Here is a 70,745-nt window from a genome sequence, read left to right on the forward strand (position 1 = left end):
CTTACTTACACAATTGCACACACACACCACACAGGCATGCACCAACCACACCATGTGCACCATGTGCATATATATGTGCACACGCACACAATGCACTACCCACACTCATGTGTGCACCACATGCACACACAGGTACACACCACCCACACTGTACCCGTACACATACATGTACACACACAAATGCACACAGCACATGCACCACCCATGCGCATGCACCACACACACACCACACGTGGATGCACACACGTGCACACAGCACACACCAGGAACATCCAAGGCTTCCAAGGAGAACGCATCAAACCAGATCCTCACACAGGGTTTTCACCAAGTTGCTCCAAGTCCCTCAGCTCTGGCAAGGGGGGTACGTAGGCCGGGTGGAGGGCGTGGCAGGCAGAAGGAGGGGAAGGAAGTGGGGAAGGAGAGATGAGTGGGGCTGGACACAGACCTGGGCACTGCCACCCAGCTTACCCAAGGAGAAAACAAGGCCCTGGGAAGGCCGCTGCAGCCCCAGTCCGCCCCCACCTGGCACAGGCTCCAGTCACACCCAGAGTGCCCGTGGGGAGCCAGCTCAGCCCCACCGCGACCTGCTGTGCAACCTCAGACACGTCGCTTTCCCTCTCTGGGCCTGCATTTCTGTCTGTGCAGAGACGAAGTGACTCGGTGCAATCATCAGAGTTCTGAGGCGCTGCCCCCCAGAAAGGCTTCGGTCAAGTCTGGGGTCCTCACGATGTCCCTCTGCCCTCAGCCCCTCCCCCAGCCCGGCCGGAGCACTTACCGCAGGACTTCCCCTGCACGTGGCCACCAGTAACTTCCTCTGGGGTGGCCATGGCTCTCCGGAGGCATCCCGATGTCACAGGCAGCTAAGGCCAGGGACATGCAGGCCAGGCCACCACCGAAAAGCCACACAGGGGATTCTGGGCTGCGTCTGCAGGGCCTGCCGGTGCCGGACGTGCATCCAAGCGAAGCAGCCACGGAAATGGAGTGTGTCCACATACACGATGCGTGCAATTTGTCCTTCACTTTTTGTATTCAATGAGAGGTAGTAAGCAGCTCCCGGGCCTGGACACGGACGCTTCTTTTGCTAACAGACCAATGATAATTCTATCGGCGGCTGGATCACAGATCTAAGTGGATCCCTACTCAGGCTATTTCGCTGCAGGTTCTTCCAATCGCTGGCTTTTAGTAACACATCTACATCGATCTTTAAAGGTTCCCACGTGCCTAGAAACAAAGTCTGGCGCTCCACACACCGGGTCGTTAGTCGTGGTCACTCCCGGGGCACGGGATCAGGGGAGGAAACTCAAGCTTTTTGTAAGCAACATGCAGTCACTGTTTAAACCTCTTTAGAAGTGGTTTTACTAGCGGGTTTGGATCTGGCGGGAGCAGAGGCACAGAGGCAAGGAGCAAAGGGGGAAGGTGGAAGCGTCCAGCGGGAGGAGAGGCCGGAGCCACCACTCTGTTCTGCTGGGGCGGCTCTCCCTGGGCTGGCGAGGACAGCGCCCGGCCTCAAATCCTGCCCTGTGCACTCACCTGGCACCTGGCCGTTGATGGGTCTCTAGGGCTTCCGTCTCCTCGTGTGTAGAATGGGGTGCCCAGCCAGCAGGTCAACGAGATCAACAGAGAACGCCTGGCACCCAGGGGCCGTCATCAGCGTCTGTCCTGCCACCTTCCTCCCTGCTCTGGGTCCGGAGAAAAGGAAACACTGACTCTCATGGCTGCTCCTCAAAGTCCTCCTTCCCCTCCAGCCTCCCTGAAGGTTGCCAACCCCGTCTCAGGGCTTACCAACCCCGTGGCCTTCCTCTCGGAGACAAAGGACCCCTAACAATGCTGCATCTTTGGGCACAAATGTGAGCATGTCTAGAAGTCCCGAGATGATTAATAACTAGGACAACCCTCCTTTGTCACTAACGATATATGGCCATGAACCTACGGCCCCGTGTTTGTTTGTTTGAATTTATTTTTCCAGGAAAATACGGTGAGCCCAAGAACACAGAAACAAGCCACTCTGGGGTTGCCCAAGGGTGTTCTTAAAAATCCCAATGGTGCTTAAACAGTTCTGTGATCCTCCCCTTCACGTGGACACGCGTGGGTCAGGAGTCAGGACCCCCGCACATATACAGACAGGAAAGGAGGCCTGGCAGGCAAGAGGGCACAAGGCGGCAGGCCACCCATCGGCCCGCTGCGGTCCCCAAATGCTCAGCAGCCCAAAGGCCCTGCCAGGATCCACGGGCGTCTGCACTGAGCTGGGCCGCAGACTAATCCCAGCTCACCTATGGCCAGGTGACCCTGGGAATCAATGCCTGTAGCCGAAAGGCCCAGCTTCCTCCTCTGTAAGGAGCGCTCTGAGAGGTCCCTACAGAGGAAGCGGCCTTCGGCTACGCATGATTCCAGGGTCCCTGCCATAGGTGAGCTGGATAGTCGCGCCCAGCTCGGTTGTCAGGGGATCCCATGGGGTCAAGCTGACCAACCAGTGGGGTAAAGGCTGATGTCACCATGTTCCTGCAGGTGTCCGGGGGCTGTTCTCAGGGGGCTGTTCTCACGGTCAGATGAGCTCATGTCTATGAAAGAGCATGAGGATTTGAAAAGTGGGGCCTTTAGTCACCCCCTGGGAGCCAGACCTGTGTCCCCAACCAGCTGGACTCCCCAGGACTGGGAAGGAAGCTGCCCCAGAATCCAGAATGGCTGGAAGTCACCAAAGGCTCTGGGATGATCCTGCACACCCTCGACCTGCCCCCTCCCCCCCACCCCAAGAGCACGCATGGTCTCCAGGGATCTCAGACCAGAAATCCGGGATCAACCTTTGACCATCTCCCTGGAGACACTTCGAACACTTCAAGGGCCTCACTCCACACCAAAGACCACGGCACTTCCCACCACATCCTCACAGCCAGTAACCTGTGAACGGCCGGCCACATAGTGCCCGTCACACATGACCCGGGAGCTCGGCTCTGACCAGCGAGCCACTGGCGCCCCCAGACCCCGTGCCCCAAATCCACTGCAGGGGCAGGCGGCATCGCTCCCCCAGGGGAGGAGCGGAGATGGCTTCTGTCTGGGACTTGCACCTTCACCCCACTCAGCGAGAGCTGTGTCTCTAGAAGCCTCTCCTCCACTTTCTGACAGGCTAATGGGTTAAACATTTTTAATTTTAGAAATAACCGCGAACAACTGAAGAGCCCACACTGGCTCCGCGGCCCCCAGCGCGTGATCTCTCCATGCACGGGGAACAACAATATTTTTAGGCCTATTCCAGTTACCCGCCCCGGCCGCAAATGAAATATTAATGAAAGGTTATGCTCGCAGCCTTCAGAAAATGATTACTCGAGACAGCAATTATATTTTCCCCCTTTCTGTGTAATAAAACTGCACCTCACTGCGCAGTAGGAATTAATAATTCCGAGCCCTGTTGTTACCGAGGCGGCATCAAAGCGGAAGGGAAGGCATGCCCACGAGGGAAAATACAAACACGTTTAGACCCACAAAGAAAGTGGGTGACTTCAAAAGAGGAGGATTCTATATTCAGGGCTGGGATCATTTCTCAAGGTCGTTAACTGCTCTAGCCGACTGAAAGAGTGGCCCAATTACAAAGCACACCGAGAAACAGAAATTAGAACAGGACATAGCGACGGCTCCAACTCTGGGTCACTCAGCAGGGCCCACGGCCTGGCACGGACCCGGAGCCAGTGGGCCAACTCCCCTGAATCCTTCCAAGGGCCTCGAAAACTCAGGCAGCCAGCTGACTCCAGAGCCAACAGTTCAGTAGCTTCCCGGGCAATTTCCACGTGAGAAGAAAGAGGACACCCGAGAGCCCGGAACAAGACTAGCCATTTATTGAGCACCTACTATACGCCAGGCAAATGCAGTGAGGCAGGAATTCCCAACCTCACTTGATAGATAAAAGCACCAAAGCTCCGAAAGATTAAACGATCTGCCCGTGGGTACACGGTAAATGGCAGATTTGGGGTCTGAACTGACGTCAAACAGGGTCGGAGCAGAGAACAGGTCTGTCCTGTTCACTGTTGGGTCCTCACGGACCACCGTGCATGGTGCATGGTGCCTGGCGTGGAGTAGGTTTAAGGAATTTATTTAAAGAACGAATTTAGAGGAACCTGAATCGAGCATCCACGCTTGGAAGGCAAAACTCTGCACCTTCTCAACAGACTTTAAAGAAAAAAACAGTAGTGACTTTATTTTTTTTTTTTGTTTTTTTTAATATGGAACACTTGGCGAATCTGCGTGTCAGCCTTGTGCTGGGGCCACGCGGATCCTCTCTGTATCACTCCAATTTTAGTCTATGTGCTGCTGAAGCGAGCACGAGAAACAATAGTTGTGACTTCCAGTGAGTCTCAGCGTGGAGGGAACGGGGTAGGTGGGGGAAAGGGCAGGCACACGTCTGGCCCATCCCGTGACAGCGGGCACCCATCGGTGCCCCCCCCCCAGCACATGCTCTAGTTTTACCCCTGGAGGCGCTGTCAAATATTTTTCATGCAATAGAAGATAATCATCCACAAGATCAGTGGTATCTGGTATGAAGCAACTATGGTTTCATTTTGTTTTGTGACCATGTGAAAATCAGAAATTTTTCATGACGCTCGCTCCCTTGAGGAAGCGATGACCGACTGCGCCCTGCCCCTCCGGGTGGGGGGGCTGCCCACCGCCCCGCAGCCCTTTAGGTAACTCTGGGGCAAATGAGAAAAACCTTCAGGCCTTGTCTTAAGAGAACAAGGTTGCAGGTCGCAACAGAACAGACACTCGGGTAGCTGCACTGGGGCTTCAGGTCATGTGGCCTGGAGCCCAGGGCCCAAACGGCGAAGGAGAATCTGCTGACCCCACTGGAGGTGGGAAGAGCTGCTGAGGCAGAGGGAAAAAAGCTGTCCTGGGGTCACTGAGGTGGGGGGGAGGCCTTCCCCTCTGATGGGGAAGAGCGGGGGTTCCCAGGAGCTATGCCTGTGGAGAGGAGGGCCCAGGGAGGCCAGGAAACGGCCAGCAGGGTCATGGGCAGGTTCTTTGGGCCCCAGGATTCTTCTGGAAATTGCAGCACCTCTGTGTGCACGTGAGGAGCTGGGGCAGCCCCTTGTGATCTGAAAGTGGGGGTAAGGGCTACCCCTTAGAGCATGTGAGAGGGGTCTGTGGGAGACCCTCGGGGAATCCACCGGCGCTTCAAGCACACGGGCCCACGGGTGGACTGCGCGTTCCTTAAAGCACACAGGCGGAACGACGGAAGCCCAGTCACTGCCCAGGGCCCAGGCCGGCGAGGGGCTGGGGGGCAGCAGCCAAAGGAAGGGACACCTGTTTGCTGAGTGTCTGGTCCGTGTGGCCCCGGGCACCGGGCCCCGTGCGAGGTACAATGTCAGACAATGCACACGCAGCCCGTGAGCACCATGCCATCGTGTGACAGACGTCGGTGCAACCCCAGAGCAGCCAGATGCAGAGACAGGGGCCCCAGTCTTCCTAGGGAATCACGACGGAGCCATGGACACCTCCTCCCGGGGCAATGTTTGCACAAAGGGCTCGGGGGAAGGGTACTGCGGCCCCTGAGACGCCTTCCAACCCAGGGCTCCATGAGACCCCCGGTGGCCGTCCAGACCCAGGACAACCCGTGGAGACACATGAAGAGCACCACGGCCCAGGGGCACTGCTGGAGGGAAGGGGGAACCGAGGGACTGCTGCGTCCAGAAAAGAGACAGGGTGTCTCCTTTTCCTGACACCAAATGAATCCACAGCCACTCAGCCTCCTTGGTCACACGTTCCTGGGGCCCGGGAAGCCACTGCCCAGAAGTGGCAAGGCCCGAGTCGCCTCCTGCCCTCACCTCCAGTCCTTCCCTGCTGGTCACGGCTTGGCCAGGGAGGCCACATAGAGAAAAGGCACAGCCGCAGAGGGAGGAAGAGGGGTGGCAGGCGGGCCAATCTGCCCCAGGGCACCCAAGGGAGCTGGGTCCCGGGACCGAGCATCCCAGGGACACCACTGACAGCATGACAGCCTGGGGAGGCCCCCAGGGCCCTCACTGCCCTCCTGACCTGCCTCTGAGTGGGGGCCGGGGTCCAAGAGGCAGAGGACAAGCAGGAGAGGGCAGGCAGGGCCACCGGAGCCGCTGCAAGGAGCACTGCAAGGAGCACCCCCGCAGGGGCTGACCAGGGCCGGGCTCCGGGACTGGGATTATGGAACCGCCGGCCTCGGCCAGTGCCCACCACAGAGGCCGCAGCCTCCACAGGCAACTGTGCGGAGGAGAAGCGGGAATGTTCCGAGAACCTGATCCTCCTGCCCTTTTCCAGAAATTTGAGGCCATTTCCCAGGAAGGTGGAAGAAGCCAAGGAAGCTGTTCTCTGCCACCGTGGGACCCAGGGCACTGACCCAACCACAGGTGCCAGCGGTGACCACCTGCTCGCGTCCAGAGGGCAGGCAGTAGGTCACCCAGGAGGGCAGGGGGAAGGCGGGGGCCAGGCCGCTCCAGGGTCGCAGCAAGCACCCACCGCCACCCACATGTGCAGGGCAGCGCCCTTCCTCAGCAGGTGCCTGCTGCTTCCCCCACCTGAGGCCTCCCGCAGCGCGGGAACAGGAATGCCTGAGGACAGGGAAGCACACCTGCGCTGCGCCGCCCCGCCGCCCCGCCGCCCCGCCGCCCCGCCGCCCGGCCCAGGGGGGGAAGCAGCTCCTGCCTGGGAGGAGCCCCCCGGGGCCTGGTCCTGGGGAGCGGGGGATGGGAGGACGGACCCGCGCTGCGCTATCTCCGGGGAGGGACCCGGGTGGCCCGCAGGGTGCAGGGGGACCCCCGCCCAGGCCGGGCCGGACGGCCGCGGGCGCCCCGGGCACAGGGGCCGCCGAGCGCGGGGCGGGAGGGGGCGGGGGGCGCGGCCCGCGGGAGGCGGATGAGGAAGTTGGGGTCAGGGCTGCAGACAGGAGCCCTCGCGGCTGAATTCCCCTTCCAGACATCAGAGGCAAAGAGGAACACGCACTGGGACCACCTGCGCCGGCACTTCCCGCTCGGTCAGAAAAACAGGTCGTCGCGTCTCCAGCGCGGCCGCGGGGTCGGGTGGCGCCGCCGCCCCAAAACCACCGCCTGGGGGAGGAGGCGCGGCTGCCCCCGGGGCGGTCCGGGGCGGGGCTCCGACAGGCCCCGCCCCCGCCCCGCCAGGCCCCGCCCATCTCCCCGCCAGGCCCCGCCCCGCGCCCCCAGGCCCCGCCCCCGCCCCGGCGCCTGCGGGTCCGCCTCACCTGCGGGTCCCGGACTCCCGCCCCGGCCCCGCCCCCGGGTCCGCCCGGTTCCCGCCTCCCCGCGCCCCCTGCGGCGGCCGAAGTCACCCCAAGTTGTCGACGTCCGTTCGGTTGCTCAAGACGCTTTTAGATGAAGCCTGTCAGCCTTCCTGGGCCCGGATAGGACGTTTCTAGTCTTTCCACCGCCCCACCTCCAGGCGCCCCAAACCCCACCCCACCCTCGCAGTTTGTGCAAAGCTCCCACCCGGCTGATCCTGATCCGACTCGGATGTGCTTCAGGCGGCTTAAGGGCCTGGAGGGGGTGGGCGCCCTTAAGGACTGGACGGGGTGGGCGCCCTTAAGGACCCCCTATCTATAGGGTGGGCGCCCTTAAAGACCTGGACAGGGTGGGCGTCCTTAAGGGCCTGGAGGGGGTGGGCGCCCTTAAGGGCCTGGACGGGGTGGGCGCCCTTAAGGACCCCCTATCTGTGGGGGGGACTGAGCGAGGACCTGCACCCTTACGCTCCATGCAATGCCGCTTCCCCCATGCCTTCCCCTGCGGACTCTCACCACCCAGCACCGGAACCCGGGCCCTGCCTTTGGAATGAACCTTCCTCGCCCTGACCCAAATTGCCCTCTATCTGCAGGGCGCGCTGAGCACTCCCAACTGCCGTCTGGGAGGGCGGCCCAGCCGGCCTGGGTGCCCCGAATGTGTGCTGGGCGGCAGGCAGAGCTGCGGGAAAGCCTCAAGACCCTGGGAAAAGGTGTGCCTGGAGGTGGGAGGAGCGAGCCCTGAGGTTGGGACCCTCGTTCCACGTCTGCCCGCACTCTGGTTGTGCTTTGGCAAATTCCTCGTGCCTCAGTTTCTTCAGCTGTAAAATAGGGACAGTAATCCAGTAATCACTATCTTGCAGACCTCCTATGAAGACTGGAGAAAGCGTGGGCACCTATGGGCTCCCGGGGCACCTTAGCCATAATTGGATACCCAGGGGGGATGAGGAACACAAGCCCTGGACCCAAATTACTCATGTCAAACCCCCCAGCGCCACCCCAAGTTTGTTGTATGATTTTGTACAAGTTTCCTTCCCTTTCTGTGCCTTGGTTTTCCCGTCTGTAAAATGGGGATAATATGCCTAACAGTACTGAGGTTTCTGTTGGGGGAGGAGGGTGAAAAGTCCCTTGGGAAAGACTGGTGGTGGCTGCGCAACACTGTAAATGTAATTAATGTCACTGAATTGTACACTTAACACAGGTTCAATGGAAATTTTTACATTATGTATATTTGATCACGATTTTACAAAATCAATAATGTAATATGCCAAGAAGCAGTGAATGATAGGACATGAGGTATATCTCAATAAAACTATCTTTAAAAAATAAAAGTGGGGATACCTGGGTGGCTCAGCAGTTGAGCCTCTGCCTTTGGCTCAGGTCGTGACCCCGGGATCCCGGGATCCAGTCCAGCATCGGGCTCCCTGCATGGAGCCTGCTTCTCCCCCTGCCTCTGTCTCTGCCTCTCTCTGTCTCTCTCTCTCTCTCTCTCTCTGTGTGTGTGTGTCTCTCATGAGTGAATGGATAAAATCTTTAAAAAATAAAAATAAAAATGCATGAAGCTAAGAATGTCACCTACCTGGGAGGGTTGTTGGAGGGGATTAAACGGGTCTGTACAGTACTCAGAACAGTGTCCAGCACTGCTCCTAAACACTCAAGCAGTGTTGGCTAGCATAGTAAATAGACATCATCCATCATTTAATCTTTACAAGAACCCTAGGAGTTAAAAAGCATTTTTACTCATTTTATGGGTAAGAAGATTGATGATGTGTATACATACAGGCACTTCCTGTTGGCTTTTGGTTCTGTTTCTCCAGAGAACCCGGACTGGTCCACGTGGAACCAGAGTACCCGCTCGCTGCTGTCATGAGCCCCCACCGCAGCCAGAGCACCTGAAATGTGCCGTGGGCCACACCTCAGCAGCATAAGCTCAAAACTCCATCACTTTCCCGAGGAAGGAGAAGCACAAGTGGGTTTGGGGATCTGTGAAAGTGTGGGTTTTCTGGGGCCTTTTGCATTTTGTTTTAGGATCCCTTTTTTATTCGTATTGTACAAACCACACCGAAATGTCTGAAAATTCCACTTCTAAGTTGGCTGTGAGTCACCTGACATGGACAGTGGTAGGTGACAACTGAAGATGTTGATATTGGAGAAGTTATCCCGCTCAGAAACAGGAAGAAAGATCACTGTGCTGAAGGTGCCCTGTTAGTGATTGGATTCCTGGCTACTTAGCCCCCCAGAGATGCCACTGGACACTTCTAGAAGCTTCTGCTCGTGATATCTGCTCCCATACCCTTTCTTTCTTCCCCCCTCTGTTTTCTTTTGCGTTTTTTGGTGGGTGGATTTAGATTTTTTTAAGAAGTTTAACTTTTTTATTTCTCTGCAGTGTTACATTAGTTTCAGGTGTACAATATAGTGATTCATCACTTCGGTACATCACCCAGGGCTCATCACAAGTGTCTCCTTCATCCCCACCACCTAGTTAACCCAAACCTCCACCCACCTCCCCTCTGGTCACCATCAGATTGTTCTCTGTACTTAAGAGTCTGTTTCTTGGTTTGTCTCCCTCTCTCTCTCTCTCTCTCTCTCTCACACTCTTTTTCCCTTTGCTTGTTTGTTTCTTAAATTCCACATATGAGTGAAATCATATGGTATTCCCACACCCCTTCTTCAACACAGCTCTGGCCTCACAATAGGGGCCTGGCCCTCAGCTGCTGGCAGAGCAGGAGATTCTGGGTTCCAAGGAAGGGGCTGACAGCTCTCAGAGGCCAGGGAGCAGAAGGGCAGGCTGGGAGAAATGGCCCATCCTCTGTATGGATGTCCGGATCGGCTTTGCCTTGCCTCTTCCTAAAGCTGACCTCCTATTTGACCCCTAGGGAGGCTGGGGTAGATTAGATCTGGGTGAGCCACAGAGATCACAGTGCCAGGGTACAGGAGGCAGGACTCGGGCCCAGAGTCAGAAGATGGAGCAATGGGTACAAAGCCAGAGGGGCTTCTAGTTAGTTTGTTTACTGCTCAGAACAAGCATGGGAAGTGAGTCCCTGCAGAGTCAAGGTAGAGAGGGGACTGCAGCAACCAGGTGGCAGGGAGGGCGCAAACAGACCTGAGCGTGCTGGGGGCAGGGGGAGCAGCCAGTCACTTCCAGACAGAAGTCAGGGGCTGGACCCCACAAGGACAGGGAGGGTGGTCCCAGGTCAAGTCACCTCTCTGGAGCCCCAAGAGCTCATTTCAAACCAAGACCGGGCATAGAAGAGCTCAAGACAGCACACTGAAAACCTTAAACCCACCCCAAATTTGGGGTACATTTGCAATCAAACCCAAAGACTCGAATTTGGAAGATCAAAAAACTTGACACATTTACCCAAAGTTGCTTTAAAGTGAGAAAAAAATGAGATTTGAGAGCAGATCATGAGCAGATGATGCTCTGTGTGAACAGCAGGATTCTGAAGGAGGAATGCACTCCTCTCTCGGGCCACCCCAAGGCCCCGCAGCACTGCCTCCTCCCAGGGCCGGGGGCCCAGGTGTGAACCCCAGACAGCTCCAGACATCCGCCCACCCCAGCTGGAAGGGCACGTCTGACCCTCTGGGGCTGTTGGCTTCGCTCTGGGCTGAACTCAGCCAAGACCTGAAGGAGCACAGCGTGCTGAGTGCACACCAGGGAGGGGAGGAAGTAGGCCGTCCAACTTCTGCTTCCCCTCCCCCACCGGCCTTCCTGGGGGGTGCTGGGGAGCCCGGCTTTCCCCTAAACACTCTGCCTGCCAGGAGGCCAGGATGGATGACGAGACGAGACCGATGACACCAGCAGCAGCTCCGTGGCCCAAGTTCCCTGCACTCCCGGATCCACCTGTCCCCTTGCCTCCCCCCCATGTCTCATCAGTGTCCTCCAGCTGTGACCCCTCCCTGGACTACAGTGACCAATGGCCCCAGAGCTGCCAGCGGGGGGTGGGGGGAGCCTGGGACTGGGGCTGGCATTCCCAGGTGCAATCGGGGAAGCCCTCCGGGCCTCTGTTCCTTCCCCTAAGCCAGGCTCTAGTCCTGACCTCCGCCCATGTCTCCCAGTTCCAGCAGCAGAACCAACAGCTCGGAGGTAAATACCGGTTTGGCACGCTGCACTAATGCCTCATCCCTCTAATCCTTGAGCCAGCTTGGTGTAACGTCATCCACATCTTCCAGGTTTGGAAACCAGAACCCAGAGAAGTAGCCAGTCAGCGGCAGGGCCCCATCCGAAGCCAGGTCACCTGCCAGTGCTCGTGCCCCTCCCCTTAGAGCCTCTGGCCTTGAGCGGGAGCCCACCCTCCTCTGTTCAGGGTCCCACTGACTGTCCCAGAGCCCCCATGGAGCCCCACAGGCCCTCGGGGCAAAAACCTCTGAAACGATTCAGCCAGAACACTCTTGCAACCCAGAATAGGACTCTAGCAGGAGAGAGGCAGAAAGATGCCCAGGCCTCCTGCGAGCCTCTAGGCTCCCCTTTATCTGCCCCCTCAAAGTCTGGTCCCCTTCTGTTTATCTAACAACCACTTCACGTTGGGGGGGGGGGGCTGCAGGTTGAGCCCCCTGCCTGTCCCCTGTCCTAGCCCGCTGGGCCAGCTCACTGTTATTCCCATTTCGCAGATGGAAAACTAAGGCACAGAAAGGCTGCACGGACCCCCCCAAGCGGGGGGACTAGTAGCACTAAGCACCGGAGCTGGGACTTGAGCCCAGGCCTGTGGCCCTGCAGAGAGCGCTGCCAGGTGAGTAGGGTCAGTGGGCCTCCTGCTTCTGGGGCAGCCTGTCTTGCCTCGCCCTGGGCAGCAACTGGGCGGCGGGCACGCCTCCTGCAGTGTAGACTCCTGAAGGGCAGTGTAGCGCCTTTTGGACTCTGAGAAGTCGCATCCTCGTCTACCTCCTTGGAGCTGTCGTGGGAGAGCTGGTTCACCGATGTGTTCACTCGCACTTGAAATCGGCACCGGCCACAGCCCCGCAGGGTCATTAGGCCACACACTCTAGCCCATTTCCTACAACCCCAGAAGAAGCTCTCACATAAAGCCGTCGGGCCAGCTGGCTGCAGCACAGATCTAAGCTAAGGAGGCTTGCCTGATAGCTTCAGGACACCGGGCTGCTGGGGAGATGGAAGGCGGGAAGGCGGGAAGGCGTCGCTGCCACAGGACCGCAGGCGTCGCAGGAAGGGCGGGCGCTCGGCGCAGACGTTATTTAATGCCATAACAGAACACGTACAACATCTTTCAACATCTGCAAGCCGAGAGGTCACAGTGAGGATGAGTCAAAGAGTGAAGGTGGCATGAAGGCTCCCCTGAGAAAGGACGCCTGTCCCTTGCTCTTCAGCCGGCTGGCCCAGAGCCTTCTCCCTGCCCCGCCTGCCTCTGTCACCGGCCTTGTGACAGGTACCGTCTCTCCCAGCAACTCAAGGTTCTTCACACCGTTTTCTGGCTTTCTGGCTTTCTGGGAGGATTTGGAGGGAGTTGTTGCGTGTGCTTTTTAACGTTGTGATTCTGTATTGCTGAAATCTGGCACTCAATAAAATAACCCTGACTGTTTATTTGCCATGAGTCCTGATGTTCTGGAAGCTTCCTTCTTCTAAATGGAAGTTGGTTCTTATAAATATTGGGTTAATTAGCCGTGCTATCTGAAATAAATCATTTGCGGTCGGTTTTTATGGCGGTTAGCAGTTTGTGAAGCAGTTTTTACATATATTTAGCCAGTGGCTGGAACATTATCAATGCGTCTAAGAGTTTATGGAATCGAGAATTGAGTTTATCCAACGTGATGTTCACAAGAGCCCACGAGGGGTTAGATTTTTGTTGGTGGGAGGGGCTGCCTTTCTTAAATGAAAAAATCCCGTGTGCCCCATAGTGAGCAAGTTTGGTCACTCCAAATGTCATACCATCTCCAGAGGACTTGCCACCCGTTACATAGAGCCCCACGCTCTCCAGACGTAACAACAGTCTATGGTTTTCTATACATTCATCCACAAATTTTTTCATATACACAAACACCTACAAATACCTCTTTGCAAAGAATAGATGTGTATCATCATCCCGAGTTTTTGCCTTTTCGTTTAAATCAAATATCATGTCATATTGTCCGTACAAAATGTGCCTTACTCATTTCAATGGCAGCATAATATTCCATTCTGCTGTAAAGTGAACAACCTTGCTCACCGTCTTTGCTCGCGTTGCCAGAGTATATTTGCAGGATATATCCCCAGATTTAGAAATGGAAGCCTCAAAATGTATGCCCTTGTGACGATGATATTCGATGTAAAATTACCAACCAAATAAAATGAAATCTGGACCAAATTACGCAAGTCTGAGGCCCACCACCAACAGTGGTAGAGAACCCTACTTCTTCACAACCCTGTCACTACCACGGTTGGCCAAACTGGCTCGTCTTGGCCAGTGTGATTGGTAGAGAAGGGCATCTCGATCTGATGTGCATTTGTGAATCAGGGAAGAGGAGCATCTTTTCACGTATTCCCAAGTTACTGGCTTTTCATTTTGAAAAGTACGACTAGGTTCGATTGTCAAATATTCCTCAGCATAGCTGGGGAGCACACAGGGCTGCCCGATGTCAGCTCCAAGGTAGTAGTAACTCAGGAGAATTCCAACTTAATTTTCAGGCCAAAATGCTTTCTACTAAATCGTTCTGCACACGGGGCATCTGAAAGGAAGAGAAATGGCATTGACTTGCCTGGTAACTGCACTGAACACTCTGGGCTTCCCCTTCTTCCCCAAAAGAGAGGGGGCCCAGTCACCCACCTCACCTTCATCAAAGGCACCCTCTTTGGGAGAGCAGAAGAAATTGGGGGTGGAGGGGGATGACCTTTGGAATCGCCACGTCTTCTCACCCCAACCGTGCAGGATTTGCCTCCTTTTGTTTTGTTTGCCCTGCTTCTCCTTTTAACACTTGAATTTCCACTCCACTGGGGTGATAACATTCGTGTGGTTCAAAACTTAAAACAATATAACCAGGTAAACTTTGAGAACTCTGCTTCCACCTCATGCCTGATTACCACTCGTCCCTCCCCTTATAATTTCTCATCCCTTTATGGTTAATAACTTCTATCATTAAAATCTAGGATTTCCTCTCATTTTCCAAATTTCAAAATATCTAATAGTGCATTGGGTTTTTCAGATGATCTTTGACTACTCCACCCCACCGGGCTCCACCCAGAAGGCACTTTCTTTCTTTCTTCTGGAAAACCTTGGAAGAGGGACCTCCAAAGTCCTGCCCAGATGTAAGAGCATGGGATAAAAGAGGAGGAGCCTTGGTTCAGCAACTATGAAATATTGTTTTATATTATATACTTTATATGTAATATTGCACTGGGTGGTGGTGCAGTCGGTTGGGCATCCAACTCTTGGTTTCAGCTGGGGTCGTGGTCCTAGGGTCATGGTTCTGGGGTCATGAGATTGACATATGACTCTTGGTTTCAGCTGGGGTCATGGTCCCAGGGTCATGGGCCCAAGGTCATGAGGTGCAGCCCTACATCAGGCTCTGTGCTCATCGTAGAGTCTACTTAAGATTCTCTTCTCCCGGGATCCCTGGGTGGCGCAGCGGTTTGGCGCCTGCCTTTGGCCTGGGGCGCAATCCTGGAGACCTGGGATCGAATCCCACGTCGGGCTCCCGGTGCATGGAGCTTGCTTCTCCCTCTGCCTGTGTCTCTGCCTCTCTCTCTCTCTCTCTCTCTCTCTCTCTCTGACTATCATAAATAAATAAAAATTAAAAAAAAAAAAGATTCTCTTCTCCCTCTGCACCTACCCCTTGTTCTCGTTCTCTCTCTTTTATCTCTCCCCCCCCCGGGTAAATAAATTTTTAAAAACAACTGTTTTAAGTGCCCATAGTTCCCAGTAGGGAAATTGTTACTTGGTGGGTGGGTGCCTCATCCCTGACAGCATTTAAGGAGACGCAGTCAGGGACACTGCCGAGATTTCTACACTTGTCAGAAGAAAGGAGCACTGTTTCTTCCACATCCACAATTCCTTGCAGAAATCCACTCGTCTGCTTATTCAGCAGGCATATAGAAAGCTTCCTATATGCCTAGCAACGTGCTAGGAATCACCCACGGAAAGCCAAATCCCAACTCTTTCCTGCATTCAGCAGGTTAGAGCCTGACAGCACATACGAGTCCAGGGCTGGCATGCTCAGCTGGGCAGGTTTTGTGACGCACAAATTCCCCAGCTACACAGAGGCCCTGACTCAGGCAGATAACCAGTTAGCAGACAGACAGACACACGCAAAAAAAAAAAAAAGACTGTCATTAGATGGGGTGCAGGTGGGGAGCAGAATGTAACAGGAACAGAGCCTCGAGAAGAGGGCTCTTGGCTGAATCCTGAGCGATGGCCTCTCCTCAACCACATGCCTGAGTGGCCTCTCTGCTTATCAGGAGCCAGAAAGGTGGGATTGATGGCTCTCAGAAGGGACGGGCACCACTGGATTCTGGGGCTGTGATAAGAGACGGGCCTTCTCTTCTGCGCTCTGCCTCTGACTGACTTTGGCCTTAGGCAGATACTCGGCTTCCCTTCCGCAGCCTTCTCAGGGACCCCCGACCCTGTCTCTCAATGACCCTGACCCTGTCTCTCAATGACCCCTGGACCTGTCTCTCAATGACCCCCGACCCTGTCTCTCAATGACCCCCAGCCCTGTCTCTCAATGACCCCCAACCCTGTCTCTCAATGACCCCCTGACTCCGTCTCTCAATGACCCCTGGCCCCATCTCTCAATGACCCCTGGCCCCTTCTCTCAATGACCCCTGGCCCCTTCTCTCAATGACCCCCAGTCCCATCTCTCAATGACCCCTGGCCCCTTCTCACCTTGTGCAGGTGTCCAAAAATATGCACAGGGCTCTAAAGACTCCCTAAAAATCCATCCTCAGATGACAGTCCATCACCCAGACTCCTGCCAAAAAAGAAAAAAAAAAGCCATAATTTTATGAGAGTCTCTCCAAAGATAGGTGAGATTCTAGCTGTGTGGAACCTGGAAGGCTGGAGGGAGAAATCCCAAACCACGGCAGGGTCTATGGTTCATCGTGACTCGTCCCACATTGAGAATTTGTCCCAGGATGCCATAGAAGGCACAGGCCGAGAGCCATGGAAAGCACACGGAGGCATGTAATCTGGGCGGGGGCCACGCTAGATGATCTACGTCCACTATTGTATGTGAGAGGTTTAAAATCACTGTTATGGGCTGAACCGTGTCCCTAACCCCCACTACCTGAGAATGGGACTATATTTAGAGAGAGAACCCTTAAAGAGGTAATCTAGGTAACATGAGGTCATTACAGTGGCCCCTAGCCCGATATGACTGGTGTCCTTATAATAAGAGGAGATAAGGACGCCGAACCACACAGACCACGTGAGGACTCAGAGAGAAGGTGGCCGTCGACCAGACAAGGAGAGAGGCCACAGGTGACATCCTGACCTCGGGCTTCCAGCCTCTACGAGTGTGAGACAATACATTTCTGTGTTGAAGCCCCCAGGACGCAGTATTTAGCTACGGCAGTGCTGGCAAACTCATAAACCATTATTTATCACCTCCACATTTTTCATCTTTTTTGAGCAATCCTTGGCTGCCCCTTATACAAGTAGAGTGAAAGTCCTTATAAGAGGCTCCCACATGTGCACAAGCACAAATACACACGTGCACCCATCCCTCTCGGAAGACTAGTCTGCTCCGACCAGTTCTAGCACTGGTTACAGTCCATGCAAAGCCCTGATTTATGCATCACCTTAAGAGAGCTGAGCTCTTTGCAGTGTGACAAGAGGGGCTCAAGTGTCAGCTGACCGTGTGACTAAGCAGTCTCTGTGTGTTTCACCTTTTCCTTCTCGATGCCCACTTCCACCTGCCTTTCCTCCCCAGGGAGAGCTTTGCCGTGGCCACGTATTTGGAGGAGATGATAAACCTCCCTTGCCTTTTCAATAAACAACGCCATGCATGTGGCTTCAGGAGCAGATCTGTGCCATCCACAGAATGTGTGCACACCTATTTCCTGCCAGCTCCGGGGGCTCATGTCTGGTAGCTGCACTGGCTGGGTGGTGTCCACGCGGGCTGGGTCCCCAGTCGGGACCCTGGAGAAGGCCCGATGGAGCGGGGGTCCGAGCTGAGCCAGCACCTCCTCTGCAGCAGGGCAGAGAGCCCCGCAGCTCTTCCCAGAGCTCCCTTCACTTCATTTTCGTCTCAAAAGAACACCTCAGCTGCCAGGAGCTCAAGAAGGGGCCAAAGGACTTGAGGCCACGTTCATTCACTGCTAAAGGCTGGTCTTTTCTGCGAGAAGCCTCTGTCCTGCAAGCAAGGGTCACAGATGAGCCGAAAGTGGATCCACCCGCCAAAAACAGCAAGACGTTTTGCCACGGCCCTTTCCCCTGTTAAAGTCTCTACAGATGTCATTGGGTCCACCCGACAATGCGGGCATCTTCCTGTGTGTGTAGCTGTACCTGATGAAAACCATTTCTCCATCCAGTGAAAACCCTTGAAAAAATAATACACCGTAAGAAAATAAATCTTTTTCACGACGTTATGTTATTGAAAAAATAACAATAAAATGAATAAAATAAGAATCCAAGATTAAAATTGCCCTGCAGCCCATACCTTAATAAGAATTAATGTTTCTCTTTATTCACATTATTCTCGTCCATATGCACACTGAGTTTTCGCATACCAAAAAAAAAAAAAAAAAAGACATAGTCAATAACAAGTAGTTTGTTTTTTCTCTTTGTAACAAATGTTTGCTTGGAAGAACTTGCGGGTACTAATACGAAAATGAGCAGAAAGCACAAAGGGCGTGAGTTGCGGAGTCATCAGCTGTCATCAGACGGCCCAGGGCCTGAGAAAGTCCCCGCTGTGCCTGCTTGTCACACTCGAGGCAAGTGTGCACCACTGGATCCAGAACCGCCGCCAGAGTCCCTTACGACGTGGTCCACATTCGGCCTTCCAAGGCGTCGTGCCAAACGTCCTCCCGCTGGATTATAAACCGAAGTTGCTAAGCCTGGCCCTACTTGAGAAAAGTTCACCCCCCACATCGGAAATCTTCCCTTGCGTGCGTCCCTCCTTCACCCATATCTGCTCTGCATGAGTCATGCGGCCTGCAAGCAGTTCAAGAGGCCTAGAGGGTAAGTCTCATCCTTCCCAGGACGAGCGGTTCCAAGGACTCTGACCTCCAGCGCACCGTGGTGAGCAGCAGCACAGAGCCCGGGCAGGGAGGGCCCGGCCGATCCTGCAGCCTCTCCCTGCGCCTGCTTCTGGCTGGAGCTTCCCTGGGAGAGGTTCCCTCCGGCCCTCTGCTGTGGTGCAGACAGCAATCTGGCAGTGAGGACGTGGCCAGACGCCCACTCACCCACTTGCTCAGCCCTCGGGCTGCACAGAGCCCACCCGCGTGCTCCTGGCTCCTTGGACCTTCCCGAGTAGGGGGCTGCAGCCAGATGCCTGGCTCCATGCCACACTCCCAGACCTGCTCCAGCCTCATCCTTGGGGACTGGCCCCCTGTCTCCTGTCCAGGCCAAGACCCGCTCCAGCCTCATCCTTGGGGACTGGCCCCCTGTCTCCTGTCCAGGCCAAGACCCGCTCCAGCCTCATCCTTGGGGACTGGCCCCCTGTCTCCTGTCCAGGCCAAGACCCGCTCCAGCCTCATCCTTGGGGACTGGCCCTCTATTTCATGTCCAGGCCAAGTCTTCAGCATGACTCAACCCTTAGCTTGACAAGAGCTCCCACTACAGCCCCCAGACTCCTCAGAATGGGGGGACCACGGCTCGGAATGGGAAGGAGGTAGGACAGTGGGCCCCAACCACATCCTGGGCTCCATGGCCAATTCCAGATCATTATAGCCCTAGTCAGATCTGTGAAGCTCGAGCCTCTGGGCTGGATTAAGAGGCAAACCTTTCACACTTCAGAACTCAGAAGTATTCCAGAGTGTTCCCCAGGGACTTTTTCATTAGGCACCCTACACTCTAGAATCTTTCCTATTTTTCCCCAAATAATGCTGTCACAAGGCCAAACACACACACACAGACACAGGCACAAGGGCAGACAGACACACACACACACCCCTCACACAGAGACACACACTCAGAGACACGCACGCACACACACCTTCGACAAACTACGGGTGGCCACGTGTCCAGAAATTGCAATATTCAATAAGGAAAAGGAAATTAAGTGCTTCTGATTAACCAGAGGAGATGTGAAGGGGGAGGCATTCTCCCGAATACGACTAAGTGTTCATTTTGTTCACAGGAACCTCAGCCACCACCATCCACATGTCCCAAGTGTGGCCTGCAATCCTGCTTCCCGTCCTCCGCTTCCCTCTTTCCTCCTCTCCTTCTCTCCCTCACCCCGAACACACTGATGTCTTGGCATGTGGTCATCAGTCTCCCAGGAAAACTGCCTGACTATCTCGAGACACCGCTGGCACTTGGGGATCATGGACCACAGAGAAGAGGCTGATGAGGCTTATTCTGGAACCCGGGTTGCAGAGGCTGTCCTTGGAGCAGCTGGGAGACCCCTCGGGTCCTGGGCCAACTTGCCACCAAGAGGGAAGCAAGTGTGCACGAGCCTGGGTGCATCCCGTGGTGCGTGGCCATGCATGAGCGTGTTTACTGAGTGGCTCTGTGTGAACACACGTGTGGCAAGTGTGTAAGCATGTGTGTGGACAGCTGTGAACACACCCTTGAGCATGAAGAGTATGTGATGTGTGCTTGTGGGTGAGGGAGGCTGCAGGTGCAGGGGTTGGGTTGTCGATCTCTCAGTGGGGGAATCATTGCACAGAGGGACGGGGGACAAGACAAAGTTCCCCTTCTCGTGCCCTAGCAGGAGAGGGCCATATGGGATCCCTCAGCCTGAGACCAGCAGAACTAAAGCTAAAATCAATTGAGATTAACTCCCTGGAGTCTCAAGGTCAGAGAGAAGTCCCACTGGCCGACCACCGGCCCACAAGGACCAAGCACAATTAGCAGATTGGTGAAGGGCAGAGAGACAAAGCTGATTCTGTGACCGGGGCACCAGTGCCGACCTATCAGTGAATCCCCGGGGCACCGAGTCCCCTGGCTCTGGAGGCAGAAGGTGGACCGGACCCGAGCCCCCCTCACCAGAGCTGTGAGGCCCTGGTCCAGTGAGTACACTCAGTCGGACCACCTGGGACGCTGCCAGGGAGGCCCATGCCCGGGAGCCTCAGGCCCAAGGGAGACGATGGAACCTGACCCATGACCCAGGACGGGTGAGTGGGTCAGGCCACACTGGAGAAAAGCCACCCTGCCCAACACATGGGGCTCATGAGGCCACTCAGGAGCCCTGCTGAGATGACGTGAGTCAGCACATGATGAATGAACCGTATATAATGGATATGGTACAAAAAATATGATGGATATACAACATCCCATGAATAACCAGTATACGGTGGATATACGACGTACGGTGAATATACGACATTCAAAACCAGTGGATACACCCTTTTGCTCTGCTCTCCAAAAGTAGAGCGTTCCTATGAATACGTCCACAATCCAAAATGGCATAAAGTTGGGACACCTGGGTGGCTCAGCAGTTGAGCGTCTGCCTTCGGCCCAGGACGTGACCCTGGTCCCGGGATCACGTCCGGCATCGGGCTCCCTGCATGGAGCCTGCTTCTCCCTCTGCCTCTCTCTCTCTGTGTCTCTCATAAATAAATAAATAAATAAAATCTTTTTTAAAAAAAATATCATAAAGCAAACAAGAGGTTACCATTAATTTATATGGAAAAATTGTTGAGCGTTCCCAGACCCCAAAAATCACCTCTCTTAGGCTTTCCTGATACCTTAGAACACATCTTGCTAACAGATGCACAAAGTAAATCAAGATAATTCACAGATGCCCACAGATAACGTTCAAAGTTCTGGAGGCTGGACGCTAAGACACTGAGTGCGGGTCCCAGGGAAGGCGCTTGGTGGGGCCACTCTTGTCACCCTCCTGATTTCTTCGGGTTAACAACAAAAAAATACTAATGTACATCTTTCATTAGGTGGGGAATCCCTATATGGTACCCGATGAAGGCTTGAACCCAGAGGGTGGGAGCAGAAATGGGAGGGGTGGGCAGAGGTGTCATGAGGCAGACGTACCCAGGACAGGGTCACCGGTCAACTCTCCTGGCAATGTTGTGCCTGCCTCCTCCTGGCAGCCTTCCCAGGAGCCCCCCTCAGTCTTCAGGCAAGGAGAATCCACGCAGGCATCACCTGCATACAGGGGAGCTGGCTTATAGGAAAACACACCCCGCTGTTTTCGGCTCCGGAGGAAGAACCAGAACGGACCACATTCTCCACCCCCTCGGCAAGGGAGGGCCGGGTTCAGAGGGTCCGGGGCTGGGCCACGCGAGCTCCCCAATGCAGACCACGTCGGGGAGGCCAGAGTTCAAGTCCCCTCAGGGCAGCCAATCTCAGGGGCAGAACTAACGTCTGTGTTTCTGGGTGCAAAGCTTTCCTCCTCCATCAGGTCTGCAGGACCCGAGCAGGATCAAAACTCCCAGGGCCGGGGACCACCCTCCACACACGCTTCCAAACAGAGGCCGAGAACCTGAGCCGTTTCAACAACCAAAGGAAGTAACCTCAGGAACCAGACACGTGCTGGTTACCCTCACAGGCTTCCACGGACCCGGGGGGGGGGGGGGGGGGGGGGGGGGGGCTGCTTCCCACTGTTATGAACTTCCCAAGAAAGCCTCTTCCTTTCTCACAAAGCTCCCCCAGGAGCAGGACTCCTCCTTCCCCACCCCACCCCCACTTCTCCTCCAAACCCACCAAACCTCCTCGTGGCCACCCAACCTGGATTCGGTGGGAGGGTCCCACAGTGACCACGGGAGAGCAGGTTTCCTGCTTCTGAGGTGCGGAGCACAAACACCTGCCCCAAGGCCAGCTTCAAGGGAAATGACTGGCAGAACATTCTAGACACCAAGAGCTCTCAGGGCAGCAGTGGATTCTTAGCAAAAGTCTTGGGTGCTGGGTCCTCCCACGGCAGCTGAGCTGGGCACCTCATGCAGTGGGTAAATCCACTACCCCCCTCCAATGCCCCAGGGATGAGAACCCAGCAGCTGGAGGACTTTCCAATAACTGAGAAGCTGGACGCACCAGTCACACTCTGAAATCCCCAAAGACCCACATTTGCAGTGACGGTTAGCCATCTGCAGCCAATGGGGTGGGGTGGAGGGCTGGTTGCAGATGTGTGGTTACAGAACAATAAAATGGGGAGAATCTTCACCTCTGGAAGAACACTGCGTGAGAAAAAAAAAATAGACTTTATTTTTTTAACTGGGAAACTATGCCATATCTCTCTGTGCTCTTTGAACAGTTCACAGTTCAGAGACCGTGAACATGAATCCTTCTAATACAGTTTAGCCTCATACACGTCTCTTCTACTAAAGATGATTTTTGAAACTTCATTCTCATGCAGTCCACATGGAGAACAAAGAATCAATCTTCAAATCAAATCTTGAATTTAAAAGTTAAAAATAGCAATAAAACAGACGGTAAAGCCTTACCCTCCCCTAACTCAAGAACCATTCACCTGGACTCTTTGGTGAAACATTTAAAAACATTTGTGGGAACAGAGGTGTGCTTGCCCGGTGACTTGATCCTCACACGCTCCTGGAGGTGGTCACTTTCCAGTAGCAATGGAGCCCTAAATGTATACCCTCAAAATGTTCTAACCGTTTGACCCAGAAATCAATCTGCTGGGAACCCACACTAAGGAAACAATTCTAAAGAACAAATGAGCAAAAAGAAAAAAAAAAAAAAAGAACAAATGGGCCATGTGCACAAATACGCCCACTGTGGTGTTTTCTCTATGTTTCTTATGTTAATGCAACTTAAGTATTCAACATCTGGACATCATAAGTAAATTATGTGACATCAAATCCACATAATATTATACGGTGATTAAAATTATAACTGTAGTAACAAAGAAAAGGTTCTTGGTATTATTGTCATTGCATGATAACCTACAGAAAATATGTGACTACTAGACAAGGTCAGGAAGGCACTTTCCCAAAATGAAAGCACTGTCAAGTTCATTTTCCTTTTACCCATGAAACTGTCCTTTGTTTTGCTCCAGAATATTCTCCCCCAGGGAACCACTATTATACCTGCTCCATTAAGATGCTGGAAATAGGAGTTTCCTCTTTAAAAATTATTGCCTAGAATTTATTCCAAGGAAATTATCACACATTCATTGCTGCACTGCTTCAAATTTTTCTAGATGAGAATAATCTAAATCACCAATAATAAAGGATAAAATAAATCGTATATATCCAGGGGCACCTGGGGGGCTCAGTCAATTGAGTATCCAACTCTTGATTTCAGCTCAGGTCATGATCTCAAGGTTGTGAGATCGAGCCCTGCGTCAGGCTCCGTGCTCAGCGTGGCTCCCTCTCTACTGCCTCTCCCCCTGCTCATGTGCTCTCTTTCTCTCAAAATAAAAAAATCCTATGTACCCAAACCATAGAACATTGTGCCTCTGATCAAAACTGTGATGTAGAGAAATGTTTCAGATATATTAGATGAATAAAGGAAGTTACATAATTGGTCATAAACTCTGGTTCTTCTTTGGTAAATTGTATATTTTGTCTTTAATCTCTTAACTTTTTTCTTTTATACAATAAAAATTATTTGAAAATGGAAGAAGTGTTCCCACAGCTGAGCCTAATAATCTAAGCATAAAAATGTCTAAGAGTTAAGAGTGAAAACTGTAAAGCTCTTAGAAGAAAACATAGCTATACATCTTCATGACCTCAATCGAATCAGGCAATGACTTCTCAACATATGACATCAAGAGCATCAACGAGCAAAGAAAAAAAAATAGGTAAATTGTACTTCATCAAAATTAAAAACTTGTGCGACAAAGAACACCAACAAGACAATGAAAAGAGAAGATATTTACAGATCATGCATCTGATAAGGGTATAGTACCAGAATATATCAAAGAACTCCTATAATTCAAAACTGGGCAGAGGATCCGAATACACATGTCCCCAGAGAAGACATGCAAATGTTCAATACGCACATGAAAAGATGCTCCATGGCATTAGTCATCAGGGAGAATGTGAATCAAAGTCACAATGATGGGGTAACTGGGTGATGGGCATTGAGGAGGGCACTGGATGTAATGAGCACTGGGTGTTCTTTTTTTTTTTTTTCAGAGAGTCAGCAGTGCATTTTATTATACATCTTAGATTTATACATTGCATATATGCTTTTAAAAGCTTCAATTAACAGTTTGGTACAAAATAAAAAATATATATGCAACAGTGGTTCTCAGGCACAGAATTTAGGAGGAGACTGGAGCAAGTTTTCTTCCTAACATATAGTGAATATTATGAACCAGAATAGTGGAATGTTTCCATCTGACCTAGCTGCCTTTTTGATTGAATTTTATTACAGTGAAAGGCTTTAGTAGGTATGATATTGCTAAGTGGAAACAATGAGTCTCAAGTTTATAACCTGTATTTTCTCGAAGTCTGTAGGACCTAAATAATTACTTTTCTCCTAATAGAGCTCCAAGATCATCCAACGAAAATAATACTGTCCATAAAATATCTGGAGCATCAGCCTAAGAACCACTGCCCATGGTTTTTTTTTTTTTTTAATTTTTATTTATTTATGATAGGCACACAGTGAAAGAGAGAGGCAGAGACACAGGCAGAGGGAGAAGCAGGCTCCATGCACCGGGAGCCCGACGTGGGATTCGATCCCGGGTCTCCAGGATCGCGCCCTGGGCCAAAGGCAGGCGCCAAACCGCTGCGCCACCCAGGGATCCCACCACTGCCCATGGTTATCCAAGGTCTTCAGGCCTCACAGGATGAGGTAAAGGTATGATGGATTTCTTCTCAGTGTCTCTGGAGAGTGCTTTCCTCATATCATAGGCATCCTCGTCGGGCTCCCCATTGCGTTTGCGTAGTACTCTATGACTATCCTGTACATGCTGTAGCCCAACTGTTTGGACATGTTCACTGCAACTTGGTTAGATACTCTTACAAGGAGATCAACAAAAAACCCACCCTTGCTTTCTGAAATCTCCTCTAATAACTCCATAAGTTTAGCAACCAAACCAAGGCATCGAAATTCTGGGGGCAACAGAGAGAGCTGTGACATGCCCGTGCCATTCTTCCCTAGCTACTGAGCCTTCCGCTTTACCCATGAATGTTGTTGAAGGTCATCTCTCGTGAAGGACCAGAGTGTGGTCATCAGCACTGGGTGTTCTATGAATCACTAAATTCTACCCCTGAAACTAATAATACACTCTAAGTTAACTAAATTGAGTTTAATTTAAAACTTTTTTTTAAATTTTTTGCGAAGAAAAAAGATGTAAAAAAAAAAAAAAAAAGAGTCACAGGGATCCCTGGGTGGCTCAACAGTTTAGCACCTGCCTTTAGCCCAGGGCGTGATCCTGGAGTCCCGGGGTTGAATCCCACATCGGGCTCCTGTATGGAGCCTGCTTCTCCCTCTGCCTGTGTCTCTGTCTCTCTGTCTCTCTGTCTCTCTCTCTCTCTCTGTGTCTATCATGAATAAATAAATAAAATCTTAAAAAAGAGAGAGAGATACCACTTTACACCCACTAGGATCCTAAACCAAAAAGATGGTCAATAGAAAGCATTGATAAGAATGAGGAGAGATTGGAGCCCTCACACATTGTTGGCGGGAATACAACATGGTGCAGCCACTTTGGAAACGAGTTCGTCAGTTCCTCTAAAAGTTAAACATCATTAGCATATGACCCGGCAATTCTGCGGCAGGTTTTCTACCCAAGAGAACTGAAAACATGTCTATGCAAAAACTTGTACAGGAACGTTTATAGCGGCAGATTCGTAATAGTCGAAAAGTGGAAGCAACTCAAATGTCCATCAACTGATGAATGGGCAAATAAAATGTAGTACAACCGTACAATGGAATATTATTTGCCAGTAAAAAGAATGAATAGCTGAACACACACTACATCATAGATGAACCATGAGAATATTATTAAGCTCAATGAGAAAAACTAGACACAGAAGGCCATATATTACATGATTTTATTATAGGAAATATAGCAAATCCGTAGACAGAAAGTAGATTAGTTGCCAGGATGCCAGGGCCCAGTGGGGAGGGAATGAAGAGTGACTGCTTATAGGTACGAGATTTCTCTTGAGGATCTTGGAAATGTTCTGGAATTGGATAGTAATGATGGCTGCACAATTTTATGAATATACAAAACATCAGCATATTACGCACTTGAAAGGAGTGGATTTTATGGTTTGTGAATTACACCTCAACTATGTATCTGAGTAAACTGGGATGAATCATTATTTACAGGTCATTTTAAACCCAGTGAGTGGATGCAAAGACTCTATACCCTAGTACTTATGAATTTCCCACCGGCGGCCAGAAAACGAGCATTAAGATGACTCAGCAGATAGCAAGCAGAATGTTCTCTCCTTGAGTCCATGACACAAAGCAACGTTTGCACAGAGATTTCACATCTATTGCTGATTTGGGGGAGAAGAATCTCATTGGCTTAAGGAAAATGGTGACAAACACTAGGTTTAAATACTCTGAACTAATCAAAGATCAGGATACTGAGTCAAGTAGGAATTGCCAAATCTGGAATCTATTTTTTTTTATCATAAACCTACACTTTGGTTTTTGTTAAGATTTTATTTATTTATTTATGAAAGACACACAGATCGAGGCAGAGACACAGGCAGAGGGAGAAGCAGGCTCTTTGTGGGGACCATAATGCAGGACTCGATCCCAGGACCCCGGGATCACGACCGGAGCCGAAGGCAGGCCCTCAACCACTGAGCCACCCAGGTGCCCCATAAACCTACACTTTTGAGTGATTCTTGGGAGCACAGCACAGCAGCTGCAAGGGCTGCTCCTGACCCCGCAGCCAGAACCCTGTCCACGCGCTGTCTCTGGCTCCCGCTTTGAGCCAAAGTTCACTTCCTTTTGTCCGAGAAGGGGTCGGGGACAGCTTTCGTCCACCGGCTAACCCGGGCTGTGAGCGGATAACCAACCCTGAGACACTCTGAGGCTCTGCTTTTGCCCTTGGCTTGGTTTGTGCTCCGAAAGCTCCACTCAGAGCCCCTCCTGGCCCAGCATCACACTTAGGGGACAGCGCTATGTAAGCAGGCCGCACAGCAGCGGGGACAGGCTTCCCAGTGAACAAGACACACTTTCCCCTGGCATCCAGGGTCCTTGCCTTTCCGGTTTAACCCAGATCTGATTCCAGGGTGAAGTCGGCTTCAGGAACCTAACCACAGACATGACAGCAGGAAAGCCAGCAGGCCCCCAGCTCTGAGACAGAGGGGGCGTGCGAGCCATCGATCATCGATCGGGTCTAGCTCGCCGCCTCCGACAGCAGTCCCAGGCCCGAAGCAGCCCCGGCGGATGGGCCTGCTGCCCGTATGGTGACACCCAGGATGACGGGGCCCCACTCGGCACCCCACAGGGCAGCTGTCCCTGCTCCGGGGCTGGGCTCACCCACTCACTGACATGACGCCCCTGCCGGGTTGCAAGCTGCCTGGCTGTGACTCCCCGCAGAGGCTCAGGCTTCCTGCTGGGAAGGGGCACGTAGAACGCATCCCCCCTAGTTCACGTGAAGGTCCCTCATGTCTGAACACACCAACCAGCTGGGGCCACAGGCTCAGGACACCGAGAGCCGATGAAACCAGGGAGGAGGGACTGAGAGCTGCTGGACTATAGCCAGCCTGTCCCTCCTGAGCCCAGTGACTTGAAGCCAGGTGCCTGTCTTCTGTATTGCCCACAAACAAGATCCCGAATGCCACTTCCTCACCAGCACCACCATGAACGATGCTCCAGAGATGCCCCATAAAGTTCCAAGCAAACCTCTCTTGGTTTTGCTTGTTTGCTCGAGAGAGAGAGACTCGCGGGTGTCTACATCCAGGTCAGCAAGCCTGGTGGTGGCAGAGGCGAGTGGCAGTCCTTACCCCACGGTCCCTGCTCCTTCCTTGCAGATGCTAGGGCAGGGTCCTCCCCATTAGCCCTTCCATGTTTCCTGAGGACGGCCACCAGCAACTGCATCTTGCAGAGAACCGCTCATCAAGGACCTCGGTGTGCTCAGCCATCAAAGGGCTGGGACCCGAGACTCCCGGGGCCCCTTCCGTCCGAACCCCCTCCACCCTCCCTGCCCGCCGACGCGGAGCTCCTCAACCCGGCCCTAGATGTGCTGAACACTTCCAATGATAAACTGTCTTGAGTGCAGCGAAAACCGGGTTTGGCAGAGCGAGAACCCATTACAAGTCGATGAGGAGTTGCCTGGCCAAATGAACAGCAATACAAGCAGCTTTGTTGACTTAGCAAGACAGTCTTTTCCTTTATTTCTTGTAAAGAAAAAATGCCGTCATTCTTAAACTCCTCCGACTGCCAGCCAGGAGCCACTCGCTCCACGCGGGTTCTGCGGCGGCGTCACACAGCTCGGGAGGAAAGACGGGGCAGGCGGGCCCCGGACAGGCTCCCGCTCCATCTCGGGGTGCTCACAGGAGATGCCTCAGGGCTCCAAGGGCTTGGGCCGGGGGACCAGGAGGAGAGCTACAGAAGGGGGCGCCCGGACTGCAGAGCCAGAGGACGCACAGGGTCTCCATCCCCATCCTTCCTCTCCTAGGCCTGTGACTCCGACTTCTGGGACACACCAAGGGGGGTGCTGCCCAGAGCCCCGGGGACACCGGCCAGGAAGCTCCACCACTCCTGGGGCCCTTTCGAAAGCGTCATGATCAACCGTGAGTGATCACGCCCTCCAAGAGCATCTTTGGGTGGCACAGCCCCGAGCGCGGTCAGCAGTGGAGGGGATCCGGAGAGGCTGTCAGGGTGGGAGGTTGTGGGAAAAGCCTCAGAAGAACCAGCTGCAAAGACTGGGGCAGAGGGTCAAGCCGGCCTGGTCCTCGGTGGCGGAAAGGGAACCCAAGGAGAGGCGAGAAGAGGAACCCAAGAGGAACCCAAGAGGAATGACAGTAGGGAGGCGCGTGAGTGGCAGGGGCAGAGGGCCACGGGAACCGTGAGCCCAGCCTGCCATCCCCCGGGTTGGGTTAAACTGTCTGCAGGAGGCCTAGACGAAGTCACTGGCTCTCACGCACGGAGCACAGGGTCCTGGAGCAGAGGGGCAGCAAGGGTGTTTGCGGGAATGAGGGGCCGCGGGGTGTGGAAGCCAGGGCCAGCTCTGGGTGGCATTTAGCAAAGGGCCACCTGTCTCCACAGTCGCCTCTTACGTCCTCCCTGGTGCCCCCACCCCCCATCTCCCTGCTTCCCAGCCTCAGAGCCCCTGGGAACAGCCTCCAGACTCGGGCGGCATTTTATGCTTCATGCTGATCCCTTTTCTGCATCCACGACCGCCCGTCAGCCTCACGAAAACCCCGTGAGGCTGGTCTTGCCATCCCCGTCCTCCAGACAAGGACGCCGAGGCTGAGGCAGGTTCATCCGCGGGCCGAGACCACCAGCCTGCCTGGCAGGCCCGATCCCCCCGCAGCCTGCAGAAAACACCACTGTGCTGCATCCCCACGAGCCGGTCCTTTTACACGTATCATTTCATCAAGCCCCCTCGCCATCCCTTAGAGGCCGGAGTTACCATCTTCATTCAACATCGGGAAACACGGAGAGACTGACCTACTTGTCCCCAGGCTTCCAGGTAGATTGGGGGCGAGAATCCAATCTCGTGATGCCCAAGTCCAAAGCGGGGTTCTCCTACTCGACTGCGCTTACCACTAGCCACCTCGCCTTCCTGCCACCTGTAAGATGTAGACCCCCGCCCCCCGCCCCCCACAGGACAATCTCAGGGGACACCCTCGGCCCGCAGGCTGGGGCTGGCCACCACCAGCTCTCTGAGCGTGCCGGCCTCTCGGGACCCGAGTGCGCCCCTTCCCTCACGTCCATCGATGAGGCCATTGTCCTGCTAACTCTGCTACGCCCCCCCCCCAGGTGTATCACCACCCCACCAGGAGCCCTAAACCGGGCACTGCAAGGTCACATGCATTTTGGAGCTTCTGTTTACCTGCCCTTTGTCCTGGGAAGGGATCCACCTCTGTGGAGACGATCAAGGGACAACGCCCCCTGATTGCCTCACCTTGTGACAAAACCACACATGGAATTCCCTACTGATATGATAACTTCGGTATGAGAGAGAGAGAGAGAGAGACAGAGAAGTTATCACTTATCCCCAACAAAGGCCTGTCCCGAGGCCCCTCGACCCACGGGCCTGCACGAGAAGTCCAGGCACACCTGTTGGGCCCTGTCCCTTGGTCAACTCCGCATAAACCAGAATTTTACACCTCGGGCTCGCTTTTCTGTTTTCCTACAATAGGAGATGGGTATTGGACCTTTGCAAATTTTGAAAATATGCCAGAGCATCAAATCATCTGGCCTGACTGGGTAACAACGAGTCTGTGTTTAACACATTTCTTTCTTTTTTTTTAAGATTTTATTTATTTATTCATAGAGACACACGGGGGGGGGGGCAGAGACACAGGCAGAGGGAGAAGCAGGCTCCACGCAGGGAGTCCGACGTGGGACTCGATTCCGGGTCTCCAGGATCACGCCCCGGGCCAAAGGCAGCACGAAACCACTAAGCCACCCAGGTGCCCCAAACACATTTCTTTTAGGCAGATCATGCAAACGTGGTCTCACTCCTGTGGTCAAGAAAAGAACCTCAGTAAAGCCACGTCTCTGCTGTAGCTTGAGACCCCTGCGCAGCGGGTCCGTACGCCTCCCATGGTGGTGCGCTCAGATAAACCGAAACCCTGGGGCACCTGGGGGGCTCAGCGGTTGAGCGGCTGCCTACGGCCCAGGGTGTGATCCCGGGGTCCTGGGGTCGAGTCCCGCATCGGGCTCCCCACGGGGAGCCTGCTTCTCCCTCTGCCTGTGTCTCTGCCTCTCTTTCTCATGAATAAATCATTTAAAATAATAGTAAATAAAAAACAAATAAACCAAAATGCTCTGGGCCTCCGTGGTGGTTGTGGAAGGCTCCGTCCCTGTCGCACAAGCTGGCCCCGGGCAGAAGGCAGGGTTTCTGCAAGCCATGGTGAGGGGAGACTGTGACCCGGCCCAGGCCCGGGGCTGCAGCCGCTCAGAGCAGCAGGAGGGCTGAGGCCAGGCCCCGCCCACGTCCTCCTGCCACCTGTGTGACCTTGGGCAGGGCTGGCGCTAACCTCTGTCTCTGCAGCATCCCTCCTCAGAGGGGAGAGGACCGGCCCCGACCTCGCAGGGTTGGAGGGAGAACTCGCCCCCAGGGCTGTGTGCCCCCCAAAGTGCTGTGCACCCGCGTGCGTGTTGTGAACATGACCGTGCTGAGCTCAGAAGCAGCCACGCACCCCATTCCCCATGGGCAATCGCACCCCAGTGTCCGGACTCACCCAATGTGCCCCCAAATCAACAGAGGCTCACACAACATAAACACACAAACAGCAGCCCTGTACTGGGCGCTGGCTCTGCATGCTCGAGAATCTCACTGGTCCCTCACGACGACTCCCCTGCGCATCTGTGTTGCGATGTCCTAGAGAAGGAAACAGAATCTGCAAAGTTTGGTTACTTGGCATAAATATGAGGAAGCTAGGTTTGAAGACCAGCTTCTTTTTTTTTTTAAGATTTTATTTATTTGAGAGAGAGCAGGAGCATGGGGAGGGGCAGAGGGAGAAGCAGACTCCCCACTGAGCAGAGAACCCCATGCAGAGCTCGATCCCGGGACTCCAGGATCATGACCTGAGCCAAAGGCAGACACTTAACTGACTGAGGCCCCCCAGGTGCCCCTAAAAACCAGCTTCTTAAAGTCAAGAGAAGGATGAAGATCCCAACCAAGGCAGGAGAACCTGGCCCTGCTCAGAGAGCCCCCGCACCTGCTTCTCTTCCCTTGGGCCGGGGGCTCGGGGGCCAGCTGACCCACAGGGCTACTGCCCTCAGAGGCACACAGCAGGGTAAAGAATAGGCCGCAAGCTTCAGGCTTGTTCCGGAGGCCTGGCTACCCCGGCTGACTCCGGAGACCTGGAAAGGTAGGGATGGGCTCCCGGCCCGCTGAAGCCCGCTGTGACAGCGTGTGTCTGCCTGGGCGCCCACAGTGAGGGTTTTGCTGTTCCTGCTGACTGCTTTGCATTCCCTGGTTGGTTTGCTCCAGCTTTGATCTTTGACAGCGCACGTATATAGAGTTACCCTGAATAGAAAGTGCCCTTGTTCTGCTTAGGAGGCCCCAGACCTCTTCCTTCCTTCCTCCAGTGCACGATCAGGAGCTGCCATCTCAGGACCCAACAGACAGGAGAAGCCCAGACAACGTGACACTGAGGATGTTTCCAGCTGAGACGCTGCTGCTGTTGCTTCCAGAGCCCAGGAGAAACGCTCAGCTTGCCCAGCAGAGCTAACGAAGTCTGTTGTCAAATATCAAGAAGCCAGAGCGCACCAGGGATGGGTGGTCCTGGTGCCAAAGCCCTCACTCGTGCCGTAGAGCATCCCAACACGACGCTAATACTGGTTCCCACAGAGCCTTGGAGCTGCAGAGATCCAGGGTGATCTAGTCTGACTCCCGGGGTTGGCAATAAGGGAAGCAGGGACTGGTCCAAGGTCACCCAGCTGCTGGATAGAGAGCCCAGAGTGGCCGGAACTTCAGTCATTGCCTGTTGAGGACTGAACTGTGTCACCCCAAAAGTCATCTGGTGAGTCCTAGACCCCAGCACCTCTCTGGAGGTGATATTTGGAGACGGGGCTCTCAGAGAGGTAAGTAAGGTCAAAGGAGGTCACACAGGTGGCCTCTAATCCAATACGACTGGTGTCCTAAAAAGGAGATTAGGACACAGACACACACAGAGGGAAGACCAGGTGCAGACACAGAGAGAAGGGGGCCTCATACTAGCCAAGGAGAGAGGCCGTGGGACAGCCAGCCCTGCCAACCCCTCCGTCTCAGACTTCGGGCCTCCAGGACCATGACAAACAAACTTCTGTGGTTTAAACCAGCCTGTCTTTGTTACGACATCCTAGGACTCTAACAGGGGGCCCGGCCCATCTCTGCTTCCCCACAACGTGGAAGCCATTCAGGGAATGGGAACTTTAAAGCGCATCACTCTTACATACTCGCTGAAGTTAATGACATGTTGGGTGACATGCATTTCATTAGTGACATCTACTTGGGAGAATCCCTGGGATGTTGCTCATATTGCACAGCTGGGGATGATGAAGTCCCAGAAATGGCTCTTCTGTGTGACCGGTAAGCTGTTTCTGCAATTGGTTCCCAAAGAAGCCATCTAGAATGTTCCAGGTGGCAGAGCAAGAAGAGGTGCCCACTAGTTAGGACACAATCATTCATTCATTCTTTTGGACAAAATGTAGTGAGAGTCTCATGAGTTTACTTTCCTACTTCTTAAGTTCAGAAATGGAGCAAGAAGAGGAGACCAGGGAGGATTTCCGAAGGAAACGCGGAGGCAAGCAGAGGAAGAGGTTGAAGGAAACCAGAAAGCAGACGTCTCCCATGTGTGCATCGGACAGAACTTTAGTGGCCAGTGTTCTGTGGACAAAGAGATAGACAAGAAGATGACACCCTCCCGTCCCCTCTCCCCCCACCCAGGGCACTGGGGTGACCAAGGCCACACATGTGGGCTGGGAGCCAACCTGCCTCCAACACTGGCCGGATGTGCAAGCTTGGGCAAGTTCCCTAACCTCGGTGCCTCAGTTTCTCCAGCATGTGTTTAAAGAGATATCACAGGAGTACCTCTCTCATGGGGCAGTGGTGAGCACTCAGTGAGCTAAAACACATAGCGCTCTTCTTAGCACAGTGACCGGTGCCCAGAAGCTCTGCTCCCGCTCAGTCGGCAGGTAAAGGCAGCGTCTCTGAGAAGCAATCACGAGAAAATGCAACAAGTGTTCTAGGAAAGGGCCCTGGAAGCCCGGAGGAGAGAGGCTCTGTGCGGCCGCAGTGAGCTGCGGCTGTGCTCTGGAGGAGGGACCGCCCAGAAGCAAGGCTGGGGGACTCGAGAAAATACCACACTGTCTGAGATGCCTGCCGCCAGGAGCTTGTGACCCCTGGAGTTGAGGAGGGCGGAGGGAGAGGAGAGCGGAGAGGCCGAGACAGGCGGCCACGAGAGCCTCCGGGTCTGCGCTCTAACAGGAAAGGGAACAGACTGCCCAGGGCACGGGAGTCGCACCTCCGAGGATGTGAAGCAGGTGCAGGTGCTGGGTCCACAGAAGAGAAAGAGGCTCCTGCTGCGCTGAGGAAGCCCATCAGAAGGAAAGGGGTCGCCCCCAGGGGGAGATGTCCAGGTAGAAGCGGCAGGGGCTGAGACTGCATCCGGGTGAGGATCACACACTGACCACAGCAAGCCGCTGAGATTTCGGGGATGTTTGTTACACAGCACAGCCCACCTGACCACGCCAGGGCTGTCAGAGCCCCAGTTATGGGACGGAACCAAGGACAGAGGTGAGTCCAGGATGACCACGTGGGCAGCCAGGTGAAGGTGGTGTTGCCACCCACAGAGGAAGATGCTAGATGCTAAGCCTTCACTTGTATCTTAGAGTGTTTGAGGAGCTCCGGGCCATAAGCAGATGGAAATGTATATGTGAAACAACACCAAGGAAAAGCCTAGAACCATGGCTGCAGAGGCGTGGGCTTCCAGGTGGTAGCTGAAGTCCTGCAGGAGAGAGAGCATCCGGGCCTGCGTGGCATGCAGCGGGCAGAGAATGCAAAGAGCGGAAGGAAAAGGAGAGGAGAGGAGCCAGGGAAGGAGTGGGAAAGACGCTGCCTTTCAGGAACAGGAAGGTGTGGTCAGGACGCCAAGGGAGCAGAGCCTTCGAGAAGAGTCGCCCTAAGGGTGGAATGCCTGGACGGGCAAGTCGGGTGAAGTCTGCAAAGTGCACTGGAGCCCCACGCCTTGCAGGCCGCCCACCCCCGCGGGACACGTGGGAGGAGCCACCTAGAGGGAGAGGGAGGCCGAGGGAGATGAAGCAGCAGCAGCGCACCGCCAGCACCCAGGGCGGCCTGCAGGCTTCGGGCACCCCGGGGTCAGGGGTGGCAGCCTGCTGCGGTGCAGAAACTGCTCGAAATCCAGGGGCAGAGGCTGAGGTGACCGATAGTCCTCGTGCAGGAAGATAGCAGGTGTTTACAGCAGTCCCGGCCCGTGAGGCGCTAGCGGTCCAAGCGGCCACATGAGACGGGTTCAGAAATAACTCGCTGGCTGCGGACGGGGAGGAAGTGCCCCCCAGAGCAGCAGATAATGCCCCAGGGGGCTTCCAAAGAGAGATTACTTCCAGCTGGAAGAGATCGGAAAGAAACCGCAGAGGCAGGGCCGTCGGGGGTCCAGGCCTACCGCTCATGCCAGCGGCACTCCCAGGTTCTAGAAGAGTGGTGTCTCTCCTTCGGCCGCCTGGGCTTCCTCCCTTCTCCTTCACTCAGCTGCTGCTGCCACCAGCGTGAGCGTTCTTCTACGGGACACCCTGTGTTCCTCGCACAAGCGGGAGCATCGCGCATGGAATGCCATCTGGAGAGCTGACTCGGGGTCCCCACCGGCGCCGCTGGGATGGCAGGAGCAAAACGCGTCCGAGCAGGACCCCGGGGTGAACATTCCCGTCCCATGCAGGGGCCACACGGGCGGAGACCCTGGTGCGGGCTTTGACAATTGCAGGCCAGGGTCCCCGTCATCTCAGCGCGGGTCACTCTAACAGGATGCTGCGACAAGACGGCCTCCCCGGCATCTGCTTCTTACAGTCCTGGGGGCTGGAAGAGACCAGGGCACCCTCTTCCTGGCTTACAGACGCCCTGTCCTCCCAGGGTGCAGACAGGGATCACCTCATTGCACCTCTTTTAATAAAGGCGCTAACCCCCTTCGGAAGGGCCCCACCTCCAAACACCAACTCCCTGGGAATTAGGACTTCAGTGTATGAATGAGAGGGGGGAGGACAAGCACGGAGTCCCTAGCCCTCCTTTAAAAACTCCCTCCTGCTGGATAATGAGAACTCCAAGAGGTAAGCTTCACTTCCCAGATCTTCCAAATAATGAAGAAAATTCAGAGCACAGAGGACATTGATGCTTTTTTCTTAAAAAAAGAAAAGAAAGAAAGAAAGAAAGAAAGAAAGAAAGAAAGAAAGAAAGAAAGAGAATCAGGTTCACATAGTGAATGGATAGCTTTTTACTCATAGAACAAGTACATTTTTGAAAATAAAACTGAAATGAGCGCCAAAATCAGTTAACTTTTTAAAAGTATTTTTAAAAGATTTGTTTATTTCTAGAGACAGAGAGGGAGAGACAGCAGGGAGAGGTGCAGAGGGCAAGAATCTCATGCAGATCCCCTACCCGCCCCCCCGCCCCCCGGCCCTGAGATCACCACCTGAGCCGAAATCAGGTCAGACACTCAACTGACTGAGCCGCCCAGGCGCCCCAATTTTTAAAAGTACTTTCGCATCTCTTAACTTGATTTCTTCTCACAGGACCTTTTGGAGTCCCAGGTGAGAAAATAGAAACATAATGTTCGGGATCGACCTAAGGTCACAAAGCCAGTTGTGAAGAGACAGGTCCCCAGTCGCCCCGTCGGCCAGGGCAGTCCGCACAGGGACTACTGTTTGGGAGCCGAAGCGTGTGGCTTGGTTTCTTTTTACTTCGGAGCTAGAAAAAGGTATTTTGCAAGGTGCAATGGAAGTAGACCGTCTCCTCTGCTAGCCACTTCGCAGACATATGGCCTGCTTCCCCACCAGTTAGGAAGTGATTATTGGAGCAGCACAAACAGATTTTTTTGTCAAAGTGGAGGTGTGATTTTCTCAGGTTTTGTGAGAACACATACACACATATTTTTACCAACCCAATCTGTTCTCCAGCAGCCCAGTGGCCGCAGGGTCTGGGAGGCCAACCTGAGTATTTGGGAGTCACGGAGGTGTGCCTGGTGCAGTGTCTGGAAGCTTCAAGGACATCTGACCTGCCAGGAGGCTGAACCACCACAGATCGGGCCAGGTGGTCAAGGACCCATGAGGAAGGAAGAAAGGTGGACCGCACAGAGGACAGGTCTGGAAGCAGGAGTCCCAAGTCCATTCCGTGTCCACAGGCAGCACCTCCCCTTCCTACCTGCCCACGCTCTCACCTGTGACAGGAAGAACCACCACAAGAGCCACCTCTTGCACACAGAACCATACAAAGGGCTCATCTACTACTGGGGCCAGAGCTTTCGTTTGTTTGTTTGTTTGTTGTTTGTTTGTTTGTTTGTTTTACCTTGCTATTGCTGGTTTAGCTCTAAGATCTCTTTGAAATAAAATTTAAGACTTGCAAGAGACATTAGGGTAAAGATAGCAGATGGAACACATTCCTTTACTTTCATTACCTCCCTAATTACCTTGAAAACAAAAACTTCATTGTGCCTTTTTACAGTATAGATCTGTGCTATCCAATATGGTAGCCAAGCCACATGTGCTACATCACATTTTTATTAAATAAATTCTAAAATTTGGTTTGTAGTGTGCATTGGCCACATCTCAAGGACCCAATAGTTGCATAGAGTTAGTGGCTGTTACATTGAACAGCACAGGTAAAGAACACTTCCATCATTGCAGAAAATTCTATTGGACTGTGCTCATATGGACCCAGAAGGAGCAAAAGCAGTGGGGAACACGTGGGGAACTGAAAGTGTGGGATGGGTGGTAACTGGCTGGACGAGTAGGATAAAGCTGAATCGTAACCCAGAATAGGGGGTGCCGAGAAGGCAGCTTGCCCTTGACATTTGTAAAGGCTTGGCAGGAGTAACACAGCAAGCCACATGCCCTACCTCTGAAAGAAAGGCTAAACCAAGATAACAAACTCTATTGAAAGGACTAAAAACCACCATTTCTCCTCTACCTTGACAAACACAACTTCATGATAATATATGAGGACAATGTATATGCTTGCCAGGACCACCATAACAAGGTACCACACACCACAGAGCTTAAAACAACAGAGTTCGAGAAGCTGGAAGTCCTAAATCAGAGTATGGATGAGGTTGGTTCCCTTTGAGGACTTTTAAGGATACACTGCCCCATACCTCTCTCCTAGCTTCTGGTGATGGCCAGCAACCCTACCAGCATCCCGTCGCTCATAGATGCATCACTCTCCACCTTCTGGTGGCTTTTTCCCTGCATCTCTGTCTTTACAAGGCCTTCCTATAAACACACCAGTTATATTGTCTTAGGGACTCTCTCTATTCCTAATATGACTTTATCTTAACTAAAGATACTCCACAAGGACCGTGTTTCTAAAGGTCACAATCTGAGGTGCTGGGGGTTAGGACTCCAACATAACTTCTTTGGAGGACATAATGTAAGCCCTAACAGACAGATTCAATTTGGAGTTCTCAGACATCTCCAAGTTCCTCATCAGAGCACCACATCATGAGAAGAGCCCCTGCTCCTGACCCCCTCGTTCTTTCCCACCCCCTGCTCTTCCGTGTCTAAGACGCCTTGTCATTCCTCCAGCCATACCTCCCACCAACCATTGCCTCTTATTAGAAAGACAAAAAGATGAAATAGAAGAACCAGAGGAAACACCGAAGGCTTAGTTCAGTAAGTCTAACATTTGAAAAGAGAGTTCCAGAGAGAGAAAGGAAGAAATGAAGGAAAAAGAGAAAAGAAAACCATCAAGATCTCATGTAAAAATAGTTCTGAGAATCAAGAGACATGAGTTTCCAGCCTAAAGGACCCACTGAAGGCCTGGCATGATAGAGGAGAAGAGACTCACCCCAAGGCGGTCATCATGTCATTTAAGAACACTGAGGACAAAAAGAAAATCCCACAAACCATCAGGGAGATAAAAATAGGTCTCATACAAAGTATCGAGAATCAGAACGATTTTCATTCACAAGAGTAACACCGGATGTGAGATCATGATGTAGTAAAGTCTTCAAAAATCGGAGGAGTGGGGGGTGGGGGAGGGGATACAATTTCAAAACCAGAAATCTGTACCAAACCAAACTACCAACTAAGTATGAGGATATGACAAAGATAGCATTAGTCATTCAAGGTATCAGAGTATTTACCTCCCACATACCTCAAGAAGGTACTGGAAGATTTGTTCCACCAAAAGAAGAGGAAAAAACTATGAAAACAGGCATGAAACCCAACCTAAGACACAATCAAAGAGCAAACCTCAGACTTCCAGTTCTAGCTCCAACATGTAAATAGCTTAGCTTATCATTTTTACAACATGAAAAATCTGGAAAACTGAAAACAATGACTTTTCTTGGACTCCTCAGGGACTGGTGTTGCAGGACAAACCACCACCCCTAAATCGGCAGAGACAAGATACGTCAAAAATCACAGCCAAGATTTTACGTAGAGTAAAGGTCATAAACTTAGTCATAAACCGGTAGGAACACTGAAATGGTAATTTTGACAAATTGCTAGAGGCTGAGTGTGGACTAGCCTAAAGGAAAGAAACTCCTGGGGCTTTCACAGTTTGGGGGGCCTTTACTTTCAGGAAGTCCACCAAGCTCTCACAATGAAGAATCACGAAAGATCCCTGCCATGGTTCTGGCAGGAAGAGGGAAGGTAATCGTGTATAATATGCCCTCAAGTATTTTCCATAACAAACGCCAGTTCTCCAAGGAAGAAGACTGCCAGGGTAATCCCAGCTGGGGGCACTTCCCCTAATACAGCACCCTCTAGCCTCCCTGTAATGCCTACCAGGGAAATGGCGGGGGGAACACAGTTAACGGGGATGATGGCTTCACAGAGATAGATTGGGAACACAGATATAATATGCTAACCCTGATCAAAAGAAACCTGGATATCACATAGTGATAAAAGGGTCAATTCTCCAAGAAGACATAGAAATCCCTAACATGTATACACCTAATAACAGGGCATCAAAATACAAGAAGCAAAAACTTACAGGAATGCAAGGAGAGGTAGATACACCAACAGTTTTAGCTGGAGACCTCAACGCTTTCAATCTGTAAATGACAGATACAACGAGCAGAAATCAGTAAGGGTATAGACGACCTAAACGGTCAATGTGATCTGACATTTACAGAATACTCCATCCAACCACAGCAGAATACGTTTCGTTCTCAAAGAATATCATTCCGTTTATATGAAGGTGAAAAATAGCAAAACCAACCTGTGCTATTAGAAGATCAGAATAATGGCCACCGCGGGAGAGCAGGATAGGGGTGGTAGCTAGGGGAGATGTAAGGGATGCTTCTAGATACTAGTAAAGTTCTGTTTCTTGACAACTGCATGTGCGCTTTGTGATAAGTCACCAAGATATACACGCACTTATGCTCTGGGTGCTTTTTTGTTTGCATATAATGCTTTGGTTCATTTTTTAAAAGAGAAGCAAAGGAATCCCCTGGGATCACAGCGTTGCTGGAGATGGAGCCCTGTCTCCACAGATTGCACAAAAGTAGAGATGCTCTTAAAGAACTTTCTTCTTCTTTCAGGGGCGCCTGGGTGGCTCAGCCGTTGAGCATCTGCCTCTGGCTCAGGGCGTGATCCCAGGGTGCAGGATTGAGCCCCGCATCGGGCTCCCCTCCCTGCAAGGAGCCCGCTTTACAAGTGTAAAACACTGAAGTATTATTTGTCGAACTTTGCAGAAATTTCCTAGTTCCATTAAGAAAGACTTTGCCAGCTTTGGTAGCAGTTGTATTCAGAATTTGGCATAGAACCTGCTACATGGTAGAGTATTCAATATCCATTTGGTCATTTAATCAATTGGAGACTTCGCCCTCTGCCTGCGTCTCTGCCTCTCTCTCTCTGTCTCTCATGAATAAATAAATAAAATCTTTTTTAAAAAAATAAATAAAATCTTAAAAAAAAAAAAAAGAATTTTCTTCTTTCAGAGGAGAAACGGGTGGGACTAAGGAGATGGCTGATGACCTTGGCCACGACTCGGGGGATTTGGTGGACGTAAGAGGAGCTCCCAGGCTCCCTGTGTTCTCTCAACCCATAAAATGGAATCTGAAGGAATAGAAATATTATTTTTTTCTTAAACATGCTTCCTCTCATTACATATTACATACTGCCATGTGACTTAGCGGTGCTTGTTTCACGAGAGAAAACAATGTTCCTGCTCAAATTTCTCAAATCCCTCGAGACGGGTTTTAGTTTTAAAGTCAGTACACAGCTAAGTGCACTCAGGGCCCACTTGCTTTCTCTTTGCCTTTTCCTCCCTCCTGGATGTTATAAATGGCTTATTTTCAATTTCCATAATGTTTCATTACAACAGGCAGAGGTCAAGAGAGCAGAGATAAATGAAATTATTAAACCATCTCCCTACCCTCATTCTCAATCCCCACACGAATCCATTCAGCCGTCTTCTCACCAAAGGTTCGTTGATGAATCTAAGAACGGACCAGTGAAGAAATAGATGATTTCATCAGAGCTGCCAACGTGTAACAGAACCGGACGCCTTCACCTGCTCGCCCTACCTTTGCCCTGTCAGCTGCTGATGCCACAGAGCCTTGGAATAGTCTAGATGCCGACATCTGACCGACAGCAGGGGAACAGACAGGGAACCCAGCAACTACATAAATCAACCATTAAAAATCGGAGGTTTTTTTTTTTTTTCCTGGAAACGTTTTTATAATTAACCTACAAACCTAAATTCTGTGGAAGGGAACTCAAGGCAAAGTCCCAAAGTAGTGATAAAATTCCCACTTCTTAGGTTCACATTTCAGGCATGCCTCAATATTAACTTCTCATTTCCTCCTCTCCTATGCTAATCAGGAGTGAAATAAGTACAATCTTCAGACTTTGGCCTTAAATTTAATCCCAGGTCTCGAGGGGGCTTTATTGCTTTTCTAATCCGGCCTCCTCATTACACAGATAAGAAAACCAAGGCGCAGGGGGAGAGCCCACTGCCCAAGGTCACACGAGGTCAGAGGTGCAGCCGGGGCCCAGAACCCAGGCCTGCCCCTGCCTTTACCTGCATTACCTCCACAGGACGAAGCCAAGTGGCCAACGACGCCCGCGTCCCTGCTGCCGCCGGAGAGCCTGAGCTCGGCCCAGTGGTTCTCCGAGCTCGCCCAGCCCACTGCCAGGCCCCAGAGACCCGCCACCATCCTCCCTGAGCCTCCTCCCTCTGGTGCCAGCGTTGGACTTCACCTCCAGAGGAAACAGGAGTCAGCCTAGAACCCTGCCCCCCTCCAGCATCTCCCTGACCCTGCACCACACGACAGGCCCACTTCCAACCGTCTGGTCCCTCCTTCTCAAGGGCAATCCTGGGAGTCCTCCCATCTTGACCTCCCCCCTCCCACTCCTATGGATGAGCCATCTCTGCGTCCAGCAGCCTTTTGCAACGGACCTCCAAGCATGCCAGCTTCTGGCCTTAGAGAGCAGCACACACCTGCCCCCGGGGCTCTCTGCCCTTCTGGGTCGGCCTCCCCGCTCCCCTTCCTCATGTCCCACCCCACCTCCTGCCACTGCCCCTCCTGCCCTCCTTAACACCAAGAGCCTCTCCCTACTTCTCTGCCCCTGACCTGCCTGGTGAATTCCCCCGAGACCCCCTCCATGGATCCCGCCCCCATCTCGCCCTCGCAGGGAAAGCTCCTCTCAGGGTTTGCTTGCCCCTGGGTTGCTCTCCCTCGATGCACCTGCCCCACTTCATTTGCGGTGATCCTGTGGCTGGGTCCTGGCCCTCCTCTCTCATTTCACCCTCTCCCTGGAGGTGAGCACCCCCTCCATAGCCACAGTTACCCTCCAGTGCCCCCGGGGCCTCAACATCCAGCCTGAATACACGTGCCAGATGCCGCACTGGCCACCCCCCAGGGGGTCATAGCCTCCATGCACCTCTATGCCTCTCCCTTCCCCATGACCTGTCCCCCGTTACCTCTCCCGAATCGCTCACCCCTCCCTACCTTGCCCACTAATCCCCAGTGATGCTGAACCCTCTGGCCTTGGGCTGCACCTTCTATTGGAAACACTAGTCCTCCCTTGCCCTCCCCCTCCCCCAGCTGTTAAATGATGAGGTCCTAACTCCCCGGCCTCAGCTTAGACGCCACCTCTTCCATGGACCTCTGCCAAGCCCCCAGGTGAGTGGAAGGGCCCCTCCCCCACGTCCCCACCTCTCTCTCTCTCTCTCCTCTCTCTCTCTCTCTCTGGGCCCCGAGCTGCTATCTGGGTTACTCAGTGCACAAGAATGCAAGCCTGTATCTGTCCTGCTGGCCACCGGGTTCCCAGCTATAAGCACGTACCTGGTTCACGAATGTTCCAGTTTGTTCAGCTCTCAGTTGCATGAAATAGGTGTTCGCCTCGCTGGGTGGTCCTCTAGACCATGAGCACCTGGAGGGCAGAAACCGTTCTAGCCACGTGTCCCAGAACCTGGCACACAGCTGGCTCCAGTGAATGTTGCTTCTGTGCCACTACCGCATGAGGGGGTCGGTGCCTGCCGGGTCAACCAGGACACCCTGATCAGGGGAAGAAGGGGACAGGGAAAGAAGAGCGGCCGGTTTAGGTGACAGTGATTTGGGCCAATCGTGCATGGTCATTTCACACAGGTCCCAGAGCCCCAAGGAGAAGAATTCGAACAGAGGACATCAGCTCCATTCAGAGGACGCGCAGCATCCTGGCTGCAGCGGGCATCGAAACGACATGGGGAGGATCTGTTGGAACGGGGCCTCCGGTCATCAGAACTTTCTGTGCTGTCTGTGACAGGTCACTGGGGAATGCCCAACGCCTCCCTGGGAACAGAGGAGCAGGGGCCCGACTGCCTACGTGGCTGGACTTCCGAGCGCCTGGCCAGCCCTGGCACCAGGGCAGCAGCATGGCCTCGAGCCCCAGCCACACACACACACACACACACACACACACACACACACGACGCTGCAAACTGCGAAGAGTCAAGCAATGACCTTTGGATCCAGGGTTTTGCTGGCAAATTCAGCCACCACGTCCCGACCACAAGGGCTGCTCCGGTGGGGACCCAATTTCAATAAGCTGCCCTGAAATCCAATTAGCCTCTGCAAACACAGCAAGCCAACCCCTTTCTGCAGAAGCAGAACATGGAGAAACCCTAAAACTCCAAGGCAAGACCCCAAGCCGCTCAACCCAGATGTGTGCACCTGCTCAAGGGGCTGAGTGCCGGCTGTCGTGCACCAGCCCTCGATGGCTCCCAGCCTCAGCTGCTCGCTGACCCTACTTCCCCTCCCCACCCCAAGGACAGCATTAAAGCATAGGGGTGAGAGTCACAGGCACCGCAGCGCAACATCGTGTCACCTTCCCAGGAGCACACAGCTCTCTGACACTCTGCAGGGGGAAGTGACGCTGAACGGCAGGCAGGAGAGCAGGGGTGACAGAGACTTCTGGAGTGTGCAGGGCCTGAGGGGCAACCTCCACTTTCAAGCTACGAGTCCCCGGGTGAGTTCCAATACTTGCCAGATCATCAGTGTTCCCATCTTTAAAATGGGGATAATCGTGGTACCAACCAGGCAGGCATAACGAGAGGGGGACATCACTTATCTATGGCAGTGGCGCTTTTTCCTCTTCTCTTGGTAAAGTGGCCGCATTTTTATTGTCCCAGACAAATAGAATGCATTGGGTTTGTATCCTTCGGGCAGACCTCGTACGTTTCCATCAGTTGCACGTTATTTCCTGCCCTGTGAGAGGTCATGGGGAGAGGATGGCCCCTACCTGCCACAGCCAAGCTTTGGCCCAGAGAGTCCCTCCTAATCACTGAACAGATACTGGTTGAGGATCTGCCTTCTAGAAGGGAGAGGTAGATAATAAACGATAAGCTTAATACATAAGTTATGTAGTAGGTTAAAGGTCACATGTATTCCGGGGGAAGAAAGGAACAGGGAAGGGAAAATGAGAGGAAGGGCGTGGGGACAGGTTGTACATTAAATGGATCAGTCAACATGGACCTCACTGAGAGACTGAATGAGACTGAAGGCTGGAGTCAGTCAGAAATCCGAGCAGAGACCATTCCAGATGGAGGGAACTGCTTGACGAGGCTCTGAGATGAGAGCGGGCCCAGCATGTTTGCAGGCGCCTCCTCGGTACAGACACCTGGTCTACTCCTTGACCCCTGGTTCTGATTCCAGGCATCTGCTGGCAGCCAGGGGAGGGCCCGGGCCTTGCTCGTGATAGTCCAAGCCCGTCCACGTCTAGTCGCTGAGGCCCTGCCTCCCTGACCTGCCCAGATGTCTCCGTCTCACCCACTCCTGCAGGGAGGCCCCCCAGGGTGAGCTACACTCCAAGATGTGCATCTCTGCTATTTCCCACCCTGTGCTTACACCCTGGTCAGCCTGTGGGGTTAGACTTCCTCCTCCAGTTGCAATGGCGCCTCATCCCTCTTGCGTCCTCAGGTCCAGCAGGGGGTCCTACTGCAGTGGTCCGTGCACCGACCTCTCCTCGGCCGCTGTGGTGAACCAGGTCATCCTGAGCATGTGCAGCCAGCTCTCCCCAGTCACAGCTCAGTGGCCACTGGTGGGTGGGCTGGGGTAGCCTTAGAAAGGGAGGGCTGCACGGGTAGTGAGTAGACAGCGGAGGGGTGGGTGGAGAAGTGTGTGGACAGACGGATGAAGGACAGACAGGCAGGTCACAGATGAGAAAACAGCCCTATCCTTTCCCAAAAACCATTCTGAAGAGGAATGTTCTTTCATCCCCAAAGCACTGTTGTTTCCAGAAGCTCCACCCCCACTAATGCAGGCCCCTCAGGTTCCAGCCCTGAGTCCCAGACTCACACACAGTGACCAGTGACGTCACCCACCTCCCCGCACCATTGGTTGTGGAGATGCAGACGCTTCCCACATACTCCCCAAGGGTCTTAGTGCCGACTGAGGGGGGCCAGGCGTTTTCAAATCTTCTCTAACAATAGAATTATTTCTTCAAGTGAAAACTCATGAAGAGCTCCAGGAGACAAAACAGAGACGTGAAAATGGTCTAACTGAAGTGTAAATAAAGCACATTCTGGAGCACCAACCCTTACTCCACCCAGCCTACCCCTTTGCCCTGGATTCCACAAAGCACCCTTCACAAACCAGCCAACAGGCCCAAGGGCTCCAGGAGCAGTGAGAGCTGTAGCAGCCCGTGGCGGCCCGCGGCTCACAGCTTGGAGCAGAGTTACAGGAGGCGGCGTGTGGGAGAGAGAGAATGTGTGTGTGAGAGAATGTGTGTGTGAGAGAGAATGTGTGTGAGAGAGAGAATGTGCGTGAGAGAGAGAATGTGTGTGAGAGAGAATGTGTGTGAGAGAGAATGTGTGACAGAGAGAATGTGTGTGAGAGAGAGAATGTGTGTGTGAGAGAGAATGTGTGTGAGAGAGAGAATGTGTGTGAGAGAGAGAATGTGTGTGAGAGAGAGAGAATGTGCGTGGAGAGAGAATGTGTGTGTGAATGTAGTAAGAGAGAGAATGTATAGAGAGAAATTGTGTGAGAGAATGTGTGTGTGAGAGAGAATGTGTGTGAGAGAGAGAATGTGTGTGAGAGAGAATGTGTGTGAGAGAGAATGTGTGTGTGAGAGAATGTGCGTGAGAGAGAATGTGTGTGAGAGAGAGAATGTGTGTGAGAGAGAATGTGTGTGTGAGAGAGAATGTGCGTGAGAGAGAGAATGTGTGTGAGAGAGAGAATGTGCGTGAGAGAGAGGATGTGCGTGAGAGAGAGAATGTGTATGCGAATGTGCGTGGCCGTGTGTGACTGTGTGTGAATGTGGAAGTGTACGTGTGAGTGTGTGTGTGTGAAAGAATGTGTATGAGTGTGTGGCTATGAGTGTGAAAAGGTGTGTGAGCATGAGAGAATGGATGAAAGTGTGCGTGTGAAAAGGTGAGTGTGGGTGGGAGAGGTGGTGCGTGGGAGTGTTTAAGAGAGAATGTGAGTGTGAGTGTGAACGGGTGCACGTGTGTGTGTGTGTGTGAGTGAGTGTGAGTGTGGGGGGGGTGATCAGATCTCAGTATATTACTTAGCTCTACACGGTTAAACACACAGGCCACAGTCGTAGCCACTTCACCGAACGGCCATAAAACTGAAAGATAAATAGGAAATCCCTAACTTGCAGGGATTTTTCAGCGGAGGGAGTGGTGCAATAAAGTGCTCTCTGCACCTCGTCAAACTAAGTCAAACCCCAGGGGAGTGGGCAAACAGAGAAAAAGGACTGGTTTTTTCCCCCTCGGTTGCCCCATAAAACCTTCTCCAAGGCCGAGGGGCCAGCTCCGAGGCCCGGGTCAAGGACCGGTGTCCAGGGCCGGAGGACACGGGGCCTCCTGGAACCGGCCCCCCGGTGAGGAGCGGTGCCCAGCGGGATCTTCTGTGGGCCTCAGGCCAGCACCTGGGGAGGAGGGGCCCCCCCGCTGGTCGCTCAGCGTCCCGCACGGGGTTGAGCCCAGGCCTTGGGCGCCGGGCACCCGGAGCCCCCCACACCCGGGGTGCTGCGAGCCAGGAGCCCAGGGCGTCCCGTGCCCACCCCACGTAGCACCTCCTTCTCCCTCAGGGCCACCAGGACTTCATCCACCGGCAAAAGAAAGAGCCCAAGCACGTGCCAGGGACCACCCGCCGAGCGGCCAGCCGTGGGGTGCCCCCGGCCCTCGCTGCAGCGCACGCCCCTGCACGGGGACATCTCGCACGCCGGGTGCTTATCCAGAAACACGCCTCACTGAACTGGAACCACGAGGAGATTCGAATCCTAATTCCATTCGGGGGGGTCGGGAGAGGCTGGGGTCAACCCCCCATCGACCAGGCCGGCCGTACAGCCCCACAGCCAGCTCCCATCGCGTGGGGCCCGGGACGGAGCCAGCCCTCAACAGCCAGCCGGGGGGTGGGGGGGGGCAAACCCTGCTAGGACGGGGGCCACAGGCGCACAGGTCCCCCCTCGCTCGCTCTGGTCCCCTGGTGCCTGCTTTCCAAACGACCTGCTCCGGGACTCCTCTCCCACGAGACGGGTCCCCAGGTCCGCCCGCCCCGGCCGCGCTCTCCCTCATCAGCCTCCCAGAGGAGCTGTGTCCACGGAACAGCCGCACAAAACACTTTCTCTGCCCCCACGAAAGAAAAGGCCCCGGATTTAGGAGGCTGTCAGCCGCAGCCAGGGTGCGCTGCAAGCAGATCCGGGGGCTTCTCCTGCCCCACTTGGCCCCGGGCCACCTCTCAGGGGAGTCACTGCTGCTCCTTCCCTGGCCTCCCGAGCGCCGCCTCTGGCCTGGGGTCCCCGGGGCCTGGACACGAGCGGGGGGCCTGGAGGTGCAGCAGAGCCAGGGCTCTCGGTGAGCAAGGACAGGAGAACGGCCCGAGACAGGAAATCAGCGGGACCAGGAAAGGGGGGGTGAGAGGAAGGAGTAATAGTTTATTTTAAAGATAGCAGGAGAGCGGCGAAGAAGTGATAAGGCGACATTCTTCGGAGCAGCTACAAACGCCAGGCCCTAGGGCAGACGTCGAGCGCCTTCCGGAGCGGCTCCGGAGCAAGGCTCTTCACGCCCATTTGACAGATGAGGGAACGGAGGCTGGGACAGGGTAAGACGCTTGCCCACGGTCACGCAGCTGGTAAGTTCCAACCCTGGCGCTGAGACCACGGAGAGACTCGGTGGACCCGCTGGCGATACGAAGACAGGAGCAGAGGGCCACCGAGGCCTGAACTTCCTGGTCCCGCTGAGTGTGCGAGGCCCCTGTCCCCGCGGACACAGGAGGAGGACAAAGCAAAGGACGCCCGACATCACGTGGCCGGCCAGGCCCCAAGGTCCAGGAGTCACGGGGCTGAGGTTGCAGGTGTTGCTCGGCGTCCAGGGCACAGTGGGCCTCCACTCGATGACGTACCGTGTCCAGCCAAGGGCTGAATGTGCCCACAGTCCTCCTGTTTGCGCTTCGTGACAATGAATTTGCTGAGCTCTCGTTCGGTCTCGCTGGGAGAGCTGAATTTCTCACAACCACCCCCCCCACCTCACCCACGTCACGCAGAATGTGCAGACGCTGTCGGCAGCAGAGCCAGGGGGCGGGGTGAGGGGAGCGCCCGGGACCCCAGCTGCCGCTCGGCCCCTGGAGCTAGTGCGTGGCCGGGCATCACGCGAAGACCCCCCTCCCCGTCTAAAATGTTTAAAATTGACTGGAAATCCGTCCCCTCCCCAGGGGTCCCAGGGCGGCTCCCGAGGCACAGGTGAGAGGGTCGCAGGACTGTGAATCCCGTCACCCCTTTCTCTGGAGGAGCAGGGGCAGGGACCGACCCCAGGGAGCCATTCTCAGAGCAGACGGGCTTCTGTCCATCAGGAGCAGCCCCGGAGCTGGCCTGTCCAGGGGAGCCCCAGTTCAGTGTCTCAGAGTCCTCGACGGCTCGGCCACCTACCCTATGGGGGTTCTGGGAGGGGGGGATCCAGGGGAGTAAACCCGCCACAAAACAGTTATCTCTCATGGGGTCTGACATTTGGGGTACAACGGTCATGCCCCTCTTTTAAAAGCCATGGGGCTGACACTTGTCATCGGATTTGAAAAAAAGAAATCTGCCCCCAGGTGTGTCCTAAATAGAGACATAAACACCCTCACTGTCTCTCAGGAACGCTCTCCGTGTCCAGTTAAGGACTAGGCTCCTCAAGAGGTTAAGAAGCGCCGCCTATCCCCTCGAGATTTTTTTTTTTTTTTAAGTGTGAGAACATCCAGAAACCACCGTGGTTCCAATTTCTACTTGGCAAGTAGGGGCAGCAAGTTTTCAAAGGAAAAATGTGTCACATTCAAACTGCCTTTCCCGAGACGCCCGGGTGGCTCAGCGGTTGAGCGTCTGCCTTCGGCTCAGGGCGTGACCCCGGGGTCCTGGGATCGAGTCCTGCATCGGGCTCCCCGGATGGAGCCTCCCTCTCCCTCTGCCTGTGTCTCTGCCTCTCTCTCGGTGACTCTCATGAATAAATAAAATCTTTAAAAACAAAAGCAAAAAAACACCTGCCTTTCCCTCCCTCCTCACTAACTGCTCCTACTAACTGCTCTCCTGGGACCTCCTGGGACCCACTCCCTCGGGCACAGATTGGGAGGTGCTCAGACCACCCACCCAGCAGACCCTGTGCTCCTTCCCGCCACGGGCAAAGCCAACGCCCAGCAGGGAGCCGTTTGATAAATGTCGATGAAAGCCTGCTCTGGCCTGGGGTAAAGCGTTCACTGTCTGCGGCCTCCCTGCCCCCCTTTAGAGAGGGGACAACCCGCATCAGGACAGCCCAGGCCTGGATTTCCACCCACCACCCACCTGCTGTGTGAGAAAAAAAAGACACCTATCTAAAATTCTGATTTTTGTCTACTTTACCTTAATGGTGTGCAATTTTACATAAATGTTGTGGGCATACAAAGGCAGGAGACAAAGCACATATATAATTGGTGTCTCTGCACATCACGCTTTGGTTTAGAATTTGTGTTAAAGGGAGCTGGACTGTCCTTACCAGGTATTAATAGCCTAACAGGAGGGGGAGGCTCCCCGTGGAGGATCCAGGGGGCAAGATTTTTGTATCCGTAATAGGGTAAGGGCCGACGAATGTGCTTTAGAGGGGATGCTGGAGCGGATTTCATCAACTCCTCCATTAAAAAGTCTCAAAAACGTATTTAAAAAAAAAAAAAAACACTTACTTTTAGGAGTAAAGACTCCTTTACTTACCCTGGCTATGCCTGAAAAGGATCAATTTCATCGAAAATGACGGATCTGTTGTTCTAGAACCTGCAGGTGCCCAGGTGCCGCAGGTGTGAGATGCATGGGATGAGGTCCCCCACGCAAACAGGCAGAAACACAAAGAAGTATCGGGGGAGACTCGGGGGACGTTCTCAAGAGCGGAAGGTGTCCTCCCACGGCAGCCTTGCTGCTCCGCCCCAGGACCCGTCCCATCCCACAACACGACCCCGTCACGCTCACGTTCTCCAGCCACACACGAGGCGCCTTCTCAAGACCACGGGGCTCTTTCTAGACCCGGTTAACCTTCCAAGGTAGAGGCGGGGCCCAGAGAAGAGGTGAACCCAGGAATCTCGAGGGGTCCCAAACCGAGGCCACACCTCACTCACACCGCGAGTCCACGGGGCGAGGGGCCACACACGCTCCGCATCTTGGGACCCAGCCTCATCAACCTGTGGCTTCCAGGCAGGTCTTCGGGACGGTGAGAAGAGTGGAGAGCACGTCAGCGCTGCCCGGCGCCCTTTCTAGGCGCTTCCCTCAGGCTGACCTGCCTTCTGCTCCCGCTTGCTCCTCACCCTCGGTGGGCATCCTCCACGCCCGCTGCCCTTCTGCCCACAGGCTGCTCTCCACGGCCTGCGAGCAGGCCCCTGCCGCCGCGGGCTCTTCTGGCACATGCCCATCCCTGGCTGGACGGAAAACGCTTAGGACAGACGCGGGCCCTCCCAGCCCTGACGCGCTCCTCCCAGAGCCCGCAGGCCCTTCGTCCAGCCTCCGCAGCCGGCGAGTACTCACCTGCTGCACCTGCCCCCAGAGCCTGTAGGGAGCGGTTCAAGCCGGAGGCTCACACGCCAGCTAGCCGGGCAGGTGAGACAGCGAGCGCCCTTCTCTGCGCGGAGCTGCTGGGGTCCCGCCGCGCCGGCACGCAGGCCCGAAGGCTCCAGGACCTGCGAGCTCACAGACCTCTCCTGCGGCTCCGTGTCCATCCCTGGCCCCGTGCACCTGGAGAGCTCTTCTCGGAGACGTGTCACCCGGTACATTCATTTTCTGTTGCTGTTCTCACAAAGTGCCACAGACTTGATGGCTTAAAACAAGACAAATTTCGTATCTTACAGTTCTGGAGGCCAGAAGCCTAACATGAGTCTCACCGGGCTAAAATCAAGGTGTTTGCAGGACCACGTTCTTTCTGGAGCTTCCAGGGCACAGTCTGTCCCCTTGGCTTTTCCAGCGTCTGGAGGCCGCCCAGGTTCCTGGGCTCCTGGCCCCTCCTGCCATCAAAGCCGGCAACGGCCCGCTGGGTCTCTCACATCATCGTTCCAAGTGACTCTGCCACCGTGAGGACATGGGGCCCATCTGGGTAATCGGGGATCTTCCCCCGAATCCCAGTACCTAGACTTAATCCCGCCTGTGCCCTGTTCACAGGTTCTCGAGGGTAGCACGTTGAGGGCCTTCATTATTCTGCCCACCGCACTCGAGGGCAGGCATTCCCCTGGGACGTGCTGTGACTCCAGAGACTCCCATGCTCTCGGCCAGCTTGGTGGCCTGGGGTGGGGGGGACAGAGGGGGACACCCATGTGTCATCTTTGTGATCACTGAGCAGCACCCACCGGCAGCCATGGGTTTAAGGACCCGGGAAAGGACCTTCCCAGGAACTGGGGCTCCCATTTGGAACAGACAGACAGACAGGGGACTGGCCTTCTTCTGTGGGAAGTTTGCTCCAGGAGGCAGCGTTTCTGCCGCTCCGTGGATCACACAAGGGAAACAGCTGGAAGGGATGGGTTTGAGGAGTGGCCACGGCCCCCATGCTCCGTGTATACTCCTCAGGCAGCGAGGACACCCTGGGGACCTGGGTGAGGATCTCTGAGGCCAGGGGGAGCCGCAGTGGGAAGTGCTGAGCCCCGGGCAAGCACAGGGAGTCTCCAAGACACCAGCGCCTTTGTCAGATTGACAGTGGAACAGACTCCTGCCGCAGACCCTGGGGGGGTGGGGGGGGTGCGGCGGGCAGGGGCAGGCACTGTGGGGTGAGAGCTGCCCTCTGCCCTCCGCGGGGATGGAGGCCACAAGCCAGGGAAGCTCTCAGGGCATGGGGGCGGGAGGGGGCACTGATGCTCAGTGTCCGCAGGCCTGGCTCCTGCCCTGGAGTGCCTGCTCCCCTGAACACGCAGACATCCTTTATCATTTCAAAACCCCAGAAATCAAGAATCATGCAACCCTAGGACGGGATGGCACCCTGAAGTCTCATCCCGTCTGCCACACCTGCCACAGGAAGGCACCATCAACTCCTTTCCAGAAGCCTAGAGGTCGGCCAAGTCCACTGGGCAGGCAAGGGTGGCGTGTGGCTGGCAGCCCTGCTCCCCCTCCTCCCCGATGACCACGTGCGACAGGCAGGGCCAGAGGTGGGGTCTTCCCGGGACCTGCCAGCCTCCTCTCCAGCTTCAGGAGCCGGGGCGGTGGGGGCAGCACGGTGCGGGGTGGGGGTGCTCAGGCTGCAGGCATCGGGAGCCCACGGGCCTGCACCCTCATTCCTGGCTCGGCCACCCTCTCTGGCCGCACAGCCTCCTTAGCCTCCCTGAGCCTCTCTTCCCCCGGGGAGACTGGAGTGGGATGAGCCCCACCACCGAGGAGCCAGGGTTTCCCAGAGCCCCCCCGCCCTCACCTTTCTCCCCCTCCTTACCAAGCACGAGGCAAGCCAGACTGACTTTCCTGATCGGCCTCACTAATTTCCCGACCCGGCGGCCCCCGAAAGTCAAACGCTTTGTTGTTCAGCCACGGTCCGAGCTTCCTGAGGTCCTCCCGTGGGGCCGCATACCACGGGGCGGGTGAGGAGTGGGGTCAGCCCCAGGGACCCAGCAGCCCTGGCCCATTGTGGTGGCGCAGACAGTTTAATTATTAACCCTTTCTCCACCGCGGCCAGCCTCCCACGCACATTCATGAGATACTAACCCCTTCAGCCCGGGCCACATAACTCGGCGCCCACGTTACAAGCCGCCCCGCATGCCTGGGCTCTGAGTCACTCGCCAGCGCGGTGTTTAGCGCCTTCGCAGGGTGATTTATCATCGGGAATCACGGACGCCCCACCTGTCAACGGCTCCCGCGCCAGTGCCACTTCCCTGGCCTCCCGCGGCTGCCGCAGCCCCGGCGGCCTCTGTTCCTCTCGGGCCTGGCCTCCGCCCCAGATGCTGCGGTTCCCCGTGGGCACCCCAGGTCCCCCTCCCCCCTGGGACGACAGCCTGCAGCCACCGCCCCTGACATCAGCGGAGCCCTTCCCTTCCCCGCTCCCCCACTCTTAACACCTCTGCGTCCTACAGGAATTCCCGATTTTCTCCCTCCTTTGGGGAAGCACAGCTGATGTCACAGGGAAAGGCGGCTCCTTCGCCCTCTTCCAGCCCTTGATTACGCACAAATATCCTCAACACCCTCATCACGCTCGTCCGCGCTCCAGCTGCGCGGCACCGAACCTCAAGCCTCCTCCGTTTCTCCAGACCTCGCAGCGACCGGCTCCAGCGACCGGCTCCAGCGGGGTGCACTGCTCCTCAGCAACACGCCCCCCCGAACCAAACACGGAATCGTTCAGGCACACAGCAGAGGCGGGTGACAACTTGGTGTATCCACTTCCTGTGGCTTCCGTGATACGTCACCACACAGCAGGTGGCTAAAACAACAGATTTCTTTTCTCACGGTTCTGGTGGCTGGAAGGCCAAACTCGAGGTGTCGGCAGGGCCGTGCCCCCCTCTGAAGGATCCGGAGCAGGATCCTTCCTTGCCTCTTGGCTTCTCCGGTCGCCCAGAATCTTTGGCTCGTAGGCGCATCCCTCCTGTCTCTGCCTCATCACCCTGCGGGGCGCTACTGGTCTTCCCTGTGGGCGAGTCCAGTGTCCCTTCTGCTTATAAAGGCACCTGTTGTCAGACTAGGCCCACCCACGTGACCTCACCTTAACTGGATCGGATTTGCAAAACACCTAGGCCCGGGGAAAATCACATCCACAGGTACCAGGGGTTAGGACTCGAACATACCTCTTTGCAGGACACAGTTGTACCCGCAACACTGTCCTCTATCTGCCCGAGCCTGGTTTTCTTACCTTTAAGGTAACACAGCAGCCGCCCCCTCTCCCGACCAGGAAGGTTTGGTGACAGAGAACAGGTGCAGCCCAGCCACTTCTGGCACAGATTTCTCAACCCTTTTCTGTCAAGACCCGTGAGGCGATCTTGCAGGGGTCCCTCCAGGCCCACCAGCTGCTTCTCCTCCTTCTGTCTTTGTCCCTCCTGAAAATGTATCCGAGTGACAGTGGTGATGTTACAGACAAAGCCTGGAATCCGTGCTAATTTATATGTTTTTTAGACTTAAGGAATCGTTGGTGAACTTGGCCCCTTTAGGAGGAAAAACAACTTGCTGGAAACGTGGATTGTTCTTAAGTGATCCAGAACCGGGACGCCTGGGGGGCTCAGTGGTTGAGCATCTCCCTTTGGCCCAGGGTGTGACCCCAGAGTCCTGGGATTGAGTCCCGCATTGGGCTCCCCGCAGGGAGCCTGCTTCTCCCTCTGCCTGTGTCTCTGCCTCTCTGTGTGTGTCTCTCATGAATAAATAAATAAAATCTTTAAAAAAAAAAAGAGAAAACGATCCAGAGCCATCAGTTTAGGTAGAGCACAGAATTACTCAACAAGCATCTGCCCGACCCCCTTGCCCTTCTATACGGCCCGGGGCAGCAGAGCGGTTCCTTGAGGACTCGGGTCCGGAGTCAGCCAGACAGTCCCAGCCCATCAGCCGCGCAGCCCCAGGCAAGTCCTGTCAGCCCCCTGAGCCTCGGGTTCCCACCCGTGAAACAAGAGCACCTGCCTCGTGGCATTGCTGCGAGGATGGAGTGGACGACGCTGGGGAACGGGAGGCCCCTGGCGCACCCGCGGGCTGGCACCTGCTGGGCCGCCACAGTTGCACGTTCCCTCCCTGCCTGGTGGAGGCCCCGACGTGAGGCCCCGTGTCGCGCGGGGCCAGGGGTGTTCTCCTCGGCACCCAAAGGCCCTGCCAAATACAACCAGAGGCCTCTTGCGGAGCGCTGGCCGCTGCGGCTCCGTAAAGACGCGGGGCTCCACTGTCTGCACTTGGGAGCTGCGGACCAGGGATCCGCTCTCAGGAGACTCGGCGCGACACCCACTCCACGGAGGAAATGACTCCCCGCCGGTGCCTCGTCTCCCAGACGTTGCCCCTCCCCCACCGCGGCTGGAGGGGTGCTGAGATTTTGGGGACCTCTGCAGTAGGAATCCCGGCCTCGGGGTCCTAGTCAGGCCACGACTGCAAACATGTTTCGGACTCAAGTGCATTCAAACCGACTTGTGAAAATGCCACGGGAGGGAGGTTTTGAGAATTGGGAGACTCCCGGGTGTCAGGCTCTGCGCTCGGGAACTCAGCCCGGCTGCCCTGGGCTCCCGCCTCGCCCCCCAGGGGCTCTCTGCACCCAGAGTGGGTCCCCAAGTGTCCCCAGGCCCCCAGCGGTCCCGTGTCCGGATTCTCTGCTTTTAAAGCAGGTCAGACACGACGCTGCTAACATCTTTCCTCCTCTGCATTCTCCCCCCTCGCGTTCCTAAAACCCTCTCCCATCCCCGTGGCCCGCGTTCCTTCGGTGGACGTTGCACGAAATCGGAAACTTTGGGAAGAATCGGTAACGAGCAACACAGAGAGGAGAGAGGCGCGAACATCTGGGCCAGATGTGGCCGCACGTCCAGGAGCGCTGTGCAGGGCTCCCCGCTTCCCTCACGCCACTCCCGCCCCACTTGGCCTCTTTGTCCTTAGCCACCTGATCAGCAGCAGCGTGTCATCTTCTCCAAGCGGGTGTGGTGGGGTTTTGTTTCATTGATGAGGCAGCTTTTTCCCTTTTATGAAAAAAACTCACTCTGTAGAAGGGAAAGAGAACAGACACAATATAAGCAGATTTCTGGGGGCGCCTGGGGGGCTCAGTGGTTGAGCATCTGCCTTGGTCTCAGGCCGTGATCCCGGGTTCCCGGGATCGAGTCCCACATCGGGCTCCCTGCAGCGAGGCTGCTTCTCCCTCTCCCTGTGTCTCTGCCTCTTTCTCCGGGTCTCTCATGAATAATCTTTAAAACAATTATTTTTAAAGCAGATTTCTGAGGACCAGTGACTCGGGAGCACTTCTAGAGTTGGTTTCCCCAGAGTGGCACCTGACGGGGATGCGCAGGATGGAACCTGACCCCTCCGGAGGGGAGCTCCTGGGAGCAGGAACACTGCTGCTCCTTGCCTGGAGGTGTCTGGCCAGCCGAACCCAGTTCAGGGACCAGGGAGCTGACACAGGGGTCCCCCCAAATGATTAGGAAAGGCCTCTCCCCTAGCATGTCCAAGTGCTCCCCAAGTGCGCTGGCGGCCTTCATGGCCCTGGGGCTCCTGGTAGCAGTAACGGGTACTTTGTAAAGGCCCAGGAAGGTTCTCGAAACTGATGGCTTTCTGCTACTCACTGACCAGTGTTCAATCAGAGCAGCCGATTTCTGTCCCGTATTCCTGAGTTCAGAGTCAGAGTATTGGGGGCGTGGGTGGCTTAGTGGGTGAAGCGTCTGCCTTCAGCTCAGGTCATGATCCTGGGGTCCTGGGATCGAGCCCCACATCGGGCTCCCTGCTCATCGGGGAGTCTGCTTCTCCCTCTGCCTCTGTTTTCTCTCTCTCTCTATCTCTCTCTCAATCTCTCTCTCTCATATAAATAAATAAATAAATCCTTAACAAAAAAAAAAAAAAAATGAATCGGGATCCCTGGGTGGCGCAGCGGTTTGATGCCTGCCTTTGGCCCAGGGTGCGATCCTGGAGACCTGGGATCGAATCCCACGTCAGGCTCCCGGTGCATGGAGCCTGCTTCTCTCTCTGCCTGTGTCTCTGCCTCTCTCTCTCTGTGACTATCATAAATTTAAAAAAAAAAAATGAATCAAAGAGCTGACCTCAAGGTCTATCAGGAAAGGCCTCACCAGCTCTGGGTTTGGCTTCTTTGCAGCCCATCCCCATGCGCTAAGACTTCTCTCCCCCAAACCGTGAAGGCCCCTCCGCAATACGGACTTTCCAGGCCGCAAGCAATCATGGGGCACCTTCACCCTGCGAGCTCCCCTGCTGTGGGTGCAGAGCCCGCATCCCCCAGGGAGCAGCCACTCCCTGAAGGGGTCCCTGAAGATCATCCCCAGGAAGCGGACACCTCTGGAGCCTCCAGGGGCAACACAGGCTGCCTTTTAAAAATCTCCAGAAACCAGAGGCAGGTAACCTAACACTCTTTTCTGATAAGAGCTCCTGCACTGTCCTTTGCCCAAATACAATGGTCCTCATTCGCTTTCACTCGGGGCTTTGAACTCCACACAAAACCCTGCCCTCCCTCCAGGCCCTGCCCTGACGGCCCGCTGGAGCCGCTGGAGCCGCCGGAGCCGCCGCCAGCCCACTCAGCATTTCCTTTGTGCGAACCATGAAGGTGTTTATAATGGAGCCTTTTTTCTGCTCCATACTCAGCCCCAGAGGTGAAATCTCAGCCGAGGAGGATGCGCTGCTCCCCAAACACCAATGCCTGAGAGGAGGCTAGGTTGCTCTCGAGCAGGACCCGGTTCTGGCGCTCGGGCGGGGACAGGTGAGCTGGAAAAGGGCCGATGCCCTTGACGCTGGCTGCCCATCTGAGAGGTCGATGGGAAAGGGGGCCCCTGGCACCGCCCCAACCCCCCACAAGCTACAGCCTTGTGCTCCAAAAGCTCATCGGGAAGCTGACCGACTCCCACGCAGGATGCCCCTGTCCCTCAGAAGCCACGTGTAGCTGTCCCGCGGGTCCCGCTCACCCACAGAATTTGGCCTTGCTGGCCTCTCTCACTAGTGATGTCATGGTGCCTATCGAGTCCCAGAAAGGGGGTAGGGCAGCTCCAGGGATTAGAGGGGCCGGATGGAGAGCCCCCCTCCCCTCCAGCCCAGGTGAGCACAGGGAGTGGTGCGGGGAGGGCCTCACCTATTTCCAGTTAACGTTCGCGGCTCCCTCCCTGCGCCCCTCCCTCCGCAGGCCTCCACCCTCCAGCGTGCTAACCTCTGCTCCCTGGGGCCTGGCCCGGCCCATTTGGCCAGCGGGGAAGAGGAGTAGCAGGTGCAGGGGCCTTGGCGTTGCCCTAGGACAGCGGGTGCCTCGAGCTTTGCCTCCGTGGACATTTCCTCCTCCATCGGATGCGGGCATCAAGGCCCCGGGCCAGCTCAGAGGTCTCCTGGGCAGGCAGGGGCATTTCCCAAAAGAAATTATTTGGGAACTCAAATGAATACCCACCTAGTAGCCTTTCAGGCAGTGCCATGGGGCGTGATGACGTCACACAGCTTAGAAGAAGCTACTCTGAAGCCTGTGGCCCCACAGCCCGCCCTCCTCAGCTGTTCCTGGTTTTCACGGGGGCTTCCCCTTCCCACGCACACCTGCCAGAAGCCCCGCACGACCCCTGATGGTTCTTATGCCGAGCTGCCTCGGCAGAGTGGCTGCCTGTAAATCCGTGCGCGGGTGCAGCTGGGACCGCCAGTGTTCCGGGAACCCCCCACCCCGATCCCTGAGCCCCGGGTCTGCACGCAGCTGAGGAAGCACGCCTGCCCGGGCCCGTCTGTGGCACGGCCTCCTGATACAATCCATGCAGTCGGCACTGCTAAGAGCTCCTAGAGCAACCAATATCGACCAGTGTCACACAACTCAGGCGATCGCCCGGAGTCCCCCGTCAGGGTACTAGCTCGGTTCTCTCCCTGGGCTCCTGTCCAAGCGAGGAAGCCATGTGTGATGCGATCCCGACGCTTCCACGCTACCCGCTGGGAGTTCCTGGTGCTCTCTCGAGAGCTGCACCTCCTATAGGGAAAGCAAAGCCAGGACAAGGAGGAAGACTGATGGGCCACCAAACAATTAAATTCTTTATTAGGTTTGTTTTTATTTATTTATTTTTTCAGATTTTATTTGTTCAGGAGAGACACAGAGAGAGAGGGGCAAAGACACAGGCAGAGGGAGAAGCAAGCTCCTCGAGGGTAGCCTGATGCAGGACTCGATCCTAGGATCCCCATCATGACCTGAGCTGAAGGCAGACGCTCAACCCCTGAGCCACCCAGGTGTCCCTCTCTAGGTTTGTTTTCAGTAGAAAACTGCATACAATGTGTGCTTCACACATACTTAAGTGAATGCTTATCCTCCTATATTCAGGCAACTTGTCAAGGAGTCGTTATCTCAAAAAGCAAGATGTCCCTGCAAGGATAATGGAGCATAATTCAATGAGCAGCAGGGCCTCATTCAAAAATCTTACCAGATTTTTACCAGAGGTCAAACCGGGCAGCCACGGTCCTACACCAGCAGGGCCCAATCGGCCCATGGGCCTTACCCTACGGCAGCGGCATCATCACGCATCAGCATCCAACACGGAGTTGCTGCTTCAGGCTGTGGATTGTTCCGGCCTCTTGCTTCCTTCTTCTGCTTTCCCCCTCGCAGCTCAGGAGCTGGAAGATGAGGACGCCCCAGGGAAAGACCCTGGAAGTGTGTGCCAACCAGCCGCCTGGAACAGACTTGTCCATCCTCTACCAGGCACCATCAGTAGGCCAGGAGGGCTCCCCCGGACGCCCTGTGCCCCACACCAGCCTGGACCCCGGGAGGTTACAAGGAACGTTTCAAGTGCAGCCTCCACCACCCTAAGGCAGGGGACCTATGCAGTCGGGTGGCTCTCGACAGGGGCGATTTAGGAACTGTCTGGAGATGTTCTTGGTGGTGGTCACAACGGGAGAAGGGTGCTCTTGGCATTTGAGTAGAGACCCGGGCTGCTGCGAAACATCCCACAAGGCAGAGGCTCACCCCCTACAACAAAGAATTCTCTGTTCTAGTTGAGGAGATGAGGCGAGGCGAGCACACCGGATCCCAAAGGGAACGTCAGGCTCCGCAAGCGGATGCCAGGTTCTGGGAGCCCCAGAGGTTCAGGGGGAGAGGCGGGCAGAGCGTGAGGGCGTCTGCAGCCGCCTCGAGGCCGCTCCTCTCCAGAAGAGGCGTGAAGGTTGAGCTACAGGAGGACGGCGGTTGGCAGGGCTGGTTTCCACCCCTTCCTCTCTTAGACACAAAACCTCCTGCTCACACAGCTTTAAATTAGGAATATTTGGTGGTCTGATCATGTATGTTTAAAACCAAACAGAAATTTCCTGTTCCCCGGCACAAAATAAAATTCAAGTTTATAAAAGGGCCTGTGAAATCTCATAATCAAGCCCATTAGCCAAGCAAAATGCTCCACTTTGATTCTCTGTGGTGTTTAGCTTTCTTTTCTTAGCACCGCTTCATTAGCGCGCTTTTAATGGATGCTCTTCCAGGCTGCTTCTCGAAATTCCTTGAAAAGAAAACGCACACGACTTTAAAGGACAAGATACAAGGGAAATACCCCCTCCCTCTTTTAAATGTGGAGGCTCTGGGAGAGCAGGGGAGGCAGGGGGCGGTGGGGGGCGCGCAGGGAAATGCAGCCTGGCCCCCGACACCGTCTTACTGGAGCGCTGGGGACCTTCTACTGCATTTTTGCTCCCTGGCCTCATGGCTGGCCTCGCTAATTTCCAGCTCTTTGCTGCTTCAGAAGACCAGATTTTCTTGATTAATAACAAAAGGTTTTGTTGGGCTCAGAGCTGTTTCCCACCATCTCTATGCAAACCCCGGCAACACGAACTGTGTACATTAGCATTTCAAGGCACTTCCTATTACGGATGGCAAGAAAAGCCCCTCTTGGTGGGTAAAATCCATTTTGTCCTCTCTTGTGACATCTGTTCTAACTTTTATAGCCAGAAAGGAAACGAGATAATGCCAGAGCCTTTGATTTACAGCTCTTGCCCTTCGGACGCCGCGCGCCGGCTCTGCAAGCTCCAGCCCTTCCCGGCCGCGCTCGCGTCCCCGCGCAGGACAACTCCGGGAGGCGTTCCCCGCTCGTTCCAGCTTTTAACTGTCCTTTTCGTGATTGCTTAAGGCCATGTTCGGTGGCCTCCAAAAGTCACAAGCCCGATGATCTTAAAGCCTCGCGTTTCTGATCAGAGAAATGTCAATGGCGATTGCCGCAGCCGGTGTCTCGCGCTGCAGGTCTGTGTGTCCCCAGAGCTGCGCGTGCTTTCGTGGCTGGAGGAAACTGAAGCAAATTCGGGGGGGCAGGGGGGGAGAGCAAATGAAATTATGTCTCCAGAGAGGGAGGAAAGGCCCCACGAGTGATCGGATAAAAAGGGAAAGCAGAAGCCCATCAGATGGCCGCCGCCTCCTCCCATCTGCGCGCGAGCTCTGGGGTCCCTCGCACTGGTCAGCCCCGAGACAAAGCTGAAGGCAGATTCCAGCCCGTTTTCCATTCACTATTCATTCAGGGGTCCATCCGCTCCATATGCATTCAGCCAACTGCTGTGTTAAATCGGGGCCTTCTCCCAGGATTGGCATGGTAATGAAGCCACGGCGCGGGCTCTGTGAAAAGGCCGCCTTTTCACCCCATTGAGGCCCGAAAATTATCTCATAACCTCACAACATCTGTGCACAGGGCTCCAGCCTTTGGGAGCGGGGCATGCTTATCAGGCGGCCGTGCCCCCCACGCCCCCTCCCACGGCCAGCCGCGGGGCCCCAAGGGCTTCCCCAGAAGGGCCGAGGCCTGGATGCTGAGCCCCCTGCCCCCATCCCGGGGCCCGAACTGCTGTGTGATCATTTCTGGGGTGCTAGAGGTGGGCTGTGGAGGTAAACCAAGTCAGGGGACCTTGCCGTCAGAGAGCCTGGTAATTGGCCCAGCGAGGAAGGCAGGCCGCCAGCAGGGGTGGTCGGTAGGGGGGCGAGGAGGAAAAAGAAGTTAGCGAATGCATTTTGCTCAGACTCTAGCGAATGACATTTGCTCAGCCAATAAGTGTATTTGAACCTTATTTAAACTGGCCCAGGTCAATAAAATCTAAGGGGACACAGAGAGGGTGGGGGGAATTTATAGAAAGACTGACTACACCATCTGCAACTTATATGTGTCTGTCTGATACAATAATTTCATTTAATTTGATTTGACATTTAAGAGCCTTTTTTGGAAGAGAAAATGAATATTTCTATATTCTATTTGCAATAACCTCACCTGACTCTGCACAGAGCCAAGAAGAATAAATGTCATGTTCGTGGCAAATAGTTGCAGGCCCTCCCGGAGAGGGTGCTGGGGGCAGGGGGCGAGGTAAGCCGAGGGGGACCCTCAGTGACCCTCAGTCCTGGGCCGCATCTGAGGTTCCCACGCGGGCTCTGAGTGCTCAGGTTTGTTTTGTTTTTGTTGCCCTGTGTCCAAATCCAAGTGATGGTTTGGATAAAATGTCCTTGACCACGTCTGAGATGGATTTTTGGCCGCCAGCGGGGTCGTACAGGGTGACTTGTAGGGACAGGCAGCCAGGAAGCCAGGCTTGCGTTGCAGGGCCGCAGAGACACGAGGCCGAGACAGGAACCCCGGCCCTCCACCAACGCCCAGTTCCCTCTTCAACGCTTTTCAAAAGCCTTTGGGTCAAGTTTGAACTGTTCTGACATCACAAGACCTGGAAATACAACCCTGGCATTTATTGTTCCTAGGGCCATCCTTGGGGGAAAAAAATGTTCTCTGCCTGCTGACCTCCGGGGGTTGCAGGCTCAGAGGACATGAAAACAGGAGGTAGGGCCTTTGTGGTTACATCGCTCCTCTGGGCCTCTGCCCAGAACACGGGGACGAGACCCACAGGCTGCACCTCAGAAATATCTCCCAACCAGTACCCCTCTTGCCCCCCTAGTCATGAGCCAAGCTCACCTGGGAAACCACAGCTGCCTCCTAAAACCAGATTCCCTGAACCGACCATCCCCCAACCCGGCCTCCCCCGAGCAACCCAGCCAGGCCTCCAAAGCTGTGCCCTGCAGACTCACAGCCAGGCGGGCACCTCGACCTCAGACTTCCAGCCCCAGAACCGTCAGAGGGCTCATCACTGTTATTCAAGCCACCGGGTCTGTAGTACTTTAGTAGATCAGAGCCTGCAACCCAGTATAGGGTCTGCAGGGCCAAGGCGATCTGCCTACAGGCAAGGAAGGGGGGGGGGTCTGTGCCCTGACTTTAGAACCGCATCCTGGGGGGCCCTGGGGGGCTCAGGGATTGAGCATCTGCCTTCAGCTCAGGGCGTGACCCCGGGGTCCTGGGATCGAGTCCCGCATCGGGGTCCCTGCATGGAGCCTGCTTCTCCCTCTGCCTGTGTCTCTGCCTCTCTCTCTCTCTGCTCTCTCTCTCTCTCTCTCTGTCTCTCATGAATAAATACGTAAAATCTTTAACAAACAAACAAAACTATGTCCTGAGTACTTGGGACCCCAGAGGGGTCCAGCAGGCATCTTCACTGGGTATGTCTCAGGCTGGAGGACCCCCAGGCCAGAGGATCTACTTTTAGTGGGATGTGGGTCAGGAGTTTGGTTCGAAGGCCACTTTCCAGGCCCTTGGTGACGACACAGACCCCAGGTGGGCAGACGAAGGGTGGGGGGCTATGGGTCCTCGCCACCCCATCGCCCTGGGCCCAGTGAACATCAAAAGCGGGTCTGGCCCTTCATGGTGGGTCCTCCACGCAGTCACCCCCTTGCCTCAGGGCAAAAGTGCAGGGCACAGGGAGGGCCCGGGGTGGCCTGTGCCTGGCCTCAGAGGTTCTTCTCTGCAGATCCAGAAGAACGGCCTCACCCCGCTCCCCTGACTGTCTCCCCAGGGCTCCCTCCCCTCACAGCAGAGATGGGCCCCCAGAACAACCCGCCATGCTGGTCCCAGGCCGCCCCGGGCCCTCCCTCTGCCTGACCATCAGCAGGCCGGTATCTGGTACCTTCCACGGCCTCTGCCCGCAGATGAGGTCTATCCTCTCGCCAGCCCCCTGTGGCCGACTCTGGCTGACAGCGCGGGGTTTCCCCAGAATCCAGAACCCCCAGCTGGCCTGCCTCGTCCCAGCAACAGTCCCTGCATCCCTGGTGCCCCCAAGGCCCCCACCTGGGGGGTATCCAGGGCTCCATGGGCTGGGCCCCTCTGGGTCATCCCAGGGCAACTGCATCACCCCAAGGCAGGGGCCCCCAAATGTCTGCTCAGGCCGCGGCTCCCTATGCACGGATCGTGGGCCCTGTGCCCCCTCTGGGCCCTGACAACTGCCAGGACCGTGCCTGCCGTCGGGGCCCTCTCGCGGGCGCAGCTTGCTGTGGCCCCAGAGAACTAAGCCATCGGTGCGCAGGCCTGCATCGTTTCTTGGAAGCTGACTTACCAGTGTTTTTGTTTTTGTTTTTCGCTTTCCCGTTTTATGACCTTCCTAAATCATTGCTCACTGCTTCTCCAGAAGTCCAGCTTATAATAGCCAAACAGTCTGTGCACTGTAGTCTCATTATAAAACCTATTTATCTTCCTTAAATATCCCAGAGCAGTAAAACTAAAAATATTATCCAGTTATTTTGGCTGTAGTTAACAATAGACTTTCCACAGCATTTAATTTCCTCATTTCTTTGACCTGAGTTTAAAGGAAAAAAAACACATGCACAGATCACTCTGAAGATGTGTTTCCTGGAAAAATGTCACATAATCATTATTTCCCTTCTTTCTGTCAATACCTTCCCTGGTCCGGGGCATTCTCATGCGGTGCCTTCTCATTCCCGAGTACCCTTACCTCAGGGTCCCCCTGCCTTTCCCAATCGTCCCCGTCCAGTGCAATCATACCTGTGGTTTGACAGTATGACCCACTTATCTCTCCATCAACCAAACCCAAAGGTGGGTCCACAAGTATTTGTCGAATGAGCTGTACGTGGTCACATGCCCCCCAAGAACGCCTCCCCTACCGTCTCCATCCAGCCACAAGAACTTCCTGTTCTGACATTCCCAGTTTTCCCAGGAACTACCACCTTTCCCACCCTGGCTCACTCCACTAGCCACCAATCGCTAGCCCACTGGAAGGGTCCCAGGGTCACAGGAACAGAGGAAAGGATTCACACGTGGCCAGTTTCTTTTTTCAAACTCAGGGTGTGTTAATACCCAGCAAAACCATGTTAGCACCTAATGGCTCCATTTTAATCGTTCAGTGGGTGCCCACCAACCACACACACTAGGAAAGACATGCAAGGCATAAAATAAATAAAGTGCAGTGCCTGCCCCCAAAGAGCACCCCACCTGGTGAGAAAGATGACTGTGGGTGTGGAGAAAATTTACACTCGGGGAGAACAGGGTGTGAGAGCCCGGGTCAGCAGTCGTGCTGTGGCTGTATGGCCGTATGGTCAGCACCTCTCCAAAGGTGGGAGGAATCACAAGGGCCTGAGCAGGCCCTTGAGGGATGGAGGAATTAATTGTGCCAGAGGAAGGAGAAGGAGGACCAGGCAGAGAGGCTAGGGGAGGCCTGACTGAGTCTGTTTTCTTTACCTGCATCGATGAATCTGTGCTAAGGTGGCGCCGTTAGCTCACGGCACAGTGGGTCAGCGCTGGGTCAGGACGAGGGTAAGGGCATGGGAGGGGTTGAGTGCCAAACTGAAGGGGATGTCAGAAAACTCAGAGGTCAGAATAAATCATATTTTAATGCAGTATTTAAGAAATCAAAAATAAGGGATGCCAGGGTGGCTCAGTGGTTGAGCGCCTGCCTTTGGCTCAGAGCATGATCCCGGGGTGCTGGGATCGAGTCCTGCATCAGGCTCCCTGCATGGAGCCTGCTTCTCCCTCTGCCTGTGTCTCTGCCTCTCTCCCTGGGTCTCTCATGAATAAATAAGTAAAATCTTAAAAAAAAGAAGAAGAAGAAAGAAGAAGAAGAAGAAGAAGAAGAAGAAGAAGAAGAAGAGAGAGAAGAAGAAGAAGAAGAAGAAGAAGAAGAAGAAAAAGAAAGAAAGAAAGAAAGAAAGAAAGAAAACAAAAATAATGCAAAAAGCCATGGCGAGCAAAACGACGAATCTTTATGTAAAGAGGGGATCGATATTACCGATGCTTCCTTCGTGTCTGACTCATTTTCACCACGAAAATGCCACCGTGTAAGTGTTCGCGACTATGGCTCTCGGTGCGCTTGCTTTCACCAGTAATTCCCTTCATTTTATTTCTGGGGGAAATGAGAGAAAGGAAGAAAAAAAAAATACAAGAAGACAGCTGGAACGGAAGACTCATTCATTCCCGTCCCTGTCTCCAGCAAGCCCTGCCTTCTACAAATGCCCTCCACCTTTCGGAAAGTCGGAAGGCGGCTAGCCAAACACTTCAGCTCAAGAGCTGGAAGCTCTCCTTCACACTGAATCCCGTTCAACACCCTTTTCCTCTGCGACCTGAGGAACAAGTAAATGCACACGCCAGAGGCTTCAAGCACGGCCTGGGAGCCGGCGGATGTGTGTGCATCCTGCCGGAAGCTGCAAAGCTGAGCAGGAAACTGCAATCACCAAGAAGGCTGGGCTTCTGCAGAGGCTCGGCAGCGCTGGCCCCAGCTTATCAGAGGAAGGGGTTTGGGGGTGAAGCTGGTAATTAAGGGCCCTGTAGGTTTCAAAGGAAAAGGAGGAGCAGCTGGAGCACCAGCTTCCCGACAGGCACAAGCAGAAGCCAGGGGAGTGGCCCCCGGGCCGGTCACCCAAGGCCTCCAGCCGGGAGGACGCAGCAGCAACCCCTGCCCCACGCTTCCTCTGGACCCGTCATGAGCAAAACCCTTTCTCCTCTACCGTGACTCCTTCTTCACTCTTCCAGATTGTTATCATTCTGGATGGAGTTCCTCGCTCTTGGATCCGCGCCAGGAAGTGTACTTATTTTTAGAGTTTAAGGAAGATTTTTTTTTTTACATTTGTCTCCTAGGTTCCCATTTCAACTCCTTCCACCCAAAACTTACCAGAAGCAGCTATCTAACGTGCGCGTTTCAGGGAGAGCGCATCAGTTCGGTTCTGCAGGCCCCACCGTACCACAGGGGAGGGAGGCGGGGGGGGGGGCAGGGGGTGCAGGGAGCTGTGCCCCGAGGCAAGATGGGGACACACCTGTCAGCTATTTACCGGAGTGTACTCTGGGGACCCTGGCAGCCGCCACCGAGGCTGCCCCCCCCCCCCCACACACACACACGAGCCGATTTGCTTCCTGGACCATCGGCTCACTCGTGTGAGCCAGGAGCCTGGGCTCTCTCCATTCAAAGCCACAGAGGCCTACTGAAGCGGAACACACAGGGAAAAGCTCCGAGGAAAAAGTTTCTCCCTTCCATGACCCTGAAAGAGACCCCATCGTAGCCCGCGGGGCTGGATGGAAAGGTTTAGACAAAAATCACAGAACTGGGGGGACCAAAGGTCACACTCGGTTTCCATGGCGTGACAGGGAGCCCGTGCGTCTCAGAGTCAAGAAAGCTGCACTAGAATCCTAGCACACACCCGCTGTATTTCTGAGGTCCACTGAGAGCCTCGGTGTCCTTGTTGGAACAGGGGCCGGGGCTGACGGAGTGCCTGACATGCCCTCCCTCCCACCGCCTGCAAACCACAGTCCCGGTTCCCTGGCCAGTGCCTCTTGGTCTGCTCCCTCCAGGCAGCCCTCCAGCCAGGCTCCAGGGATCCCCCTGCAGAGTGAACCTTACTCTGGGCCTCACCTGCTCCAGACTCACCCCTGAGCACCCCCCACCCACTCACCAAGTGCCCACCTGCAGGACCCCTCTGCCCCTGGGGCCAGGACGCCTGTGGGAGCAACCGGGCTCTTCGATGCCCCCCACCCCTGTTTCTCTCTGCTTGAGCTTGAGCACCCTACCCAGAGCTCAAACCACCACAGGGAAAATAACAGTGCTCCCTCGGGTGCGAGAAGCACCTTAGGAACGTAGGAACAGACGCCAGGCCCCGGTGCGGTGCAGATCATCACCTGTCCTCCCGCTCATGATCATAGGTGCCCACCACGCCCAGCCACCGGTAGGTCCTCCTTCTCGCAGGTCGGTGTAAGCCCCCCACTTGGGGCTCCCAGAGCCTCTGTCCCAGAGCGCACCGACCGCACCAAAACTCACACATCTGTTTACCTGCCTCCCCTACAAACTTGCATCTTCCATCTTTGCTTCCTGTGCCCCCGTTCTAGCAGTGGCCGTGGCACAGATGTTCACATGGAATGAATGAATGAATCAATGAATCAACGAGCACATCTCTCCCACAGCGGGCGCTCAGTTGTCGATTGATTGTTGTTTTTTTTTAAGATTTTATTTATTTATTCATGAGAGACACAGAGAGAGAGAGAGAGAGAGAAGCAGAGACAGAGGCAGAGGGAGAAGCAGGCTCCATGCAGGGAGCCCGACGTGGGACTCGATCCCGGGTCCCCAGGATCACGCCCTGGGCCGGAGGCAGGTGCTAAACAACTGAGCCACCCAGGGACCCTCCCCTCCCTTTTGAAACGACAATAATAAAATTTTTAGAGATTTCCAGAAGCAAAGCACAGACACGCGATAGGACGGGAGCAGACACGCGGTCACCTGGCCGCTCACGCCGAGCCTGCCCCCTGCCTGGCCGCATCGTCGCCTCGTCTCAGGAAATGAGTAAGTCGAGAGTCAGATCGAGCCAACCTCCACATCCCATGGTCTCGTCTCATAAAATCAATTGATCAAAGCCACCAAATGCCAGCTGACGTTTGCTCTCTTCCCCCCCTGCTTTCTGGGTACCACGAGGTCAGGGCAGCCCTCCCGAGGTCCAAAGGGACCACGTGGCCAGCGAGCCTGGCGGCTGGGCTCTGGGTCTCTCAGGGCCAAGGTAAGAGATGCGTGTCCATTAAATGAGCCCGTGGACATCTGACATCACTCTTCATTCCAGAGACAGAAGTGTGTACATCCGGTCCTTTTTGTTGCTTCTGACGGACACCTGTGAGCTGGGGACGTTGCCTTTGATTATCACTTTACTTCTGCTGAGAATAAAATGAATCTGTCCATTTGTTCGTTCCATCCACGTTAACTGAGGGCATTTGTGGGCTTGGCTGGCACTAGGTGCTGGCGGAGGAGCAGTGACCCAGAAACACCAACCGGACCTGGAAGGTGCTAACTGTGTCCGCCGTGTGCCCCGTGCTCATCCAGAAGGTTCTTCACGCCTTGGGGGCACTCACTCTGCACGGGGCAGGGTGGGGACCTGAGGCAGGAAATGGCCTCTTCTAAGTGAGGCCTCAGGCCCCAAAGGGTTTGGGGGTCTAAGTCTTAAATGGGGGATCTTCCCTCTCAGCCGGGGTGAGGGGCAGCAGAGGTCAGGGGCGCGGTCTGCGCCAATGCGGTTGAGGTCCGGGTGGCGGGCTCGGGCCTGCAGGGGGACCGGAGACAGCCGTGCGGGGCTGAGCATTGAGAGGCAGGGATGGTGCTTGGAAGTCACCTGCTGGTGTTTTCCGGGCGGCAGAGCAGGAGCCCGGAGACTGCGGTGAGCGCCCCCCGCCCACCCGGTCACCCGGTCAGACACGAGGAGCCTGCTGTATGCTCTTGAGCAGGTCACCTCACCCCAGGCGAACCCTCCATCCCCGGACCCTGCTGACCCCGCGGTTCCTTAATGTCCCTGCTCCCCATCCCAGGAGGACTCACTGGAAGGATCTCCTTTCCTGGAGACGTGTAGGAAAAGTCAGCCGGTTCAGCAGCTCATCTGGAAATATCTGGTCCGTGATGGTCCCCGAGGAGGACAAGAGATGAATAAGGGAAGGATCTGCCTCCCAGGTGTCCCTGGGGCCCAGCCAGCAGGGTGAGACCCCAGAGGTGCAGGAGCAAACGAGGGAGCTGCCCCCTCGAGGGGGACCAGGGCAGCCTTTCAGATGAGCGGGTTTGAGAACCAGCTCGAAGGCCTCCTGCCAGCGGCGGGGAAGAGGCCTGCCAGGGCCTGCGAGCAGAGGCACAGGGTCACGGATCCCAGCGGCCGAGCCCCGGGAGTGTCGGCGGGATGCGGGGGGCCTTCTGGAGGAGGTCCTGCCTCCCTGTCAGCCAGGAGGAGCTGTTGAGAGGCTCGGAGCAGGAGGATGGTGGGCCCCCAGTTTTGCTAGAAGACAAGGACTCTGGCCCCACTGGCGTCGTATATAGACGGGCTGGGAAGAAACCAGAAGCTCCCCAGAACTTGTAACCCGGAGCCCCCTGCGGCCTCGCATGGCCAACCCCCACCCTTCACGCCCCGCCGTCCT

At 54.8% G+C, this 70,745-nt stretch overlaps 1 long non-coding RNA gene and 1 other non-coding gene across 3 annotated transcripts; both read right to left on the bottom strand.

Moving 5' to 3' along the window:
• Nucleotides 1-4,205: 4,205 nt before the first annotated feature.
• LOC129511216 (U6 spliceosomal RNA) lies at nucleotides 4,206-4,312 on the bottom strand. Its single transcript, XR_008664772.1, has one exon. It is a non-coding gene; the product is annotated as a U6 spliceosomal RNA (small nuclear RNA).
• A 7,542-nt stretch (nucleotides 4,313-11,854) lies between these two features.
• LOC129511067 (uncharacterized) lies at nucleotides 11,855-53,557 on the bottom strand. 2 transcript variants are annotated; one of them, XR_008664744.1, is made up of 5 exons: nucleotides 53,378-53,557; nucleotides 51,499-51,787; nucleotides 43,347-43,434; nucleotides 16,051-16,135; nucleotides 11,855-13,897 (listed from the first exon to the last, which is right to left on the bottom strand). It is a non-coding gene; the product is annotated as an uncharacterized LOC129511067 (long non-coding RNA). The 2 variants fall into 2 exon arrangements; XR_008664743.1 differs by lacking the exons at nucleotides 11,855-13,897; nucleotides 16,051-16,135 and adding exons at nucleotides 38,604-40,106; nucleotides 41,432-41,495.
• Between the last annotated feature and the right edge of the window lie 17,188 nt (nucleotides 53,558-70,745).

The sequence above is a fragment of the Nyctereutes procyonoides genome, unplaced genomic scaffold, assembly GCF_905146905.1.
Source record: "Nyctereutes procyonoides isolate TBG_1078 unplaced genomic scaffold, NYPRO_anot_genome, whole genome shotgun sequence".
NCBI lineage: Eukaryota > Metazoa > Chordata > Mammalia > Carnivora > Canidae > Nyctereutes > Nyctereutes procyonoides.